The following is a 58,088-nucleotide window of genomic DNA, read 5'->3' on the forward strand; positions in this document are numbered from 1 at the left end:
TTCCTGCACACGCCTCTGTTCCTGCACACGCCTCTGTTCCTGCACACGCCTCTGTTCCTGCCTCTGTTCCTGCCTCTGTTCCTGCCTCTGTTCCTGCACACGCCTCTGTTCCTGCACACGCCTCTGTTCCTGCACACGCCTCTGTTCCTGCACACGCCTCTGTTCCTGCCTCTGTTCCTGCACACGCCTCTGTTCCTGCACACGCCTCTGTTCCTGCACACGCCTCTGTTCCTGCACACGCCTCTGTTCCTGCACACGCCTCTGTTCCTGCACACGCCTCTGTTCCTGCCTCTGTTCCTGCACACGCCTCTGTTCCTGCACACGCCTCTGTTCCTGCACACGCCTCTGTTCATGCCTCTGTTCCTGCACACGCCTCTGTTCCTGCACACGCCTCTGTTCCTGCACACGCCTCTGTTCCTGCACACGCCTCTGTTCCTGCACACGCCTCTGTTCCTGCACACGCCTCTGTTCCTGCACACGCCTCTGTTCCTGCACACGCCTCTGTTCCTGCACACGCCTCTGTTCCTGCACACGCCTCTGTTCCTGCACACGCCTCTGTTCCTGCACACGCCTCTGTTCCTGCACACGCCTCTGTTCCTGCACACGCCTCTGTTCCTGCACACGCCTCTGTTCCTGCACACGCCTCTGTTCCTGCACACGCCTCTGTTCATGCCTCTGTTCCTGCACACGCCTCTGTTCCTGCACACGCCTCTGTTCCTGCACACGCCTCTGTTCCTGCACACGCCTCTGTTCCTGCACACGCCTCTGTTCCTGCACACGCCTCTGTTCCTGCACACGCCTCTGTTCCTGCACACGCCTCTGTTCCTGCACACGCCTCTGTTCCTGCACACGCCTCTGTTCCTGCACACGCCTCTGTTCCTGCACACGCCTCTGTTCCTGCACACGCCTCTGTTCCTGCACACGCTCTGCACACGCCTCTGCACACGCCTCCTGCACACGCCTCTGTTCCTGCACACGCCTCTGTTCCTGCACACGCCTCTGTTCCTGCACACGCCTCTGTTCCTGCACACGCCTCTGTTCCTGCACACGCCTCTGTTCCTGCACACGCCTCTGTTCCTGCACACGCCTCTGTCTCACTGCCTCTGTTCCTGCACACGCCTCTGTTCCTGCACACGCCTCTGTTCCTGCACACGCCTCTGTTCCTGCACACGCCTCTGTTCCTGCACACGCCTCTGTTCCTGCACACGCCTCTGTTCCTGCACACGCCTCTGTTCCTGCACACGCCTCTGTTCCTGCACACGCCTCTGTTCCTGCACACGCCTCTGTTCCTGCACACGCCTCTGTTCCTGCACACGCCTCTGTTCCTGCACACGCCTCTGTTCCTGCTCTGTTCCTGCCTCTGTTCCTGCACACGCCTCTGTTCCTGCACACGCCTCTGTTCCTGCACACGCCTCTGTTCCTGCACACGCCTCTGTTCCTGCACACGCCTCTGTTCCTGCACACGCCTCTGTTCCTGCACACGCCTCTGTTCCTGCACACGCCTCTGTTCCTGCACACGCCTCTGTTCCTGCACACGCCTCTGTTCCTGCACCCCTCTGTTCCTGCACACGCCTCTGTTCCTGCACACGCCTCTGTTCCTGCACACGCCTCTGTTCCTGCACACGCCTCTGTTCCTGCACACGCCTCTGTTCCTGCACACGCCTCTGTTCCTGCACACGCCTCTGTTCCTGCACGCTCTGCACCGCCTCTGTTCCTGCACACGCCTCTGTTCCTGCCTCTGTTCCTGCCTCTGTTCCTGCACACGCCTCTGTTCCTGCACACGCCTCTGTTCCTGCACACGCCTCTGTTCCTGCACACGCCTCTGTTCCTGCACACGCCTCTGTTCCTGCACACGCCTCTGTTCATGCCTCTGTTCCTGCACACGCCTCTGTTCCTGCACACGCCTCTGTTCCTGCACACGCCTCTGTTCCTGCACACGCCTCTGTTCCTGCACACGCCTCTGTTCCTGCACACGCCTCTGTTCCTGCACACGCCTCTGTTCCTGCACACGCCTCTGTTCCTGCACACGCCTCTGTTCCTGCACACGCCTCTGTTCCTGCACACGCCTCTGTTCCTGCACACGCCTCTGTTCCTGCACACGCCTCTGTTCCTGCACACGCCTCTGTTCTGCACACGCCTCTGTTCCTGCACACGCCTCTGTTCATGCCTCTGTTCCTGCACACGCCTCTGTTCCTGCACACGCCTCTGTTCCTGCACACGCCTCTGTTCCTGCACACGCCTCTGTTCCTGCACCCGCCTCTGTTCCTGCACACGCCTCTGTTCCTGCACACGCCTCTGTTCCTGCACACGCCTCTGTTCCTGCACACGCCTCTGTTCCTGCACACGCCTCTGTTCCTGCACACGCCTCTGTTCCTGCACACGCCTCTGTTCCTGCACACGCCTCTGTTCCTGCACACGCCTCTGTTCCTGCACACGCCTCTGTTCCTGCCTCTGTTCCTGCCTCTGTTCCTGCCTCTGTTCCTGCACACGCCTCTGTTCCTGCACACGCCTCTGTTCCTGCACACGCCTCTGTTCCTGCACACGCCTCTGTTCCTGCACACGCCTCTGTTCCTGCACACGCCTCTGTTCCTGCACACGCCTCTGTTCCTGCACACGCCTCTGTTCCTGCACACGCCTCTGTTCCTGCACACGCCTCTGTTCCTGCACACGCCTCTGTTCCTGCACACGCCTCTGTTCCTGCACACGCCTCTGTTCCTGCACACGCCTTCCTGCACACGCCTCCTGCACACGCCTCCTGCACACGCCTCTGTTCCTGCACACGCCTCTGTTCCTGCACACGCCTCTGTTCCTGCACACGCCTCTGTTCCTGCACACGCCTCTGTTCCTGCACACGCCTCTGTTCCTGCACACGCCCTCTGTTCCTGCACACGCCTCTGTTCCTGCACACGCCTCTGTTCCTGCACACGCCTCTGTTCCTGCACACGCCTCTGTTCCTGCACACGCCTCTTGCACACGCCTCCTGCACACGCCTCCTGCACACGCCTCCTGCACACGCCTCCTGCACACGCCTCCTGCACACGCCTCTGTTCCTGCACACGCCTCTGTTCCTGCACACGCCTCTGTTCCTGCACACGCCTCTGTTCCTGCACACGCCTCTGTTCCTGCACACGCCTCTGTTCCTGCACACGCCTCTGTTCCTGCACACGCCTCTGTTCCTGCACACGCCTCTGTTCATGCCTCTGTTCCTGCACACGCCTCTGTTCCTGCACACGCCTCTGTTCCTGCACACGCCTCTGTTCCTGCACCCGCCTCTGTTCCTGCACCCGCCTCTGTTCCTGCACACGCCTCTGTTCCTGCACACGCCTCTGTTCCTGCACACGCCTCTGTTCCTGCACACGCCTCTGTTCCTGCACACGCCTCTGTTCCTGCACACGCCTCTGTTCCTGCACACGCCTCTGTTCCTGCACACGCCTCTGTTCCTGCACACGCCTCTGTTCCTGCACACGCCTCCTGCACACGCCTCCTGCACACGCCTCCTGCACACGCCTCTGTTCCTGCACACGCCTCTGTTCCTGCACACGCCTCTGTTCCTGCACACGCCTCTGTTCCTGCACACGCCTCTGTTCCTGCACACGCCTCTGTTCCTGCACACGCCTCTGTTCCTGCACACGCCTCTGTTCATGCCTCTGTTCCTGCACACGCCTCTGTTCCTGCACACGCCTCTGTTCCTGCACCCGCCTCTGTTCCTGCACCCGCCTCTGTTCCTGCACCCGCCTCTGTTCCTGCACACGCCTCTGTTCCTGCACACGCCTCTGTTCCTGCACACGCCTCTGTTCCTGCACACGCCTCTGTTCCTGCACACGCCTCTGTTCCTGCACACGCCTCTGTTCCTGCACACGCCTCTGTTCCTGCACACGCCTCTGTTCCTGCACACGCCTCTGTTCCTGCCTCTGTTCCTGCACACGCCTCTGTTCCTGCACACGCCTCTGTTCCTGCACACGCCTCTGTTCCTGCACACGCCTCTGTTCCTGCACACGCCTCTGTTCCTGCACACGCCTCTGTTCCTGCACACGCCTCTGTTCCTGCACACGCCTCTGTTCCTGCACACGCCTCTGTTCCTGCACACGCCTCTGTTCCTGCACACGCCTCTGTTCCTGCCTCTGTTCCTGCACACGCCTCTGTTCCTGCACACGCCTCTGTTCCTGCACACGCCTCTGTTCCTGCACACGCCTCTGTTCCTGCACACGCCTCTGTTCCTGCACACGCCTCTGTTCCTGCACACGCCTCTGTTCCTGCCTCTGTTCCTGCACACGCCTCTGTTCCTGCACACGCCTCTGTTCCTGCACACGCCTCTGTTCCTGCACACGCCTCTGTTCCTGCACACGCCTCTGTTCCTGCACACGCCTCTGTTCCTGCACACGCCTCTGTTCCTGCACACGCCTCTGTTCCTGCACACGCCTCTGTTCCTGCACACGCCTCTGTTCCTGCCTCTGTTCCTGCCTCTGTTCCTGCACACGCCTCTGTTCCTGCACACGCCTCTGTTCCTGCACACGCCTCTGTTCCTGCACACGCCTCTGTTCCTGCACACGCCTCTGTTCCTGCCGCTCTGTTCCTGCACACGCCTCTGTTCCTGCACACGCCTCTGTTCCTGCACACGCCTCTGTTCCTGCACACGCCTCTGTTCCTGCACACGCCTCTGTTCCTGCACACGCCTCTGTTCATGCCTCTGTTCCTGCACACGCCTCTGTTCCTGCACACGCCTCTGTTCCTGCACACGCCTCTGTTCATGCCTCTGTTCCTGCACACGCCTCTGTTCCTGCACACGCCTCTGTTCCTGCACACGCCTCTGTTCCTGCACACGCCTCTGTTCCTGCACACGCCTCTGTTCCTGCACACGCCTCTGTTCCTGCACACGCCTCTGTTCCTGCACACGCCTCTGTTCCTGCACACGCCTCTGTTCCTGCACACGCCTCTGTTCCTGCACACGCCTCTGTTCCTGCACACGCCTCTGTTCCTGCACACGCCTCTGTTCCTGCACACGCCTCTGTTCCTGCACACGCCTCTGTTCCTGCACACGCCTCTGTTCCTGCACACGCCTCTGTTCCTGCACACGCCTCTGTTCCTGCACACGCCTCTGTTCATGCCTCTGTTCCTGCACACGCCTCTGTTCCTGCACACGCCTCTGTTCCTGCACACGCCTCTGTTCCTGCACCCGCCTCTGTTCCTGCACACGCCTCTGTTCCTGCACACGCCTCTGTTCCTGCACACGCCTCTGTTCCTGCACACGCCTCTGTTCCTGCACACGCCTCTGTTCCTGCACACGCCTCTGTTCCTGCACACGCCTCTGTTCCTGCACACGCCTCTGTTCCTGCACACGCCTCTGTTCCTGCACACGCCTCTGTCTGCACACGCCTCCTGCACACGCCTCCTGCACACGCCTCTGTTCCTGCACACGCCTCTGTTCCTGCACACGCCTCTGTTCCTGCACACGCCTCTGTTCCTGCACACGCCTCTGTTCCTGCACACGCCTCTGTTCCTGCACACGCCTCTGTTCCTGCACACGCCTCTGTTCATGCCTCTGTTCCTGCACACGCCTCTGTTCCTGCACACGCCTCTGTTCCTGCACCCGCCTCTGTTCCTGCACCCGCCTCTGTTCCTGCACACGCCTCTGTTCCTGCACACGCCTCTGTTCCTGCACACGCCTCTGTTCCTGCACACGCCTCTGTTCCTGCACACGCCTCTGTTCCTGCACACGCCTCTGTTCCTGCACACGCCTCTGTTCCTGCACACGCCTCTGTTCCTGCACACGCCTCTGTTCCTGCCTCTGTTCCTGCGCTCTGTTCCTGCACACGCCTCTGTTCCTGCACACGCCTCTGTTCCTGCACACGCCTCTGTTCCTGCACACGCCTCTGTTCCTGCACACGCCTCTGTTCCTGCACACGCCTCTGTTCCTGCACACGCCTCTGTTCCTGCACACGCCTCTGTTCCTGCACACGCCTCTGTTCCTGCACACGCCTCTGTTCCTGCCTCTGTTCCTGCACACGCCTCTGTTCCTGCACACGCCTCTGTTCCTGCACACGCCTCTGTTCCTGCACACGCCTCTGTTCCTGCACACGCCTCTGTTCCTGCACACGCCTCTGTTCCTGCACACGCCTCTGTTCCTGCACACGCCTCTGTTCCTGCACACGCCTCTGTTCCTGCCTCTGTTCCTGCCTCTGTTCCTGCACACGCCTCTGTTCCTGCACACGCCTCTGTTCCTGCACACGCCTCTGTTCCTGCACACGCCTCTGTTCCTGCACACGCCTCTGTTCCTGCACACGCCTCTGTTCATGCCTCTGTTCCTGCACACGCCTCTGTTCCTGCACACGCCTCTGTTCCTGCACACGCCTCTGTTCCTGCACACGCCTCTGTTCCTGCACACGCCTCTGTTCCTGCACACGCCTCTGTTCCTGCACACGCCTCTGTTCCTGCACCGCTCTGTTCCTGCACACGCCTCTGTTCCTGCACACGCCTCTGTTCCTGCACACGCCTCTGTTCCTGCACACGCCTCTGTTCCTGCACACGCCTCTGTTCCTGCACACGCCTCTGTTCCTGCACACGCCTCTGTTCCTGCACACGCCTCTGTTCCTGCACACGCCTCTGTTCCTGCACACGCCTCTGTTCATGCCTCTGTTCCTGCACACGCCTCTGTTCCTGCACACGCCTCTGTTCCTGCACACGCCTCTGTTCCTGCACCCGCCTCTGTTCCTGCACCCGCCTCTGTTCCTGCACACGCCTCTGTTCCTGCACACGCCTCTGTTCCTGCACACGCCTCTGTTCCTGCACACGCCTCTGTTCCTGCACACGCCTCTGTTCCTGCACACGCCTCTGTTCCTGCACACGCCTCTGTTCCTGCACACGCCTCTGTTCCTGCACACGCCTCTGTTCCTGCACACGCCTCTGTTCCTGCACACGCCTCTGTTCCTGCCTCTGTTCCTGCCTCTGTTCCTGCACACGCCTCTGTTCCTGCACACGCCTCTGTTCCTGCACACGCCTCTGTTCCTGCACACGCCTCTGTTCCTGCACACGCCTCTGTTCCTGCACACGCCTCTGTTCCTGCACACGCCTCTGTTCCTGCACACGCCTCTGTTCCTGCACACGCCTCTGTTCCTGCACACGCCTCTGTTCCTGCCTCTGTTCCTGCACACGCCTCTGTTCCTGCACACGCCTCTGTTCCTGCACACGCCTCTGTTCCTGCACACGCCTCTGTTCCTGCACACGCCTCTGTTCCTGCACACGCCTCTGTTCCTGCACACGCCTCTGTTCCTGCACACGCCTCTGTTCCTGCCTCTGTTCCTGCCTCTGTTCCTGCACACGCCTCTGTTCCTGCACACGCCTCTGTTCCTGCACACGCCTCTGTTCCTGCACACGCCTCTGTTCCTGCACACGCCTCTGTTCCTGCACACGCCTCTGTTCCTGCACACGCCTCTGTTCATGCCTCTGTTCCTGCACACGCCTCTGTTCCTGCACACGCCTCTGTTCCTGCACACGCCTCTGTTCCTGCACACGCCTCTGTTCCTGCACACGCCTCTGTTCCTGCACACGCCTCTGTTCCTGCACACGCCTCTGTTCCTGCACACGCCTCTGTTCCTGCACACGCCTCTGTTCCTGCACACGCCTCTGTTCCTGCACCCGCCTCTGTTCCTGCACACGCCTCTGTTCCTGCACACGCCTCTGTTCCTGCACACGCCTCTGTTCCTGCACACGCCTCTGTTCCTGCACACGCCTCTGTTCCTGCACACGCCTCTGTTCCTGCACACGCCTCTGTTCCTGCACACGCCTCTGTTCCTGCACACGCCTCTGTTCCTGCACACGCCTCTGTTCCTGCCTCTGTTCCTGCCTCTGTTCCTGCACACGCCTCTGTTCCTGCACACGCCTCTGTTCCTGCACACGCCTCTGTTCCTGCACACGCCTCTGTTCCTGCACACGCCTCTGTTCCTGCACACGCCTCTGTTCATGCCTCTGTTCCTGCACACGCCTCTGTTCCTGCACACGCCTCTGTTCCTGCACACGCCTCTGTTCCTGCACACGCCTCTGTTCCTGCACATGCCTCTGTTCCTGCACACGCCTCTGTTCCTGCACACGCCTCTGTTCCTGCACACGCCTCTGTTCCTGCACACGCCTCTGTTCCTGCACACGCCTCTGTTCCTGCACACGCCTCTGTTCCTGCACACGCCTCTGTTCCTGCACACGCCTCTGTTCCTGCACACGCCTCTGTTCCTGCACACGCCTCTGTTCCTGCACACGCCTCTGTTCCTGCACACGCCTCTGTTCATGCCTCTGTTCCTGCACACGCCTCTGTTCCTGCACACGCCTCTGTTCCTGCACACGCCTCTGTTCCTGCACCCGCCTCTGTTCCTGCACCCGCCTCTGTTCCTGCACACGCCTCTGTTCCTGCACACGCCTCTGTTCCTGCACACGCCTCTGTTCCTGCACACGCCTCTGTTCCTGCACACGCCTCTGTTCCTGCACACGCCTCTGTTCCTGCACACGCCTCTGTTCCTGCACACGCCTCTGTTCCTGCACACGCCTCTGTTCCTGCACACGCCTCTGTTCCTGCACACGCCTCTGTTCCTGCACACGCTGGAAGCAGACATTGTGTGGGCTGCCCCAAATGCTAGGGGGGGGAGCTGAAGCCTTTCTATATAGCTGAGAAGTGACGGCAACCAGGAAAACAAAGCTACATGGGTGTTGATTGATTTGCGTTCTCCTAGCTAACAGGAGGTTATTTTCATGTTGTTTCAGATGGGTTATGGCACGCGGGCGTTGGAGTTGCTGCAGATGTATTATGAGGGGCACTTTTCCAGTCTGGAGGAGAATGTGATGAATGAGCCCCAGCAGATCACCCCTATAAGCAGCGAGGTTATTATACAGACACAGATTCTGGCTCCATCCTTGTTCTTCTGTAAACGTTTTAACTCTTCCCGTCTCCTGCTCCCCTCAGGCCGTCAGCCTTCTAGAAGAAACTGTGACCCCTCGTAAGAATTTGCCGCCCCTCTTGCTCCGCTCAGCGAGAGACCGGCGGAGAAGTTGGATTATCTCGGCGTGTCCTACGGCCTAACTCCAAAATTACTAAAGTTAGTGGCTCAGCCCCGTATGAGAGTGATTCCATGCAATGTGTATGAGCCAAGATCTGAACGGTTTGTCTTGTCAGGTTTTGGAAGCGAGCTGGGTTTATTCCGGTGTACCTGCGACAAACTCCGGTAAGTGTCCCCTGTGGTATAGCGGGTGTAATCTGAGGGACAGCGTGGTAGTACAACTGCAGATGTTGCTTCAGATAATTCATGTTCTGGGAATACAGGACTCTGCATATTGTGTACACCTAACCTCCATAAGCCGTGCGGCACAAGATGGCCAGCCTGCGTGACCCTCGCTGACTGGTGTAGTGACGCCTTTTCTTTTACATTTGCATCCGATTCGCACGGCAGACGCAGAACAGCATCACTCAGCCTGTACCAGAGACACTAGGCTCACAGGAATTCATTCTGTACAGAGGCACAGGTAGCACAGTGGAATGTTTGGCTTGGTGTGTAGATTCAGTCGTTTGCACACACATGTATTATTTGCGTCACATTGATCAGTGCAGTCTTATGACACATTGGAGTGAACAATCTGCTCAGCGCAAGCCGCGTCTCCCAGATCCTGGCGCCGAGAAGGGCTGTGTGGCACGACTGCTGCCATAGTGTACGAGGACGCATCTGTATATCTGACTTTCACATTCATTCCTGACAGATCATTTCATGTCTAATTACAGTATGTGACTGAGCTATTAATTCCAATGTCACTGTCCAGACCTAACCTAAGACTATAACTGTGCCCAGTGCAGGGTAATGCCCACATGGGACGCAGGGTATGGTGCCCCTTTGTGCAGGGTAATGCCCACATGAGACGCAGGGTACGGTGCCCCTTTGTGCAGGGTAGTGCCCACATGAGACGCAGGGTAATGCCCACATGGGACGCAGGGTAATGCCCACATGGGACGCAGGGCATGGTGCCCCTTTGTGCAGGGTAATGCCCACATGGGACGCAGGGTATGGTGCCCCTTTGTGCAGGGTAATGCCCACATGAGACGCAGGGTACAGTGCCCCTTTGTGCAGGGTAGTGCCCGCATTAGACGCAGGGTAATGCCCACATGGGACGCAGGGTAATGCCCACATGGGACGCAGGGTAATGCCCACATGGGACGCAGGGTAATGCCCACATGGGACGCAGGGCATGGTGCCCCTTTGTGCAGGGTAATGCCCACATGGGACGCAGGGCATGGTGCCCCTTTGTGCAGGGTAATGCCCACATGAGACGCAGGGTATGGTGCCCCTTTGTGCAGGATAATGCCTACATGAGACGCAGGGTACGGTGTCCCTTTGTGCAGGATAATGCCCACATGAGATGCAGGGTACGGTGTCCCTTTGTGCAGGGTAATGCCCACATGGGACGCAGGGTAATGCCCACATGGGACGCAGGGCATGGTGCCCCTTTGTGCAGGGTAATGCCCACATGGGACGCAGGGCATGGTGCCCCTTTGTGCAGGGTAATGCCCACATGAGACGCAGGGTATGGTGCCCCTTTGTGCAGGATAATGCCCACATGAGACACAGGGTATGGTGCCCCTTTGTGCAGGATAATGCCCACATGAGACGCAGGGTACGGTGCCCCTTTGTGCAGGATAATGCCCACATGAGACGCAGGGTATGGTGCCCCTTTGTGCAGGGTAGTGCCCACATGAGACGCAGGGTATGGTGCCCCTTTGTGCAGGGTAATGCCCACATGAGACGCAGGGTACGGTGCCCCTTTGTGCAGGATAATGCCCACATGAGTCGCAGGGTACGGTGCCCCTTTGTGCAGGATAATGCCCACATGAGACGCAGGGTATGGTGCCCCTTTGTGCAGGATAATGCCCACATGAGACGCAGGGTACGGTGCCCCTTTGTGCAGGATAATGCCCACATGAGACGCAGGGTATGGTGCCCCTTTGTGCAGGGTAGTGCCCACATGAGACGCAGGGTATGGTGCCCCTTTGTGCAGGGTAGTGCCCACATGAGACGCAGGGTACGGTGCCCCTTTGTGCAGGATAATGCCTACATGAGACGCAGGGTACGGTGCCCCTTTGTGCAGGGTAATGCCCACATGAGACGCAGGGTACGGTGCCCCTTTGTGCAGGGTAATGCCCACATGAGACGCGGGGTACGGTGCCCCTTTGTGCAGGATAATGCCCACATGAGACGCAGGGTATGGTGCCCCTTTGTGCAGGGTAGTGCCCACATGAGACGCAGGGTACGGTGCCCCTTTGTGCAGGATAATGCCCACATGAGACGCAAGGTACGGTGCCCCTTTGTGCAGGGTAGTGCCCACATGAGACGCAGGGTACGGTGCCCCTTTGTGCAGGATAATGCCCACATGAGACGCAAGGTACGGTGCCCCTTTGTGCAGGGTAGTGCCCACATGAGACGCAGGGTACGGTGCCCCTTTGTGCAGGATAATGCCCACATGAGACGCAGGGTACGGTGCCCCTTTGTGCAGGGTAGTGCCCACATGAGACGCAGGGTATGGTGCCCCTTTGTGCAGGGTAGTGCCCACATGAGACGCAGGGTATGGTGCCCCTTTGTGCAGGGTAATGCCCACATGAGACGCAGGGTACGGTGCCCCTTTGTGCAGGATAATGCCCACATGAGTCGCAGGGTACGGTGCCCCTTTGTGCAGGATAATGCCCACATGAGACGCAGGGTATGGTGCCCCTTTGTGCAGGATAATGCCCACATGAGACGCAGGGTACGGTGCCCCTTTGTGCAGGATAATGCCCACATGAGACGCAGGGTATGGTGCCCCTTTGTGCAGGGTAGTGCCCACATGAGACGCAGGGTATGGTGCCCCTTTGTGCAGGGTAGTGCCCACATGAGACGCGGGGTATGGTGCCCCTTTGTGCAGGATAATGCCCACATGAGACGCAAGGTATGGTGCCCCTTTGTGCAGGGTAGTGCCCACATGAGACGCAGGGTACGGTGCCCCTTTGTGCAGGATAATGCCCACATGAGACGCAGGGTATGGTGCCCCTTTGTGCAGGGTAGTGCCCACATGAGACGCAGGGTACGGTGCCCCTTTGTGCAGGATAATGCCTACATGAGACGCAGGGTACGGTGCCCCTTTGTGCAGGGTAATGCCCACATGAGACGCGGGGTACGGTGCCCCTTTGTGCAGGATAATGCCCACATGAGACGCAGGGTATGGTGCCCCTTTGTGCAGGGTAGTGCCCACATGAGACGCAGGGTACGGTGCCCCTTTGTGCAGGATAGTGCCCACATGAGACGCAGGGTACGGTGCCCCTTTGTGCAGGATAATGCCTACATGAGACGCAGGGTACGGTGCCCCTTTGTGCAGGGTAATGCCCACATGAGACGCAGGGTACGGTGCCCCTTTGTGCAGGGTAATGCCCCCATGAGACGCAGGGTACGGTGCCCCTTTGTGCAGGATAATGCCCACGTGAGACGCAGGGTACGGTGTCCGTTTGTGCAGGGTAATGCCCCCATGAGACGCAGGGTACGGTGCCCCTTTGTGCAGGGTAGTGCCCACATGAGACGCAGGGTACGGTGCCCCTTTGTGCAGGGTAATGCCCCCATGAGACGCAGGGTACGGTGCCCCTTTGTGCAGGGTAGTGCCCACATGAGACGCAGGGTACGGTGCCCCTTTGTGCAGGGTAATGCCCCCATGAGACGCAGGGTACGGTGCCCCTTTGTGCAGGGTAATGCCCGCATGAGACGCAGGGTACGGTGCCCCTTTGTGCAGGGTAATGCCCGCATGAGACGCAGGGTACGGTGCCCCTTTGTGCAGGGTAATGCCCCCATGAGACGCAGGGTACGGTGTCCGTTTGTGCAGGGTAATGCCCCCATGAGACGCAGGGTATGGTGCCCCTTTGTGCAGGGTAATGCCCACATGAGACGCAGGGTACGGTGTCCGTTTGTGCAGGGTAATGCCCCTTTGTGCAGGGTAGTGCCCACATGAGACGCGGGGTATGGTGCCCCTTTGTGCAGGGTAGTGCCCACATGAGACGCGGGGTATGGTGCCCCTTTGTGCAGGGTAATGCCCACATGAGACGCAGGGTACGGTGCCCCTTTGTGCAGGGTAATGCCCACATGAGACGCAGGGTACGGTGTCTGTGCAGGGTAATGCCCCCATGAGACGCAGGGTACAGTGCCCCTTTGTGCAGGGTAATGCCCACATGAGACGCAGGGTACGGTGCCCCTTTGTGCAGGGTAGTGCCCACATGAGACGCAGGGTACAGTGCCCCTTTGTGCAGGGTAGTGCCCCCATGAGACGCAGGGTATGGTGCCCCTTTGTGCAGGGTAATGCCCACATGAGACGCAGGGTACGGTGTCTGTGCAGGGTAATGCCCCCATGAGACGCAGGGTACAGTGCCCCTTTGTGCAGGGTAATGCCCACATGAGACGCAGGGTACGGTGCCCCTTTGTGCAGGGTAGTGCCCACATGAGACGCAGGGTACAGTGCCCCTTTGTGCAGGGTAGTGCCCCCATGAGACGCAGGGTATGGTGCCCCTTTGTGCAGGGTAGTGCCCACATGAGACACAGGGTACAGTGCCCCTTTGTGCAGGGTAATGCCCACATGAGACGCAGGGTACGGTGCCCCTTTGTGCAGGGTAGTGCCCACATGAGACGCAGGGTACAGTGCCCCTTTGTGCAGGGTAGTGCCCCCATGAGACGCAGGGTATGGTGCCCCTTTGTGCAGGGTAGTGCCCCCATGAGACGCAGGGTATGGTGCCCCTTTGTGCAGGCTTATACCGATTTATCTATTCAGTTATCTCCGTACACAGAAAATACCCGTTTTCTCCATCTTTCTCCTGGTGCTGGAATCACACATTAGATATCCTGGGAGAGGGACGTTAGGAATACCCCTCTATGATGAGGAATCAGATTAAGGACTGGACGCTATAGTGTATACCCAATGTCTGGTTCCAGCCTGGCTGCGCAGCTCTTTGGCGAGAAGGCATATCTGGTGGGATCATCCAAAATTAATTCCATTTTGAGACCCGGTTGCCATCATTTGTCACTAGTCTTTCCAATCCCCTCCATTGATTCCCAATTTCCTGTCCCCTTGGCCCAATTTGCAGGCGTCTCCGCGATTATGGCTTTGTTTCGCCTTTGAAATCATAGTTACCTTAAACTGGCTGGGAACCCGCTGTAGTCTGCAGCTGGCAGGGAACCCGCTGTAGTCTGCAGCTGGCAGGGAACCCGCTGTAGTCTGCAGCTGGCAGGCTGTTATATTTACCCCATCATCTAGAGCGTGTAACCTCTCCCTGTCTTTCCTCAGAATGACCTCACGGGGGAGCACTCCTGTATTATGCTGAAGAGTCTACACGATGATCCGGAGTCTGCGCAGGAGCCGTGGCTGACGGCGTTTTGGAAAGGTGGGTGGTGGGCTATGGTGAGGAGATCCGTGATGTACAGTGCCTGGGAAAGGTGCATGTTGGAGAAAGTGGAAATATCACAAAACTGTTCTTGTCATAGCTGATCGGGGAAGGGAAAGTGTAAATGCCGCGGGCTTTGTGCACCCCAATAAGAATAAACTTCTCAGTACTGTTAGAGGGCAGCTACTTCTATCACACTCTGCACCACAAGTGCATCACACTAAACCCAAAGAAGAAGCCAAACACTGGGTGGGAGCAAGGGACCGTCCCTCACTGCAAGGCAGTCTTCAAAAACTGTCCCTAGGGCCTAAAGCTTCGTCTCTCTCTCTCTCTCTCTCTCTCTCTCTCTCCTCTCTTGTAGGGGAGCCTAGGAGAGTTCCGTTTAGGAACCAGGGGGGAATTACCACTCATTGAGGCCAGGACACCTAAGGGTCCAACACACCCGCTAACATGCAAGCATGTAACATGATCCTCACATGGGCAGAATACATGGATATAACCTGTGTTTTTTATCTTGCTCAGCCAGAATGTGGAACAGATATATGTGCTGGGGTGAGTGTAGTGGGAAGCGCTGACTTTCAGGTTAGGCGCTTATTTTGGAGGGCACATAGCACATCTGCGAGACCCCATATCAGCCTATCCATGGCCAGAGGGTCTCCCAGCCCGCCTGGCACAGGACTACGTTTAGTCTTATACTGAGTGTGAGTATCCAACAGGGATTGCAGATTATCTCAGACTTGTTCTCAACTACAAAAGAATTCAAACCGATTAATATCCCTGTATTATCCTCTTATCCGTAATTCACTGGAAGTAATCTTACGTGCAGGATATCTGCTATAGAGTACGTCTCCCTGCGGGTGTGCTCAGTGCTCAGAGGGAGGGAGATTCATATGGGGGACAGTATGCAAATAGCTGTTTCCAAAGAACATCAAGGGTGTGTGTACCTTGTAATGCTGTGCAAACAAATGGGCACAAAAAGATACACATCACAGGGGGCAGAGCCTCACACAGACCGGGCGTTTTACAGGGGGCAGAGCCTCACACAGACCGGGCGTTTACGGGGTGCAGAGCCTCACACAGTCCGGGCGTTTATGGGGTGCAGAGCCTCACGCAGACCGGACATTTATGGGGCCTGTGTCCATTTCTCACTTTTGTTTTTGTGCAGATTTCCGAAGACGGTTCCTGTCTCTACTTTCATATCAGTTCAGAAATTTCTCGCCCTCTCTGGCACTGAACGTCCTGCAGAACAAAAACGTCAAGAAGGAATGTGAAAGCTGTAAGTTCGGAGAGCGGTTGTGTGTGTGTGTGTGTGTGTGTGTGTGTGTGTGTGTGTGCGCGCGCGCGCTGCGCTCTCATGGTGTCTCCGTCCCCCTGACATCTCTTCTCTCCCCCGTCAGTGATCACGCGATCAGAGCTGGACGCCTCCTTTACGCCTTATGACCTGAAGCGCTTGGAGATGTACTCTCAGAATATGGTGGATTATCACCTCATCATGGATCTTATTCCCTCTATTGCAAAAATGATGTTCCTAAAACGACTTGGAGGCCTGAGCCTCTCGGCTGCCCAGTCCGTGAGTAACACCGGTTTATATCCCAGTCACTTCAGAGTCTCCAGTATCGTGTGATTAATGGTGAGATCCGGCTTGTACCTGTGCGGTAATATGCCGGCCAGAGGCTATGGGCTACATTCATTAAAGCTTTTAAAAGTGATTAGAAAATGATAGACTGAACCTGCAGCACCATCGCTTCATTTCTTAGACCCTTTAGTAAATCTACCCCAGTGTTGACATCTTCATCATTTCTTATCGTTTGTGTTGCCACGTTTGTCCTGGAAACGCTCTGACCTCTGCCATTTCCCCCCAGGCGTTGCTGCTGGGGATCGGACTGCAGCACAAGGGTGTGGAGCAGCTGGAGAAGGAGATTGAGTTGCCCGGCAGTCAGCTGATGGGGCTTTTCAACCGTATCATGCGCAAAATAGTCCAGGTAACAACATTCTCACTGACAGTCCAGGACAATGTGCAGAGGCTGCGCTGAGGTACTGGATCATTACATCTGCACTCCCCGGCGTCTTGTACAATGGCCGGATGTGCCACAATGACAAAAACGGATAGAGGTTCATTTTTATGCTAAACGCTTAGAATTTTATTTATATGCCAAGGTATATCTTAATCAGGCACTACCAGGGTGGTTTATCCAAAAGCAACGGTTACAGCGGCGTACTCGCTCCCTAAAAAGTACATATATAATAATAATTGTATTTATATAGCGCTCTTTCTCCAACAGGACTCGTATAACCAATACAAACCGCTCCAATCAGCCTAGGACAATGAGACATCATTAAAAATATATCAATCAATTAAAATGGATGGAATGGATTAAAAAAAAAAACATCATTTTAATGAATAATATAAAAGTTAAAGATGGGAATCGGAGGTACAACCGCCCTTATACAGCTCCCCTTAACAGCTCAGTCCTTGGTCCCCAAAGTAGCCGGTCCTCGTCCTCCGATAATCAGTCACTTTGGGTGGTTCTTCTATGGACGCAGCGAATTCGGTAATGGTAAGTATTCACCCCGGCCGTGTACAGATAAAGGTCTTTATAGCGAAGATTCACAACGCACCGAAGTCCATTCACATTAAAGCTCAATGCCGTGTTGTATGCATTCTACGAGGACTTTTATTATATTATTCATTAAACTGTGAGTTTATTATTCCATTCCAGACATTTGAGTGATATACACTGCTCAAAAAAACAAAGGGAACACTTAAACAACACAATGTAACTCCAAGTCAATCACACTTCTGTGAAATCAAACTGTCCACTTAGGAAGCAACACTGATTTCACATGCTGTTGAGCAAATGGAGTAGACAACAGGTGGAAATTATAGGCAATTAGCAAGACACCCCCAATAAAGGAGTTGTTCTGCAGGTGGTGACCACAGACCACTTCTCAGCTCCTATGCTTTCTGGCTGATGTTTTGGTCACTTTGGAAAGCTGGCGGTGCTTTCACTCTAGTGGTAGCATGAGATGGAGTTTACAACCCACACAAGTGGCTCGGGTAGTGCAGCTCATCCAGGATGGCACATCAATGCGAGTTGTGGCAAGAAGGTTTGTTGTGTCTGATAGCGTAGTGTCCAGAGCATGGAGGCGCTACCAGGAGACAGGCCGGTACATCAGGAGACGTGGAGGAGGACGTAGGAGGGCAACAACCCAGCAGCAGGACCGCTACCTCCGCCTTTGTGCAAGGAGGAACAGGAGGAGCACTGCCAGAGCCCTGCAAAATGACCTCCAGCAAGCCACAAATGTGCATGTGTTTACTCAAACGATCAGAAACAGACTCCATGAGGGTGGTATGAGGGCCCGACGTCCACAGGTGGGGGTTGTGATTACAGCCCAACACCGCCAGAGAACACCAAGATTGTCAAATTCGCCACTGGCGCCCTGTGTTCTTCACAGATGAAAGCAGGTTCTCACTGAACACGTGACAGACGTGACAGTCTGGAGACGCCAAGGAGAACGTTCTGCTGCCTGCAACATCCTCCAGCATGACCAGTTTGGCAGTGGGTCAGTAATGGTATGGGGTGGCATTTCTTTGGGGGGCCGCACAGCCCTCCATGTGCTCGCAAGAGGTAGCCTGACTGCCATTAGGTACCGAGATGAGATCCTCAGACCCCTTGTGAGACCATATGCTGGTGCGGTTGGCCCTGGGTTCCTCCTAATGCAAGACAATGCTAGACCTCATGTGGCTGGAGTGTGTCAGCAGTTCCTGCAAGACGAAGGCATTGATGCTATGGACTGGCCCGCCCGTTCCCCAGACCTGAATCCAATTGAGCACATCTGGGACATCATGTCTCGCTCCATCCACCAACGCCATGTTGCACCACAGACTGTCCAGGAGTTGGCGGATGCTTTAGTCCAGGTCTGGGAGGAGATCCCTCAGGAGACCATCCGCCACCTCATCAGGAGCATGCCCAGGCATTGTAGGGAGGTCATACAGGCACGTGGAGGCCACACACACTACTCTGCCTCATTTTGACTTGTTTTAAGGACATTACATCAAAGTTGGATCAGCCTGTAGTGTGTTTTTCCACTTTCATTTTGAGGGTGACTCCAAATCCAGACCTCCATGGGTTAATAAATTTTATTTCCATTGATCATTTTTGTGTGATTTTTTTTTTTTTTACTTTTCTTTTTTTATTGAAGCAATAAAAAACATATTACAACAAATACATTCATACGACTGTAATTCCATTAAAAGAAAAATAGTAAATTACATCAGAATGTGCGGCATTATATTTGAAGAGAAAAAAAGAAGTAAAAATTGTACAATTATACATATAGAACATTATAAAGGTGCGTGGTATTTTGTGTGATTTTGTTGTCAGCACATTAAGCTATGTAAAGAACAAAGTATTTAATAAGAATATTTCATTCATTCAGATCTAGGGTGTGTTATTTTAGTGTTCCCTTTATTTTTTTGAGCAGTGTATTTTTAATTATGTCTGATTGGCTGAGGCTGATTGGAGCTCTGTCATTTTGTATATGCCTAGGACCGATCAGATGAGGTACAAATGTTCTTCTCCCTGGTGCACACGGGCCGCTAGGTCATTATTAATATTATTTCTCTTACGTCCTAGAGGATGCTGGGGACTCCAAAAGGACCATGGGGTATAGACGGGATCCGCAGGAGACATGGGCACACTAAAAAGACTTTGACTGGGTGTGAATTGGCTCCTCCCTCTATGCCCCTCCTCCAGACCTCAGTTAGATTCTGTGCCCAGGAGAGACTGGTCACACACTAGGGGAGCTCTACTGAGTTTCTCTAGAAAGACGTTTGTTAGGTTTTTTATTTTCAGGGAGACCTGCTGGCTACAGGCTCCCTGCATCGTGGGAGTGAGGGGAGAGAAGTCAGACCTACTTCTTCTTAGTTCAAAGGCTCTGCTTCTCAGGCTACTGGATACCATTAGCTCCAGAGGGTTCGATCACTGGGTGCGCCTAGCTGCTTGTTCCCGGAGCCGCGCAGTCACCCCCCTCACAGAAGCCAGTAGAGAAAAGCCGGGTGAGTATTAGAAGAACCGAAGACTTCAGGATGGCAGAAGACTTCAGTAACGAGGTACAGCGCAGCGGTAGCGCTGCGCTCCGTGCTCCCACTCACTTCACCAACGGCACTCACAGGGTGAGCACTCACTGGGCAGCAAGTTACTGAGGTCGGTGGCTGGCAAAAAGGATTATACGATGTCCGGACACCGTATAGAGTACCCCCACCGGTGTAAAAAATTTGAGTTTGTGCGGACTACAGCGCGACGTGAAGGGGCGGGGCTTAGCCGCGCATTGCTCACCAGCGCCATGGAAATCCAGTCCATGGTCAGGGAGCTTCTGAGGCTGACCAGTGTGTCGATTCATCAATGCACTCGGGTGCTAGTGAAGATGGTGGCGGCTTACGAAGCCATTCTGTTTGGCAGGTTTCATGCCCGGGTGTTTCAGTGGGATCTGCTAAACAAATGGTCCAGGTCTCACCTGCACATGCACCGGAAAATAAGTCTATCTTCCAGGGCCAGGATCTCTCTCTTGTGGTGGCTGCAAGGTTCTCACCTTCTAGAGGGGCGCAGGAATCCAGGATTGGGTCCTGCTGACAACCGATGCAAGTCTCTGAGGCTGGGGCGCGGTCACGCAAGGAAGAAATTTCCAGGGAAAGTGGTCAAGCCAGGAAGCTTGTCTCCACATAAATGTTCTCGAGTTAAGAGCCATTTACAACGGCCTGCTGCAAGCGAAGAACCTTCTTCAGGGTCTCCCTGTTCTGATCCAATCGGACAACATAACAGCGGTGGCGTACGTAAACCGCCAAGGCGGAACAAGGAGCAGGGCGGCGATGGCGGAAGCCACGGAAATTGTCCGCTGGGCGGAACAGCACGTGAGCGCTCTGTCAGCAGTCTTCCTTCCGGGGGTGGACAACTGGGAGGCAGACTTCCTCAGCAGACACGACCTCCATCCGGGAAAGTGGGCTCTTCATCAAGAGGTATTCGCAGAAGTGACAAGGCGTTGGGGAATTCCTCTAATAGACATGATGGCGTCGCGCCTCAACAAGAAGCTTCTGAAGTATTGTTCCAGGTCAAGGGATCCCCAAGCCAGTGCAGTGGACGCCCTGGTAACTCCATGGGTGTTTCGGTCGGTGTATGTGTTCCCTCCGCTTCCTCTCATTCCAAAGGTGCGGAGGATCATACGACAAACAGGGGTTCAGGCAATACTCGTCGTTCCAGATTGGCCACGGAGGGCCTGGTATCCAGATCTTTAGGAGTTACTTGTAGAAGATCCTTGGCCGCTTCCTCTGAGAGGACCTGTTACTTCAGGGGCCCTGCGTGCTTCCGGACTTACTGCGGCTGCGTTTGACTGCATGGAAGTTGAACGCCAAATCCTAGCTCGGAAGGGTATTCCCGTGGAAGTCATCCCCGCTCTCCTTAATTCTAGAAAGGAGGTCACGGCGAAGCATTATCACCGTATTTGGAGAAAATGTGTGTCGTGGTGTGAAGTCAAGAAAGCTCCTGCGGAGGAGTTTCACTTGGGTCGTTTTCTCCATTTTTTGCAGGCAGGCGTAGATGCAGGCCTGAAATTGGGTTCCATCAAAGTGCAGATTTCGGCTTTATCTATTTTCTTTCAAAAAGAATTGGCCATCCTTCCTGAGGTTCAGACTTTCGTGAAGGGAGTGCTGCATATCCATCCTCCGTTAGTGCCACCCGTGGCTCCGTGGGATCTTGAAGTGGTGTTGCAGTTTCTTATGTCTCACTGGTTTGAGCCTTTGCGTAAGGTTGAGTTGAAGTTTCTCACTTGGAAAGTGGTCATGCTTTTGGCTCTGGCGTCTACCAGACGTGTGTCCGAGTTGGCGGCCTTGTCTCACAAGAGCCCATATTTGATCTTTCATTCGGATAGAGCGGAATTGAGGACTCGTCAACAATTTCTGCCAAAGGTGGTTTCTTCGTTTCACATAAATCAACCTATTGTGGTGCCTGTGGCTATGGATGCTGTGGCGGTCCCAAGATCTCTTGATGTTGTAAGAGCTTTGAAAATCTACGTCGCCAGAACGGCTCTTACTAGAAAAACGGAGGCTCTGTTTGTCCTGTATGCTTCCAACAAGATTGGAAATCCTGCTTCTAAGCAAACTATTGCACGCTGGATTTGTAATACGATTCAGCAAGCTCATTCTACGGCTGGATTGCCGTTGCCAAAGTCAGTGAAGGCCCATTCTACCAGGAAGGTGGGCTCATCTTGGGCGGCTGCCCGAGGGGGTCTCAGCACTTCAACTTTGCCGAGCAGCTACGTGGTCGGGTTCAAACACTTTTGCTAAGTTCTACAAGTTTGATACCCTTGCTGATGAGGACCTCATGTTTGCTCAATCGGTGCTGCAGAGTCGTCCGTACTCTCCCGCCCATTCTGGAGCTTTAGTATAGACCCCATGGTCCTTTTGGAGTCCCCAGCATCCTCTAGGACGTAAGAGAAAATAGGATTTTAATACCGAACGGTAAATCCTTTTCTCCTAGTCCGTAGAGGATGCTGGGCGCCAATCCCAGTGCGGACTGTTCCTTGCAGTTGTATTGATACTGGTTATTTTTGGTTACACGTGGGTTGTGTATCAGTTATATTCAGCTTGTTGCTGTTGTTAGTTCATACTGTTATGTGGTTTCCTGTCACTCCGGTTGTACGGTTTGTTTGTGGTGTGGGCTGGTATGTTTCTCGCTCTTAGTTTAACAAAATTCCTTTCCTCTAAATGTCCGTCTCTCCTGGTCACAGTTCCTATAACTGAGGTCTGGGGGAGGGGCATAGAGGGAGGAGCCAGTTCACACCCAGTCAAAGTCTTTTTAGTGTGCCCAAGCTCCTGTGGATCCCGTCTATACCCCATGGTCCTTTTGGAGTCCCCAGCATCCTCTACGGACTAGGAGAAAAGGATTTACCGGTAGGTATTAAAATCCTATTTCTCTGACGTCCTAGTGGATGCTGGGTACTCCGTAAGGCCCATGGGGGTATTGACGGGCTCTGCAGGAGACTGGGCACTCTTAAAAGAAAGATTAGGTACTATATCTGGTGTGCACTGGCTCCTCCCTCTATGCCCCTCCTCCAGACCTCAGTTTGTATCTGTGCCCGGCCAGAGCTGGGTGCTCCTAGTGGGCTCTCCTGAGCTTCCTAGAAAGAAAGTATTTGTTAGGTTTTTTATTTTCAGTGAGATCTGCTGGCAACAGACTCACTGCTACGAGGGACTAAGGGGAGAAGAAGCGAACCTACCTGCTTGCAGCTAGCTTGTGCTTCTTAGGCTACTGGACACCATTAGCTCCAGAGGGATCGAACACAGGCCCAGCCTCGGTCGTCCGGTCCCGGAGCCGCGCCGCCGTCCCCCTTGCAGAGCCGGAAGCAAGAAGAACATCCTGAAAATCGGCGGCTGAAGACTCCGGTCTTCATTAAGGTAGCGCACAGCACTGCAGCTGTGCGCCATTGCTCCCTATGCACACAACATACTCCGGTCACTGATGGGTGCAGGGTGCTGGGGGGGGGCTGCAATTAGAGTACCTTACATTGGCAAACCGCACATAATATAGTCTAACTATATATGTGCAAAAATCCCCCGCCATAATAAGAATATAAGAGCGGGAGAAGTCCGCCGAGAAGGGGGCGGGGCTATCTCCCTCAGCACACTGGCACCATTTCCTCTTCACAGCTCCGCTGGAAGACAGCTCCCCAGGCTCTCCCCTGCAGTTTCCAGGCTCAAAGGGTAAAAAAAAAGAGAGGGGGGGCACTAAATTTAGGCGCAAACTGTATATGTAAAGCAGCTATAGGGAAAAATCACTTTGTGTTAGTGTAAATCCCTGATTATATAGCGCTGTGGTGTGTGCTGGCATACTTTCTCTCTGTCTCCCCAAAGGACTTTGTGGGGTCCTGTCCTCAGTCAGAGCATTCCCTGTGTGTGTGCGGTGTGTCGGTACGGCTGTGTCGACATGTTTGATGAGGAGGCTTATGTGGAGGCGGAGCAGGTGCCGATAAGAGTGATGTCACCCCCTGCGGGGCCGACACCAGAGTGGGCGGATATGTGGAAGGTATTACACGACAGTGTCAGCTCCTTGCATAAAAGGTTCGATGACATAACAGCAGTGGGACAGCCGGCTTCTCAGCCAGTGCCTGCCCAGGCGTCTCAAAGGCCATCAGGGGCTCAAAAACGGCCGCTACCTCAGATGGCAGACACAGATGTCGACACGGAGTCTGACTCCAGTGTCGACGAGGACGAGACTAATGTACATTCCACTAGGGCCATCCGTTGCATGATTACGGCAATGAAAAATGTGTTGCACATTTCTGACATTAACCCAGGTACCACTAAAAAAAGGGTATTATGTTTGGGGAGAAAAAGCAACCGGTGGTTTTCCCCCCCATCAGATGAGTTGAATGAAGTGTGTGAAGAAGGCGCTCACACGCTTGTCAAAAAAAGGTGGCACTACCGTCTCAGGATACGGCCGCCTTAAAGGAGCCTGCTGATAGAAAGCATGAGGCTATCCTGAAGTCTGTATATACACACTCAGGTACTATACTGAGACCTGCAATTGCGTCAGCTTGGATGTGTAGTGCTGCCGCAGCTTGGTCTGATACCCTGTCAGATAATATTGATACCCTCGACAGGGATACGATTTTGCTAACCATAGAGCATATTAAAGACGTCGTCTTATATATGAGAGATGCACAGAGGGATATTTGCCGGCTGGCATCTAGAATTAATGCAATGTCCATTTCTGCCAGAAGAGTATTATGGACTCGGCAGTGGACAGGTGATGCTGATTCTAAAAGGCACATGGAGGTTTTGCCTTACAAGGGTGAGGAATTGTTTGGGGATGGTCTCTCGGACCTCGTATCCACAGCAACAGCTGGGAAGTCGACATTTTTACCCCAGGTTTCCTCACAGCCTAAGAAAGCACCGTATTATCAGGTACAGTCCTTTCGGCCCCAGAAAGGCAAGCGGGTCAGAGGCGCTTTCTTTCTGCCCAGAGGCAAGGGAAGAGGGAAAAAGCTGCACCAGACAGCCAGTTCCCAGGAACAAAAATCCTCCCCCGCTTCCTCTAAGTCCACCGCATGACGCTGGGGCTCCACAGGCGGAGCCAGGTGCGGTGGGGGCGCGTCTCCGGAACTTCAGCGACCAGTGGGTTCGCTCACAGGTGGATCCCTGGGTTCTGCAAGTAGTATCACAGGGATACAAGCTGGAGTTCGAGGCGGCTCCCCCTCGCCGTTACCTCAAATCAGCCTTGCCTGCTGCTCTCGGAGAAAGGGAGGTAGTACTGGCGGCTATTCACAAGCTGTATGTTCAGCAGGTGATAATCAAGGTACCCCTCCTTCAACAGGGACGGGGTTACTATTCCACAATGTTTGTGGTACCGAAACCAGACTGTTCGGTGAGACCCATTCTAAATTTGAAATCCTTGAACACTTATATAAGGAAGTTCAAGTTCAAGATGGAATCGCTCAGGGCGGTTATTGCAAGCCTGGAAGAGGGGGATTTTATGGTGTCATTGGACATCAAGGATGCTTACCTGCATGTCCCCATTTATCCACCCCACCAGGAGTACCTCAGGTTTGTGGTACAGGAATGTCATTACCAATTCTAGACGCTGCCGTTTGGTCTGTCCACGGCACCGCGGGTATTTACCAAGGTAATGGCCGAAATGATGATACTCCTCCGAAAGAATGGAGTCATAATTATCCCGTACTTGGACGATCTCCTTATGAAGGCGAAGTCCAAAGAGCAGTTGCTAGTCAGCGTAGCGCTATCTCAGGAAGTGCTGCATCAGCACGGCTGGGTTCTGAATATCCCAAAGTCACAGCTGATTACTGCGAAGCGTCTGCTGTTCTTGGGCATGATTTTGGACACAGAACAGAAGAAGGTGTTTCTCCCGGAGGAGAAGGCCCAGGAATTATCATCTCTGGTCAGGGACCTCCTGAAACCAAAGCATGTGTCGGTGCATCACTGCACGCGAGTCCTGGGAAAGATGGTAGCTTCTTACGAAGCAATTCCCTTCGGCAGATTCCATGCAAGGATCTTTCAGTGGGATCTGTTAGACAAGTGGTCCGGATCGCATCTTCAGATGCATCGGCTGATCACCCTGTCCCCGAGGGCCAGGGTGTCTCTGCTGTGGTGGCTGCAGAGTGCTCATCTGCTCGAAGGCCGCAGATTCGGCATACAGGACTGGGTCCTGGTGACCACGGATGCAAGTCTCCGAGGTTGGGGGGCAGTCACCCAGGGAAGAAACTTCCAAGGACAATGGTCGAGTCAGGAAACTTCCCTACACACAAATATTCTGAAACTAAGGGCCATTTACAACGCCCTGAGTCCAGCAGAACCCCTGCTTCAAAACCAACCAGTTCTGATTCAGTCAGACAACATCACAGCGGTCGCCCATGTAAACCGACAGGGCGGCACAAGAAGCAGGATGGCAATGGCAGAAGCCACAAGGATTCTCCGTTGGGCGGAGAATCACGTGATAGCACTGTCAGCAGTGTTCATTCCGGGAGTGGACAACTGGGAAGCAGACTTCCTCAGCAGGCACGACCTCCACCCGGGGGAGTGGGGACTTCATCCAGAAGTCTTCAAGCTGATAGTAAATCGCTGGGAACGGTCACAGGTGGACATGATGGCGTCCCGCCTCAACAAAAAGCTAAAAAGATATTGTGCCAGGTCAAGGGACCCTCAGGCGATAGCTGTGGACGCTCTAGTGACACCGTGGGTGTACCAGTCGGTGTATGTGTTCTCTCCTCTTCCTCTCATACCCAAGGTACTGAGGATAATAAGAAAAAGGGGAGTAAGAACTATACTCATTGTTCCGGATTGGCCAAGAAGAACTTGGTACCCAGAACTTCAGGAAATGATCTCAGAGGACCCATGGCCTCTGCCGCTCAGACAGGACCTGCTGCAGCAGGGGCCCTGTCTGTTCCAAGACTTACAGCGGCTGCGTTTGACGGCATGGCGGTTGAAGGCCGGATCCTAAGGGAAAAGGGCATTCCAGATGAAGTCATTCCTACGCTGATAAAAGCTAGGAAGGACGTGACCGCAAAACATTATCACCGCATATGGCGAAAATATGTTGCTTGGTGTGAGGCCGAGAAGGCCCCAACGGAGGAATTTCAGCAGGGTAGATTTCTGCACTTCCTACAGTCAGGAGTGACTATGGGCCTTTAATTGGGTTCCATAAAAGTCTAGATTTCATCCCTGTCTATTTTCTTTCAAAAAGAACTGGCTTCACTGCCTGAAGTTCAGACGTTTGTTAAGGGAGTGCTCCATATTCAGCCCCCCTTTGTGCCCCCAGTGGCACCTTGGAATCTCAACGTTGTGTTGGATTTCCTAAAATCACATTGGTTTGAGCCACTTAAGACCGTGGAGTTAAAATATCTCACGTGGAAGGTGGTCATGCTGTTGGCCTTGGCTTCGGCCAGGCGGGTGTCAGAATTGGCGGCTTTGTCGTGTAAAAGCCCATATCTGATTTTCCATATGGACAGGGCAGAATTGAGGACTCGTCCCCAGTTTCTCCCTAAGGTGGTATCAGCATTTCATTTGAACCAACCTATTGTGGTGCCTGCGGCTACTCTGGACTTTGAGGATTCCAAGTTACTGGACGTAGTCCGGGCCCTGAAAATCTATGTTTCCAGGACAGCTGGAGTCAGAAAGACTGACTCGCTATTTATCCTGTATTCACCCAACAAGCTGGGTGCTCCTGCTTCAAAGCAGACAATTGCTCGCTGGATCTGTAGCACGATTCAGCTTGCACATTCTGCGGCTGGATTGCCGCATCCTAAATCTGTAAAAGCCCATTCCACAAGGAAGGTGGGCTCTTCTTGGGCGGCTGTCCGAGGGGTCTCGGCTTTACAACTTTGCCGAGCTGCTACTTGGTCGGGTTCAAACACATTTGCAAAGTTCTACAAGTTTGATACCCTGGCTGAGGAGGACCTTGAGTTTGCTCATTCGGTGCTGCAGTCATCCGCACTCTCCCGCCCGTTTGGGAGCTTTGGTATAATCTCCATGGTCCTTTCGGAGTACCCAGCATCCACTAGGACGTCAGAGAAAATAAGAATTTACTCACCGGTAATTCTATTTCTTGTAGTCCATAGTGGATGCTGGGAGCCCGTCCCAAGTGCGGACTCTCTGCAATACATGTATATAGTTATTGCTTCATAAAGGGTTATTGTTATGTGAGCCATCCATTGAATGAGGCTCAGTTGTTATTCATACTGTTAACTGGGTAAGTTTATCACAAGTTATACGGTGTGATTGGTGTGGCTGGTATGAGTCTTACCCTGGATTCCAAATCCTTTCCTTGTAATGTCAGCTCTTCCGGGCACAGTTTCCCTAACTGAGGTCTGGAGGAGGGGCATAGAGGGAGGAGCCAGTGCACACCAGATAGTACCTAATCTTTCTTTTAAGAGTGCCCAGTCTCCTGCGGAGCCCATCTATACCCCATGGTCCTTACGGAGTACCCAGCATCCACTACGGACTACGAGAAATAGAATTACCGGTGAGTAAATTCTTATTTTTTCCTTTATATGGTGCCACAAGGGATCCACAGCGCCCAATTACAGTACATAAATAAATAAACATTCATCGTGGAGCCCCGCATTTCCCATCCTGCCCCCAGAAGCGGAAGCCTGCAGCATAAATGATAATCTCCCGCGCTCCAAAGTACAGTGGCTGCACAATCTAGAGCGACGATCAGCAGTCATTAGAATAGAGCAGTGTAGATTGTGCGCTCACAATAAGGAGGAGTATAGTCTGAACACAGTCTCAATAGAACAGTACTTCCAAATCACACACTATTGTTCCTTTCTTCTGGAAAGAGTCTTTGTTCTTTTGCCATGATTACTCGTAGTAACGCAATACAGTCTCTTTAAATGTTCTATCCCTGGATATCTTTATCAGTTAGAAATTTATCCAGCCGCCATTACTACCCTCTCTGGCAAGGTATTCCAGATCCTTACTGCCCTTACTGTGAAGAACCCTTTCTTCGTTGGTCATTCTAACCTCAGAGAGTGTCCGAGTGTCCTTTGTATGGGGGCGGGATGTACTAAAGCAAAAATGCGGTAAAACCCCCGAAAACGGGGGTTTTACCGCATTTTCATATTTACTAAGACCCTACCGCAGCGTTTTCGGCGTCCAGGGTTTCGCCATCTCTGGATGGCGAAACCCTATAGAAGCCTATGGGCTTCTTTTTGCCGACCGCCGCAACCCGCCGACACCGTCGACCCCCGCCGCAGACGCCGACCCCCCTTCCCCCTGGCTTACCTTCCTCCAGGCTGCCCTGGACCCGGAAGGTAGAGTCCTCCTCCCCCTAGCAACGCAGCCGGACGTCCTTCCGGCTGCAGGGTGGAGGAGGAGGTGCCGGGGGCAGCCTGCTGCTGCTTCCCGGCATCTAGCCAGTGTGGGGACCCCGGGGAGGTGACGGAGACCCCCCGCAGACCACCTAACAGGTATCGCGGGGGGCCTCCGTCACCGCATCGCGATGTTGATCGCATATGTTAGTACATATGCGATCAACATCGCTGCGGTAACCGGCGAGGGGCGGCGATGTATGGGTCTCCTAATAAACAAATCGCCTGACAGCTCCATGTATTGTCCCTTTATGTATTTATGCATATTGACAATATCTCCTCTTAGACGCCTTTTTTAGAGTGAGAACGTATTTAGCCTGGAAAGCGTCTCCTCGTATTCCAGCGTCTCCAACTCCCCTCATCAATTTAGTTGCTCATCTCTGAACCTTTTCAAGTTCTAAGATGTATCTTTTTTTCTTTTCTTTTTTTTTTTTTTTTTTAAATTGTGGTGGCCAAAAATGTGCACAATATTCAAGATGTGGCCGTACCAGTGATTTACATAATGGTAGGATTACACTTTCGTCCCTTGTCTCAATTCCCTGTTTCTCTGACGTCCTAGTGGATGCTGGGAACTCCGTAAGGACCATGGGGAATAGCGGCTCCGCAGGAGACTGGGCACAAAAGTAAAAGCTTTATGACTAGCTGGTGTGCACTGGCTCCTCCCCCTATGACCCTCCTCTAAGCCTCAGTTAGATTTTTGTGCCCGGCCGAGAAGGGTGCATGCTAGGTAGCTCTCCTGAGCTGCTTAGAGTAAAAGTTTAAATAGGTTTTTTATTTTCAGTGAGACCTGCTGGCAACAGGCTCACTGCATCGAGGGACTAAGGGGAGAAGAAGCGAACTCACCTGCATGCAGAGTGGATTGGGCTTCTTGGCTACTGGACATTAGCTCCAGAGGGACGATCACAGGCTCAGCTTGGATGGGTCCCGGAGCCGCGCCGCCGGCCCCCTTACAGAGCCAGAAGAGCGAAGAGGTCCGGAAAAATCGGCGGCAGAAGACGTTCCTGTCTTCAATAAGGTAGCGCACAGCACTGCAGCTGTGCGCCATTGCTCTCAGCACACTTCACACTCCGGTCACTGAGGGTGCAGGGCGCTGGGGGGGAGCGCCCTGAGACGCAATAAAACACGTTTTAAACCTTATATGGCTAAAGAAATGCATCACATATAGCTCCTGGGCTATATGGATGCATTTAACCCCTGCCAGTTTTCCTAAAAAAAGCGGGAGAAAAGGCCGCCGAAAAGGGGGCGGAGCCTATCTCCTCAGCACACAAGCGCCATTTTCCCTCACAGCTCCGCTGGAAGGACGGCTCCCTGACTCTCCCCTGCAGTCCTGCTACAGAATCAGGGTAAAACAAGAGAGGGGGGGCACTAATTGGCAGATAATACAAATACAGCAGCTATAGAAGGGAGAAACACTTATATAAGGTTATCTCTGTGTATATATATAGCGCTCTGGTGTGTGCTGGCAAACTCTCCCTCTGTCTCCCCAAAGGGCTCGTGGGGTCCTGTCCTCTATCAGAGCATTCCCTGTGTGTGTGCTGTGTGTCGGTACGATTGTGTCGACATGTATGAGGAGGAAAATGATGTGGAGGCGGAGCAATTGCCTGTAATAGTGATGTCACCCCCTAGGGAGTCGACACCTGACTGGATGGTCGTATGGAAGGAATTACGTGACAGTGTCAGCACTTTGCAAAAAACTGTTGACGACATGAGACAGCCGGCAAATCAGTTAGTGCCTGTCCAGGCGTCCCAAACACCGTCAGGGGCTCTAAAGCGCCCGTTACCTCAGATGGTCGACACAGACCCAGACACGGATACTGACTCCAGCGTCGACGGTGACGAGACAAACGTAATGTCCAGTAGGGCCACACGTTACATGATCACGGCAATGAAGGAGGCTTTGAACATTTCTGATACTACAAGTACCACAAAAAGGGGTATTATGTGGGGTGTGAAAAAAACTACCCATAGTTTTTCCTGAATCAGATGAATTAAATGAGGTGTGTGACAAAGCGTGGGTTTCCCCCGATAAAAAACTGCTGATTTCTAATAAATTATTGGCATTATACCCTTTCCCGCCAGAGGTTAGGGCGCGTTGGGAAACACCCCCTAGGGTAGATAAGGCGCTCACACGCTTATCAAAACAAGTGGCGTTGCCGTCTCCTGATACGGCCGCCCTCAAGGAACCAGCTGATAGGAAGCTGGAAAATATCCTAAAGGGTATATACACACATACTGGTGTTATACTACGACCAGCAATCGCCTCAGCCTGGATGGGCAGCGCTGGGGTGGCTTGGTCGGATTCCCTGACTGAAAATATTGATACCCTGGATAGGGACAGTATATTATTGACTATAGAGCATTTAAAGGATGCATTACTATATATGCGAGATGCACAGAGGGATATTTGCACCCTGGCATCAAGAGTAAGTGCGCTGTCCATTTCTGCCAGAAGAAGTTTATGGACACGACAGTGGTCAGGTGATGCGGATTCCAAACGGCATATGGAAGTTTTGCCGTATAAAGGGGAGGAGTTATTTGGGGTCGGTCTATCGGACCTGGTGGCCACGGCGACGGCTGGGAAATCCACCTTTTTACCCCAGGTCACCTCTCAGCAGAAAAAGACACCGTCTTTTCAAACTCCGTCCTTTCGTCCCCATAAGGGCAAGCGGGCAAAAGGCCACTCATTTCTGCCCCGGGGCAGAGGAAGGGGAAAAAGACTGCAGCAGGCAGCCTCTTCCCAGGATCAGAAGCCCTCCCCCCGCTTCTGCCAAGTCTTCAGCATGACGCTGGGGCTTTACAAGCGGACTCAGGCACGGTGGGGGCCCGTCTCAAAAATTTCAACGCGCAGTGGGCTCACTCGCAAGTGGACCCCTGGATCCTGCAGGTAGTATCACAGGGGTACAAATTGGAATTCGAGACGTCTCCCCCTCGCCGGTTCCTGAAGTCTGCTCTACCAACGTCTCCCTCCGACAGGGAGGCAGTACTGGAAGCTATTCACAAGCTGTATTCCCAGCAGGTGATAATCAAGGTACCCCTCCTACAACAGGGAAAGGGGTATTACTCCACGCTGTTTGTGGTACCGAAGCCGGACGGCTCGGTGAGACCGATTTTAAATCTGAAATCATTGAACACTTACATAAAAAGGTTCAAATTCAAGATGGAGTCACTCAGAGCAGTGATAGCGAACCTGGAAGAAGGGGACTATATGGTGTCTCTGGACATCAAAGATGCTTATCTCCATGTCCCAATCTACCCTTCTCACCAAGGGTACCTCAGGTTTGTGGTACAAAACTGTCAATTATCAAGTTTCAGACGCTGCCGTTTGGATTGTCCACGGCACCACGGGTCTTTACCAAGGTAATGGCCGAAATGATGATTCTTCTTCGAAAAAAAGGCGTCTTAATTATCCCTTACTTGGACGATCTCCTGATAAGGGCAAGGTCCAGGGAACAGTTAGAGGTCGGAGTAGCACTATCTCAGGTAGTGCTACGTCAGCACGGGTGGATTCTAAATATTCCAAAATCGCAGCTGATTCCAACAACACGTCTACTGTTCCTAGGGATGATTCTGGACACAGTCCAGAAAAAGGTGTTTCTCCCGGAGGAGAAGGCCAGGGAGTTATCCGAGCTAGTCAGGAACCTCATGAAACCAGGACAAGTGTCAGTGCATCAATGCACAAGGGTCCTGGGAAAGATGGTGGCTTCTTACGAAGCGATTCCATTCGGAAGATTCCATGCAAGAACTTTTCAGTGGGATCTGCTGGACAAATGGTCCGGATCGCATCTTCAGATGCATCAGCGGATAACCCTATCTCCAAGGACAAGGGTGTCTCTCCTGTGGTGGTTGCAGAGTGCTCATCTTCTAGAGGGCCGCAGATTCGGCATTCAGGACTGGATTCTGGTGACCACGGATGCCAGCCTGAGAGGCTGGGGAGCAGTCACACAAGGAAGGAATTTCCAGGGCTTGTGGTCAAGCATGGAAACGTCTCTTCACATAAATATCCTGGAACTCAGGGCAATTTACAATGCCCTAAGTCAAGCAAGGCCTCTGCTTCAGGGTCAGTCGGTATTGATCCAATCGGACAACATCACGGCAGTCGCCCACGTAAACAGACAGGGCGGCACAAGAAGCAGGAGGGCAATGGCAGAAGCTGCAAGAATTCTTCGCTGGGCGGAAAATTATGTGACAGCACTGTCAGCGGTGTTCATTCCGGGAGTGGACAACTGGGAAGCAGACTTCCTCAGCAGACACGACCTCCACCCGGGGGAGTGGGGACTTCACCCAGAAGTCTTCCACGTGATTGTAAACCGTTGGGAAAAACCAAAGGTGGACATGATGGCGTCTCGTCTCAACAAGAAACTAGACAGATATTGCGCCAGGTCAAGGGACCCTCAGGCGATAGCGGTGGACGCTCTGGTAACACCGTGGGTGTACCAGTCAGTGTATGTGTTCCCTCCTCTGCCTCTCATACCCAAAGTATTGAGAATCATAAGAAGGAGAGGAGTAAGAACTATACTCGTGGCTCCGGATTGGCCAAGGAGGACTTGGTACCCGGAACTCCAAGAGATGCTCACGGAGGACCCGTGGCCTCTACCTCTAAGAAAGGACCTGCTCCAGCAGGGACCTTGTCTGTTCCAAGACTTACCGCGGCTGCGTTTGACGGCATGGAGGTTGAACGCCGGATCCTGAAGGAAAAAGGCATTCCAGATGAAGTCATCCCTACCCTGATCAAGGCCAGGAAGGATGTAACCGCGAAACATTATCACCGCATTTGGCGAAAATATGTTGCGTGGTGTGAGGCCAAGAAGGCCCCTACAGAGGAATTTCAACTGGGTCGTTTCCTGCATTTCCTGCAAACAGGACTATCTATGGGCCTAAAATTAGGGTCCATTAAGGTTCAAATTTCGGCCCTGTCAATATTCTTCCAAAAAGAACTGGCTTCAGTGCCTGAAGTTCAGACGTTTGTCAAAGGGGTACTGCATATACAGCCTCCTTTTGTGCCTCCAGTGGCACCTTGGGATCTCAATGTAGTGTTGAGTCTCCTAAAGTCACATTGGTTTGAACCACTCACCACTGTGGAATTAAAATATCTCACATGGAAAGTGGTCATGCTGTTAGCCCTGGCTTCAGCCAGGCGTGTCTCAGAATTGGCGGCTTTATCATATAAAAGCCCTTACCTAATTTTTCATTCAGACAGGGCAGAACTGAGGACTCGCCCTCAATTTCTCCCTAAGGTGGTTTCAGCGTTTCACATGAACCAGCCTATTGTGGTGCCTGCGGCTACTAGGGACTTGGAGGACTCCAAGTTGCTGGACGTAGTCAGGGCCCTGAAAATATGTTTCCAGGACGGCTGGAGTCAGAAAATCTGACTCGCTGTTTATCCTGTATGCACCCAACAAGCTGGGTGCTCCTGCTTCTAAGCAGACGATTGCTCGTTGGATTTGTAGTACGATTCAGCTTGCACATTCTGTGGCAGGCCTGCCACAGCCAAAATCTGTAAAAGCCCATTCCACAAGGAAGGTGGGCTCATCTTGGGCGGCTGCCCGAGGGGTCTCGGCTTTACAACTTTGCCGAGCAGCTACTTGGTCAGGGGCAAACACGTTTGCTAAATTTTACAAATTCGATACCCTGGCTGAGGAGGACCTGGAGTTCTCTCATTCGGTGCTGCAGAGTCATCCGCACTCTCCCGCCCGTTTGGGAGCTTTGGTATAATTCCCATGGTCCTTACGGAGTTCCCAGCATCCACTAGGACGTCAGAGAAAATAAGAATTTACTTACCGATAATTCTATTTCTCATAGTCCGTAGTGGATGCTGGGCGCCCATCCCAAGTGCGGATTGTCTGCAATACTTGTATATAGTTATTGTTACAAAAATCGGGTTATTTATTGTTGTGAGCCATCTTTTCAGAGGCTCCTACGTTTATCATACTGTTAACTGGGTTCAGATCACAAGTTGTACGGTGTGATTGGTGTGGCTGGTATGAGTCTTACCCGGGATTCATAAATCCTTCCTTATTGTGTACGCTCGTCCGGGCACAGTATCCTAACTGAGGCTTGGAGGAGGGTCATAGGGGGAGGAGCCAGTGCACACCAGCTAGTCATAAAGCTTTTACTTTTGTGCCCAGTCTCCTGCGGAGCCGCTATTCCCCATGGTCCTTACGGAGTTCCCAGCATCCACTACGGACTATGAGAAATAGAATTATCGGTAAGTAAATTCTTATTTTCTCTGGCATCCATAAGGGATATTGTGGGAATCTAGTATGATGGGTATGGGGGGGGGGGGGCACTTAAAATTTCTTCACTGGGTGTGCTGGCTCCTCCCCTCTATGCCCCTCCCACAGGCAGATTAGTAAAAAGTGCCCTCAGGAGAGGATTGCGCACTCTGCAGCTCCAGAGAGTTTCCTTCAGTTTCTTATTTTCTGTTTGTTATTTTCGGTACACTGGTCAGCAGTATATCTGCACCGTGGAAGTTGTAGGGGGGAGGGGGGACGGTCACCGGCCTTGCGAGGTGCAGAGCCGCTTCCCCGCTGCAGGGCCACCATCCTGAGGGGCTGTTTGTTCAGCGGGGCACTGCGCCTTGGCTGTCACAGCCGCAGCACGCCAAACACCCCTTACGCTGCCTGAAGGTGACATCGGTGGTGAGTACAAACCGGGGGTCCCCGGTTCAAAGTGTGGCTGACCACGGGTGCGGTGTACAGGACCCTCCCGGGGGGGTCCCGCTAAGATCCCCCGTGTAGAACTGGCACAAACGCTGGACTAGCACTTGTGTGATGTTTTGAGCTAAAAGGAGACTTTGCCAGCATAATATTAGTGTAACTCCGGCACCATTTGGGGGGGCGGAGCTACATCAGAGCGGCACCTGAGGCGTTTTGGCGCCTTCTTCTGCTTACTGCAGTCATACAGCGCACACAGCTATTCCTGACTCCTCAGCCATGCTGGATATCTGGTACAGGGTGTAGTAAAGGGGCGGAGCCGCTTGTGTACACTATCCTGATCCTATCTAGGACAGACATTATTAGTGTTCCTGTTATATACAGAGCGGACAGTCTCACTGGGGCTGTGTAGCTAGGGGTGTGCTGGTGTCTCTCTGGGTCTCCGCTCACATACAGTAGGGCAGGCTTGCATTATCACTGTCTGTGTGTATGTCATTGTGATTTACTGTGAAGTGTATGTCACACCAGATTCTCCTCTATCATCTGAGTCTGTCTCCTGTGAACAATGCAGCCAATCTTCACAAATTAGTGAAGAGGTTTGGGGAGAGGGTACAGAGCCCACTGGTTAGGGTCTCTTAAAACTATGATGCCTGACATGTCATCGCTGCTAATGTGCTGAAGACTCAGCTACTACAACAGGCTGTTGCAGATTTAGCTGCTAGGGCAGATGCACAGCCCCCCCCCCCCCCCCCCCTCTCATACTGCACCACAGAAGCATAGGTTACCTGCTATTCTATCTGATACAGCTGATGTACAGGATGATGGGAATGACCTGGATCCTGTCAGCGGGGATTCCACTTCTTCTCAGGGTATTGAACCTCTCATTCTGGGTATATGGGACGTGTTAAAGCTCCCTCTATAGGACGCTGCATCTCAGCAGTCGTTTTTCTTTATACAAAACAAGCCTAATGTCACTTTCCCTGACTACAGGTTTAGATGACCTGTTCAAGCTGGCCTGGAAAAATCAAGACAAAAAATTACAAGTGTCCAAAAAGTTTTTGCGCACTTTCCCCTTTGCTCCTAAAGGTAGAAAATTTTGGTAAGAACCCCCTGGGGTTGATGCATCAGTCTCTCGTCTGTCTAAAATGGTGATGCTGCCTGCCCCAGGCTCCTTTTCCATGAAGGATCCTTGGGATAGAAAGATAGAGACTACACTAATGTCTATATACACAGCAGCGGGTATATCCACTCGGAGACGGTCATTGCGGGTTGCTGGATGACCCATGCTATTAATTCCGAGGCCACTCAAAATCAGGGGGGCCACTCGGGGGATATGCCCTCGGTTACTATGGTAACCCTCCTAAAACACATTCAGGACACTACACATGTCCTCTGTGATTTGCTCAAGGCGATGGGGAACATTAATGCTCGGATGTCTGCCATGGCTCTTTGGGGTTGAATTGGATACCTGCATTTCCAAAGTTACAGCTGGAAAAATCCACATTTCTCCCCTCCGGGGCCCCGCCGGCGAGACGTTCCTACCCGGGGCTGTCTGTCCAGTCCTTTCGTTCTCACAGATTTCGATCTAAGGCCAGAGGTGCCTCCAATGCGACTAGAGGCACCAGAGGTAAGTCTAGAAAGCCTTCAAGCACCAGCTCTCAGGAACAGACCACCGGTCTGCTTCCACTAAAGCCTCAGCATGACGGTAAACTAAAGCAAATCACCAGGTCGGCGCACAGTACCAATGATGTTGGTTAAAAGACAATTTATTAACATAAAAACAATGACAGATTGGTAAAAAAACCAACACAATAACACACAGCATATACCTCGCTAAGATGCAAACATATATTAAGTTAAAATGTGAAAGGGACGCTAAATTGTAGGAGAAAGTCACTCTCTGTTGAATAGAATTAGTCTCACATTAATTCCATATCTCACAGTTCAAGTGAAGATAAATTCTCCAACTGATGTAATTATCATCTGTGACCATTTAGAAGTGTCCGGATTTAAATAGCTGTTTCCATGGGGCAAAATAAGAATAATAAACCGACTGGTTGCTATTACTCACTGAGACGTATCTCTTACTGCACGGAATGGATAGTGTAGTGTAATGCCGCTTGTTATCTCCCTGTGCATGGGTGAGACATCCGTCAGCGGTGTGTTCAAATAAGAACCGTTTTCTTCAGCGCGGCACAGTATGAGTGCGCCGGACCGACGTGCAGATCCCCCAGCTCAACTGAGCAGTGCCCGGCCGGGCAGAATGTTAAAGTGTTCCAGGTGCAGGGGAGGTTTGAGTGAGATAATTAGATCGCAGGCTGGATCATTCATCGGCAGCTTATGGTGGACAGCCGATGGCGGTGTATATTACGCTCCTTGGGACACTAATTCTATTCAACAGAGAGTGACTTTCTCCTACAATTTAGCGTCCCTTTCACATTTTAACTTAATATATGTTTGCTTCTTAGCGAGGTATATGCTGTGTGTTATTGTGTTGTTTTTTTTACCAATCTGTCATTGTTTTTATGTTAATAAATTGTCTTTTAACCAACATCATTGGTACTGTGCGCCGACCTGGTGATTTGCTTTAGTTTATTTATTCTAAGGAGGCCGGCTACCTCCTTACCAGGTGGCTGCCTTTATCAGTGTTATATTTGCACGACTCTGCTCAGCGCCTACAAACCCCCTTGTTTGTTTGTATTCTCAGCAGGACGGTGCCCACCTACCCCGATGGGATTTCGAGGTGGGGGCTCGACTGCGTCACTTCAGCCGCATCAGGGAGACCTCTTGCCAGGATGCCTGGGTCAGAAATCTAATTTCTCAGGGCTACAAGCTATTTTCCAACGATTTTTCAAATCAAGCTTACTAGCTTTGGAGGATATGCAAGTTACATTGCAACAGGCTATCCAAAAGTTGGTCCAGTACCAATACCGCAACGCGGCAAGGGGTTTTACTCCAAACTTTTTGTGGTGCCGAAACTGGACAGTTTGGTAACACCCATTTTAAATCTAAAATCCTTGAATCCTTATTTGAAGGTGTTCAAGATGGAATCCCTGCGAGGCGTACGTGCGGTTTGCCCTGCTGGACGAGCATTTCCAATTCCAGGCACTGCCCTTCGACCTGTCCACAGCCCCGAGGGTATTCACAAAGGTGATGGCAGAGATGATGATCCAACTCCGAGTCCAGGGGGTCAATGTTATCCCTTACCTCGACGATCATCTGATCAAAGCAAGAATCCAGGGAGCTTTTGTTGCTCCACATCAACCGCACTATCCAACTTCTGTCACACCATGGGTGGAGCCTCAACTTACAGAAGTCCCACCTGGAGCCAACTCGGCGGCTCCTGTTCCTGGGGATACTGGGGGTTGTTGGATACTGTGGCCCAGAAGGTGTTCCTACCAGAGGACAAGGTGAGAAGACTTCAGGAGATGGTCCGCATGGTGCTCCGACCTACTCAAGTGTCCATCCAAGTCTGCATAAGATTGTTGGGAAAGAAGGTCGCCTCATACGAGGCAATCTAATATGGGAGGTTCCATGCCAGAACTTTTCAGTTGTATCTCTTGAGCAAATGGTCCAGATCACATCTTCAGATGCACCGGATGATACGGCTGTCGCCTCAGGCCAGGATTTCCCTCCTGTGGTGGCTGCAGTCCTCCAATCTCCGGGAAGGCCGGAGTTTCAGGATTCAGAATTGGACCTTCCTCATGACAGATGCGAGTCTACGAGGATGGGGAGCTGTCACCCGAGGAGCGCAGTTCCAGGACAGTTGGTCAGCCCACGAAAGCCTCCTTCCGATCAACATTCTGGAACTTCGGGCGGTCTACAATGCTCTGCTTCAGGCCTCTCCTCTGCTCAAGAATCACGCGATTGAAGTACAGCCGAACAACGCCACAGCAGTGGCGTACATCAATCGACAAGGATGGACAAAAAGCAGAGCCTGCATGCGAGAGGTGTCAAGGATACTCCTCTGGGCAGAAAGAAATGCAAGAGCAATGTCGGCAATCTTCATTCCGGGTGTGGACAACTGGGAAGCTGACTTCCTGAGTCGTCACTATCTACACCCGGGGAGTGGGGTCTCCACCAGTAGGTGTTCCAGCAGATCATCCACCGGTGGGGGTGCCCACAGATAGACATGATGGTTTCTCGTCTCAACAAGAAACTTCACTGGTATTGCTCCCGAACCAGGGACTGACGTCGCCTGGGCCTTTACCGGCTGGTCTACCTATTTCCTCCGATTCCATTGTTCCCAAAGATGCTAAAGCGAATCAGGAATCCGTGTCCAGGCAATTCTGATAGCCCCGGATTGGCCTTGGAGAGCGTGGTACGCAGATCTTCTGGGAATGCCCGTCGAAGACCCTTGGCATCTACCACTATGAAGCAATCTACTTCAACAAGGACCGTTCGTCTACCCGGACTTACGGCGACTTTGTTTGATGGCATGGAGGTTGAGTGGAACATTCTAGCTCACAAGGGCCTTTCCAAAAAGGTTATTGCTACCTTAGTTCAGGCCAGGAAACCTGTGACGTCAAAACGCTATCATCATATCTGGAGGAGATATGTCTCTTGGTGCGAGGAATGCACGTTTCCGCCTGCAGAGTTTCACTTGGGATTTTTCCTGCAGGCTGGTGTGGATAAGGGCTTACGTATGGGTTCCATTAAGGTCCAGATTTCAGCCCTCTCCGTTTTCTTCCAAAAGAAATTGGTAGTGTTGCCAGAAGTTCAGACCTTCTTGCAAGGGGTTCTCCACATACAACCTCCTTTTGTGCCGCCTACGGCACCCTGGGATCTGAATGTGGTTTTGGAATTTTGTACAGTTCTCTTGGTTTGAACCTCTGATGACAGTAGAAGACCAGTACCTCACGTGGAAGACAGTGATGTTACTGGCGCTGGCTTCTGCTCGACGTGTCTCTGAATTGGGGGCTTTGTTGTGTAAAAGTTCATACTTGGTCTTTTACGAGGACAGAGCGGAGCTCCGCATTAGACAGCAGTTCCTGCCGAAGGTTGTATCTGCGTTTCACTTGAATCAGCCTCCTGTGATTCCGTCCAGTTCTGGCGCTTCTGCTTCTCCGGAGGTATTGGATGCTGTGCGAGCCTTGAAGATCTGTCAAGAGAGTGGCTCGGATCAGAAGGACTGATTCCTTGTTCGTGCTATATGATGCACAGAAAAAGGGTTATCCTGCTTCAACGCAGTCCATTGCTCGTTGGATTAGGCTTACTATCCAACAGGCCTATGTGTCGGCAGCCGTACCTGTTCCTAAGTGTCTGAAGGTCCACTCTACAAGATCGGTGGGTTCTTCCTGGGAAGCTGCCCGTGGAGTCTCGGCTATACAACTTTGCCGAGCTGCTACTTGGTCGGGGAAGAACACATTTGTTAGGTTCTACAAGTTTGATACCCTGGCCAAGGATACCCAGTTTGGGCAGGCAGTACTGCAGATGTCTCCGCATGTTCCCGTCCGTTCTGGAAGCTTTGGGTCGTCCCCATCGTACTAATGTGTCCCCAATATCCCATATGGATGCTAGAGAAAATAGTATTTTAACTACCGACCGGTAAATCTTTTTCTCTTAGTCCATAAAGGATACTGGGCGCCTGCCTCAGTGCGCTGACTTCTGCTGGTTCTAGTTATGTGGTTACCTGTTCAGCCGTTGCTGGTCGTTGTATGTTAGTGGTGGCTGGTGTGTAAATCTCACCACTCGTTATCATATTTCCTTCTCTCGTATATGTCCTTTCTCCTTCAGGCACGTTTTTACCTATAACTGCCTGTGGGAGGGGGCATAGAGGGGAGGAGCCAGCACACCCAGTGAAGAAAGTTTAAAGTGCACTGGCTCCTTTCTATACCCCATCGTAGTAAGTCTCCCCCAATATCCCATATGGACTTCGAGAAAAGGATTTACCGGTAGGTAATTAAAATCCTATTTTTCTGCAGCCTAAAACCTTATTTGCCTTTGTTGCTGCAATCTGACATTGTAGACGGTTAATTATCAATCAGCAAGTAGTTAGTTTCTTGGTGTGAGTTACAGGTATTGATCGGAGTAGAACGGTCGCACTTTGCCCGTGCCTTGCTGGCCGTACATTGCACGATTTGGCTCCGTTATGCCACTGCGCTCATTGTCCCAATAATCTTGGAGAGTGGTGGAACCCTTCCTTGTTTTCCAGTGGATAACGTTTAATGGCTTCATACCACAGACATTGGATACACCTATGTCCCCTGTATCTTTTCCAATGGCGCTAGATATATATTTATTTCTCATTGTATCTCTCTAGTTATTCAACAGTATCCAGGAGAAAGCGGTTGAGGACACGATGCTGACCACAAAGAAGGAGATGGTGATGGAACCCACCTCGAAGTCTCTGAATGAGGACTTGGTAAGCTTTGTCCCTTTGGTGATGTAAAGTCCTCCGCTGATGTAATGGTCTCTTTACTCCTGTTTATTTCTTTATTCCCACTAGGAGGAGGCAGCCAAGGAGTTTCAGCAGAAGCACAAAGAAGAAGTGGAGAAGTTAAAAGGGATCGATCTTTCCCAGTGAGTAATGAGCCAGGTGGAGGTATAGACCAGGGCTGGCCAAACCAGTCCTCGAGATCTACCAACAGTTCACATTTTCCAGACCTCCTAGCTGGTGCACAGGTGTAGTCATTACTAATTAAGATGTGCTGCTTTCATTCCTGACTGACAATTCTACAGGTCTCCAGGAGGCCTGGAAAACATGAACTGTTGGTAGATCTCGAGGACTGGTTTGGCCAGCCCTGGTATAGACTATCTGTCAGATTTGATCTGAAACGATTATTGTTCTGCTATCCAGGTACGTAATCCGGGGTGAGGATGACGAGTGGAACGAGGTTCTGAAGAACACCGGTCAGAATGCGTCTATAGTCAGCGTGAAGAGGTGAGTGTGTCAGTATGTGTCTTTAGCGTAATCTGTAACACGTCTGTCTTCTACCTCTTATCAGCTGTATCTTTGGGGGCTTAACGTTAAATAAATTGGTTTTAGGGTGTAATATGGTTTGTGAGCAATAAGTGATTTTACAGTGCACGTAACCTTGAGTTCTGCAGTTTAGAGGAGCGATAAGAATTTCACAAGTGGGCAAGAGATTACACGCATGCTCTCCGATGGGTCATTGAAAAGGGTTGGTTTTGCTGTAAATCGTGATATTACCAATGCTTTTTTCACCTTCCTTTAGCGACAAGAAACGAAAACTAGAGAAGCCGGAAAGGAACGGGTTTAAGCTGCAGAAAAAGCTCAAAAAAAGTAAAGATAAGAAGCAGAAGTTTCGGAAGTGAGTGGCTGAGCACCATGTTCTGGACGCACCCGCTGTCGCCTTCAGTAACTGCGGGGACTAAATATTGCAGAGGCAGCGCCTGCACTGGACAATTACCCGTTCTTGGCGGTTTCCCTAGGTGATACTGTATATAGTTGAATGATTAATGCATTGTGTATCGCCCACAGTGGGTGACAGCAGTGTATACATGTACAGAGCTGGCCGTATACCATATGAACCACAAGCTTTAGGATTGTTCTGTTTCCACTGACCTGGGCTATACAGTTTATCTTTAATAATAATAAATAGTAAAACCAGCTTTACCCTTCTCATGGAAGTACTCCGTGGTATTATCAGTATACACTCTGAATTGCTCATCATATTTAGCAGATCACGGAGATGCGATTGTCCCATTTGCGCACCCTCTGTTGGCCTGGCACGTGCGGCGTATCAGACAGAGAAACTTCTCCTTTGGAACGATGCAAGAAAACATAAAAAAAAGAAAAATAGTGCAGGTGGGATTTTCTATCCGCCCTGCGCCAGTCTGTCTACTGTTCACACAATGCTCCATTTACAGGGTTTTCAAGATGTGGCTGTTCAGCTTCTGTGGAACTACTCATCCCAGCAAACCCTACCACAGCTTTGCTATTAGGGCTATTAGTTCCACAGCAGCTGGAAGTCCACATGTTGGACACCCTGCCGCAATCTCAGTGTTTGTGAAGCACTTTTATTTATTTTTTGTTGCATTTTTTCCAAACCTGGCGCAGTGTAATCGCTGGAGCTCCGGCTACAGCAGACGCTGGCGATTCTGAGTTACGTGGAAGTGCTGGAGCTCTGTTCAGACTCTTACTAGGTAAGATTGTTTATTTCCCCATTTACATTGAATAGCTAAGGGAATATTCTATAAAGTAGGTGAAATATGTTTTGCAGCTGTAAGTTTTACATAGCCTTTTCTTGTGGTCAGTAAGTGGCCGTGGTGTAGCCAACTCCTGTATAAAATGTTTTGGGGGTTTTTTCATAATTTTTTGTGTAGTTTTTACTGAGTTAGTTTTTATTAAACAGGAAAAACCAAAGATCTTCTAATTACGTCCATTCATTATTTTCTTCAATTGTCTTAATGTAACTGTGCCAAAATAAAGTCAGGAAATGGAACAAAGAACGTATTTATATCCTAAATAAACACACTAATAAAACATGGTGCAACAATGTCCAGTTCAACCATCAGGAACACTTGAATTTGCGCTCTACAGAATATTGCCTGTGCGTGCGGTCTGTATAAACATGGCAGACCGTACATTAAACTGTATTTCTTTGTCCGCCAATGATCTCTAGATGATATGTAATAATTATTGTGAAGGTTCCAGTCAGATCATCTATAAGGTGCAAATTCCTGTAATACAGAGCAGACCTTCCACCTCTTCTCTGCGCCCACATGTCGATCACTTGGCCAGAGACCAGGTTTTATTAATTATGGGGTGGCATTATTATTAGGGTTATATATACAAATAATATCTCAGGCACTGGCTTTATCTACATATACATACAAACCGTGTAATATTTATGTCTTGTCATTTACATCATCCTGTAGGGCCCGTGCCCCATCCTAACGCTGCTGTGACCAGTATCTTCCCCCAGCTACACCATCTTGTGTCCAGGAGCCCCGCACATCCCACCTCCTGGCCATCACGTACTCCAGCCGCAGGCCAGGCCTGCAAGTCACACTCTGCATGAGATGTAAATGTCTTTGATGCGGTTGGTCAGTGTGGTCTTTAAGTCCGTCAGGGTGTCCAGACCCTGCACTTTGCTGCTGCGCCCGTGGATCAGTTGTTTGAAGGATTCCTGCTCCAGCAGTGGCCTCATGTTTTGGAGAAAGAACCCCTCGCAGAATAGAGCCAGCTCCGGAGCATTGTGTATCTGAAGAACAGAAGAAACAAGTTTTACTAAAGGGGAGGGGGGGGGGGGGGGGGGACAAGATGGGTGTATACAAGTAGCCTTATCTTAATCTCCAGTGAAACCAGGACAGGCAGAAAATACAGATTCATGTGATGTCACCAATTCTGTATTCATAGACTAATACCAATACCATATATCACGTGTCCCTAATAAGTTATACATCTCCCTCCCCCAACTGATTTTTGCCCACGTTTGTTATTTTATACAATTGGACGAGCAGAGGTTCCCTCCACAGGAACATTCCCCAGGACTGTTCAGTCTAAAGAAAGAAGAGCGCAAAGACCAAGAAGTACTTTCACCACACAATGTTCACTATTCTCATTTTTATGGGTGGGGGGAACCACGCCACACCACATCGATCAACATCCAATTCCATCAATGTTCCTCCTTAGACACAGTAATGAGTTGGGGTGGGGAGGCACATTGGTTTCCGCTCTACAGTGGCATCTAACTTACTGTATCACGGGGTAATGTAGTAGGTGTGATAATGGGTTCAGTACGAGATGCCGGCGGTCACATGATTGGCACTTGTACCCCAACATTGAGAATACTGACAGGGGACGGGGTAATTATTTTACCCTTCCCTGTCCCCTACCCTTCTGGCACCAGGATTCCAGCATGTGTCACATGAATGCCGGGATCCCTACTGCCAGGATGCTAGACACATCCAGAAATAATATTGCCTAGAGAAGAGAGTACATAGGAAAAAGCCGCTGCTGCTCCCAAGAGTAATATAAAATGTCAGAATAAAAGGGAACTTTATTTGCTGGGTCACTCTTAACCAGTTGGCACTGGACTGGATGTAGTGCTTCCACGTTCGGTCGTGCTTTGCATACAGACTGAGACATGCACACAGATATACAGTCAAAATTAGGAAAAACTGTATATGCTACTTTTTATACAAGTGTGGCTTTTCAAATTACAAGTGTGTTATCTTTGAGACTGCGTGTACTATACTGTACTTCTTCCCAAGTTCCCCCCCCCCCCCCCCTTTGCTTTAATAGGCAGTCTCCCCCTCCCCTAATTACACCCCCAGTGCGACTTGTGTTTTCACGGACAGGGTGTACTGTTTGGTAAAACACAACATGGCCAGTACACTGCTGTATGTAAATGAATTGCCCATGCTGTCATTTATTAAGCAGTATGCCCAGTCCATGCAATTACAAGTCTCGCAGGGGGGGTGGGGGAGGCTTTCTATTAAAGCAATGGGGAGTCCCGAGAGAATTTGGTACAGTAAACTCAGTCGCATAAAGATGTCTTTCATAATTTGAAAAGCCATACTGTTAGATCTGTGTAAAAAGTAGCACTTACCGCTTTTTCTCTATCGTCCTAAGTGGATGCTGGGGTTCCTGAAAGGACCATGGGGAATAGCGGCTCCGCAGGAGACAGGGCACAAAAGTAAAGCTTTTACAGGTCAGGTGGTGTGTACTGGCTCCTCCCCCTATGACCCTCCTCCAGACTCCAGTTAGATTTTTGTGCCCGGCCGAGAAGGGTGCAATTCTAGGTGGCTCTCATAAAGAGCTGCTTAGAGAGTTTAGCTTAGGTTTTTTATTTTACAGTGATTCCTGCTGGCAACAGGATCACTGCAACGAGGGACAGAGGGGAGAAGAAGTGAACTCACCTGCGTGCAGGATGGATTGGCTTCTTGGCTACTGGACATGAAGCTCCAGAGGGACGATCACAGGTACAGCCTGGATGGTCACCGGAGCCACGCCGCCGGCCCCCTCACAGATGCTGAAGCAAGAAGAGGTCCAGAATCGGCGGCTGAAGACTCCTGCAGTCTTCTTAAGGTAGCGCACAGCACTGCAGCTGTGCGCCATTTTCCTCTCAGCACACTTCACACGGCAGTCACTGAGGGTGCAGGGCGCTGGGGGGGGGGCGCCCTGGGAGGCAAATGTAAACCTTTAAAAAGGCTAAAAATACCTCACATATAGCCCCAGAGGCTATATGGAGATATTTACCCCTGCCTAAATGTACTAAATAGCGGGAGACGAGCCCGCCGGAAAAGGGGCGGGGCCTATCTCCTCAGCACACGGCGCCATTTTCTGTCACAGCTCCGCTGGTCAGGAAGGCTCCCAGGTCTCTCCCCTGCACTGCACTACAGAAACAGGGTATAACAGAGAGGGGGGGCAAAATAAATGGCAATATATTAATATAAAAGCAGCTATAAGGGAGCACTTAATCATAAGGCTATCCCTGTCATATATAGCGCTTTTTGGTGTGTGCTGGCAGACTCTCCCTCTGTCTCCCCAAAGGGCTAGTGGGTCCTGTCTTCGTATAGAGCATTCCCTGTGTGTCTGCTGTGTGTCGGTACGTGTGTGTCGACATGTATGAGGACGTTATTGGTGTGGAGGCGGAGCAATTGCCAAATATGAGGATGTCACCTTCTAGGGGGTCGACACCAGAATGGATGCCTTTATTTGTGGAATTACGGGATAGCGTCAACTCGCTTAAGCAGTCGTTTGCCGACATGAGGCGGCCGGACACTCACTTAGTGCCTGTCCAGGCGCCTCAAACACCGTCAGGGGCTGTAAAACGCCCCTTGCCTCAGTCGGTCGACACAGACCCAGACACAGGCACTGATTCCGGTAGTGAAGGTGACGAATCAACCGTATTTTCCAAAAGGGCCACACGTTATATGATTTTGGCAATAAAGGAGATGTTACATTTAGCTGATACTACAGGTACCACTAAACAGGGTATTATGTGGGGTGTGAAAAAACTACCAGTAGTTTTTACCGAATCAGAAGTATTAAATGACGTGTGTGATGAAGCGTGGGGTGCCCCGATAAAAAACTGCTAATTTCAAAGAAGTTATTGGCTTTATACCCTTTCCCGCCAGAGGTTAGGGAGCGCTGGGAAACACCTCCTAGGGTGGACAAAGCGCTAACACGCTTATCAAAACAAGTGGCGTTACCCTCTCCTGAGACGGCCGCACTTAAAGATCCATCAGATAGGAGGATGGAAAATATCCAAAAAGGTATATACACACATGCAGGTGTTATACTACGACCAGCTATTGCGACTGCCTGGATGTGCAGTGCTGGGGTAGTTTGGTCAGAGTCCCTGATCGAAAATATTGATACCCTGGACAGGGACAATATTTTACTGTCGTTAGAACAAATAAAGGATGCATTTCTTTATATGCGTGATGCACAGAGAGATATCTGCACACTGGCATCACGGGTAAGTGCTATGTCCATTTCGGCCAGAAGAGCTTTATGGACACGACAGTGGACAGGCGATGCGTAGAGGAGTTATTTGGGGTCGGTCTATCGGATTTGGTGGCCACGGCTACGGCCGGGAAATCCACCTTTCTACCTCAAGTCACTCCCCAACAGAAAAAGGCACCGACCTTTCAACCGCAGCCTTTTCGTTCCTTTAAAAATAAGAGAGCAAAGGGCTATTCATATCTGCCACGAGGCAGAGGACGAGGGAAGAGACAGCAACAGGCAGCTCCTTCCCAGGAACAGAAGCCCTCCCCGGCTTCTACAAAAGCCTCAGCATGACGCTGGGGCTTCGCAAGCGGACTCGGGGGCGGTAGGCGGTCGTCTCAAGAATTACAGCGCGCAGTGGGCTCACTCGCAGGTAAATCCCTGGATCCTGCAGATAATATCTCAGGGGTACAGGTTGAAATTAGAGACAGAGCCACCTCGCCGTTTCCTGAAGTCTGCTTTACCAACGTCCCCCTCAGAAAGGGAGACGGTTTTGGAAGCCATTCACAAGCTGTATTCTCAGCAGGTGATAGTCAAGGTACCTCTTCTACAACAAGGGAAGGGGTATTATTCCACTCTTTTTGTGGTACCGAAGCCGGATGGCTCGGTAAGGCCTATTCTAAATCTGAAGTCCTTGAACCTGTACATAAAGAAGTTCAAGTTCAAGATGGAGTCACTCAGAGCAGTGATAGCGAACCTGGAAGAAGGGGACTTTATGGTATCCTTGGACATCAAGGATGCGTATCTCCACGTTCCAATTACCCCTCACACCAGGGGTACCTCAGGTTCGTTGTACAAAACTGTCACTATCAGTTTCAGACGCTGCCGTTTGGTTTGTCCACGGCACCTCGGGTCTTTACAAAGGTAATGGCCGAGATAATATTTCTTCTTCGAAGAAAAGGCGTATTAATTATCCCATACTTGGACGATCTCCTAATAAGGGCAAGGTCCAGAGAACAGCTAGAGATGGGTTTAGCACTATCTCGAGAGGTGCTAAAGCAGCACGGATGGATTCTGAATATTCCAAAATCCCAATTAATGCCGACAACTCGTCTGCTGTTCCTGGGGATGATTCTGGACACAGTTCAGAAAAGGTTTTTCTTCCCGAAGAAAAAGCCAAGGAGTTATCTGACCTGGTCAGGAACCTCCTAAAACCAGGAAAGGTGTCTGTACATCAATGCACAAGAGTCCTGGGAAAAAATGGTAGCTTCTTACGAAGCAATCCCTTTCGGCAGATTCCATGCAAAGGGATCTGTTGGACAAATGGTCAGGGTCGCATCTTCAGATGCACCTGCGGATAACCCTGTCGCCGAGGACAAGGGTATCCCTTCTGTGGTGGTTGCAGGAGGCTCATCTATTGGAGGGCCGCAGATTCGGCATGCAGGATTGGATCCTGGTGACCACGGGTGCCAGCCAGAGAGGCTGGGGAGCAGTCACACAGGGAAGAAATTTCCAGGGAGTGTGGTCGAGCCTGAAAAAGTCTCTTCACATAAGCATTCTGGAACTAAGAGCAATCTACAATGCTCTAAGCCAGGCGGAACCTCTGCTTCAAGGAAGACCGGTGTTGATCCAGTCGGACAACATCACGGCAGTCGCCCATGTAAACAGACAGGGCGGCACAAGAAGCAGGAGGGCAATGGCAGAAGCTGCCAGGATCCTTCGCTGGGCGGAGAATCACGTGATAGCACTGTCAGCAGTATTCATCCCGGGCGTGGACAACTGGGAAGCAGACTTCCTCAGCAGACACGACCTTCACCCGGGAGAGTGGAGACTTCATCCAGAAGTTTTCCACATGCTATTAAACCGTTGGGTAAAACCAATGGTGGACATGATGGCGTCTCGCCTCAACAAAACACTGGACAGGTATTGCGCCAGGTCAAGAGATCCGCAGGCAATAGCTGTGGACGCGCTGGTAACACCTTGGGTGTACCAGTCGGTATATGTGTTTCCTCCTCTGCCTCTCATACCAAAGGTATTGAGGATTATACGGCAAAGTGGAGTAAGACTAGTGGCTCCGGATTGGCCAAGAAGGACTTGGTACCCGGAACTTCAAGAGATGGTCACGGACGATCCGTGGCCTCTACTTCTGAGAAGGGACCTGCTTCAGCAGGGTACTTGTCTTTTTCAAGACTTACCGCGGCTGCGTTTGACGGCATGGCGTTTGAATGCCAGATCCTAAAAGGAAAAGGCATTCCAGAAGAAGTCATTCCTACCTTGATAAAGGCAAGGAAGGAAGTCACCGCGAAGCATTATCGCCGTATTTGGCGAAAATGTTGCGTGGTGCGAGCAGCGGAGTGCTCCGATGGAGGAATTTCAACTGGGTCGTTTTCCTACATTTCCTGCAATCAGGATTGTCTATGGGTCTCAAATTGGGATCTATTAAGGTTCAAATTTCGGCCCTATCAATATTCTTCCAAAAAGAATTGGCCTCAGTCCCTGAGGTCCAGATTTTTATCAAAGGAGTACTGCATATACAGCCTCCTGTGGTGCCTAAGGTGGCACCGTGGGATCTAAATGTAGTTTTAGATTTCCTCAAATCAAATTGGTTTGAACCACTAAAGAAGGTGGATTTGAAATATCTCACATGGAAAGTGACTATGTTACTGGCCCTGGCTTCGGCCGGGAGAGTATCTGAACTGGCGGCTTTGTTTTATAAAAGCCCTTATTTAATTTTCCATTCGACATAGGGCAGAGCTGCGGACGCGTCCGCATTTTCTCCCTAAGGTGGTATCAGCGTTTCACCTGAACCAGCCTATTGTAGTGCCTGCGGCTACAGACGACTTGAAGGACTCCAAGTTGTTGGACGTTGTCAGAGCCTTAAAAATATACATTAAAGGACGGCTGGAGTCAGAAACTCTGACTCGCTGTTTATACTGTATGCACCCAACAAGTTGGGTGCACCTGCTTCTAAGCAGTCGATTGCTCGTTGGATTTGTAACAAAATTCAACTTGTACATTCTGTGGCAGGCCTGCCACAGCCTAAATCTGTTAAGGCCCATTCCGCAAGGAAGGTGGGCTCATCTTGGGCGGCTGCCCGAGGGGTCTCGGCATTACAACTCTGCCGAGCAGCTACGTGGTCAGGGGAGAACACGTTTGTAAATTTTTACAAATTTGATACCCTGGCAAAGGAGGACCTGGAGTTCTCTCATTCGGTGCTGCAGAGTCATCCGCACTCTCCCGCCCGTTTGGGAGCTTTGGTATAATCCCCATGGTCCTTTCAGGAACCCCAGCATCCACTTAGGACGATAGAGAAAATAAGAATTTACTTACCGATAATTCTATTTCTCGGAGTCCGTAGTGGATGCTGGGCGCCCATCCCAAGTGCGGATTATCTGCAATACTTGTACATAGTTATTGTTAACTAATTCGGGTTATTGTTTAGGAAGCCATCTTTCAGAGGCTCCTCTGTTATCATACTGTTAACTGGGTTTAGATCACAAGTTGTACGGTGTGATTGGTGTGGCTGGTATGAGTCTTACCCGGGATTCAAAATCCTCCCTTATTGTGTACGCTCGTCCGGGCACAGTACCTAACTGGAGTCTGGAGGAGGGTCATAGGGGGAGGAGCCAGTACACACCACCTGACCTGTAAAAGCTTTACTTTTGTGCCCTGTCTCCTGCGGAGCCGCTATTCCCCATGGTCCTTTCAGGAACCCCAGCATCCACTACGGACTCCGAGAAATAGAATTATCGGTAAGTAAATTCTTATTTTTTCCCCTCTAATTTTGAATGTATATGTGTGTTCATGTCCGAGTCTGTATATGAAGCACAACAGAGCTTGTTTTGGGAAAACATTTAAAAAAAAAAAATATGGATGCTACTTTACACAGTGTTCTTTGCAGGAATCGAACCATATCTCACAGCATGGTAACCATCGGCGATACCACTATGCCAAGAGAGCCATGGAGACAGGTGAATGATACCTACAGTGATACAGTGATGTTACTCTTTGGATTTTTTTTGTAGTGCTGTGTCCCACCTCTATTGCAGATTGTAATTAATTTTTTTAATGTTAGAGAGCTGTGTAGAACTTTAACTGTGCTTTTCTTTGTGTGCATCAGAGACTCTGTGATCACAGAAAAAGATTGTCAGTTTTAATATAGAGCGCATCTGACAAAAAGCAGTTCTTAAACTACAAGCAATGTTTGACTTTACAATGGAGACTTCACACATGCGCAATGGTGGTTTTCAAAAGCGACACCTGGTGGACGAACACCAGTATTGCACCTGACGGACACTCAATTCATTACAGCCACGCTGCGACAAGATGCAGGCAAACGTAATGCGACTAGTTTTTCGCACTACAGGATAGAGGAGCATGGCTACATCTGTGAATAGATAATGCAGACATTTGCAGCCATAACACTGGAATAGTACTTATTCCAGGCACAGGTGTACGAGACTGCTGTAACATTGCTGCAATGGAATCCTGATCCCCCTGACCCAGCTCTCGCTAAGTCTCCACGTTACAGATACAACCAATTCTCTGCCGGCTCACCTTGGCGTACTTGTAGATACTGACGCAGTTGTCTGTGTCGATGTTCTGCGAGCAGATGGTTTCACAGTGTCGCTGCAGAGCATTGAGCTGGAAGTGGCTGGCCGCAGACAGGAGCTGGGGAGACAGCAGAGCGATGACCAGGACCTACCCTAGTTGCAGCACATAGTCTATAGGTTACATCGTTTCCTCATCTCACAGCTCAGGCTGCACTCTGTTCTCCAAGACCATTAAAGCGGGGTAAGCTGCTGTGGAACTACACATACCAGCGTGCCCTACCACCGTTCTGTAGTTAGATCCTGCTAAACCTGGCAGGGTATGCTGGGATGTGTAGTTCTGCAGGTTGCCTATTCCTGATCTATGGAATGCTGTGGAAGGAAGAGAGAAGCTGCCGTGTGCTCATTACATAGTGTATATAAGTACATAGTAAGACTTCATAATACTAATACCCTGCCTTCCTCTAGGACCCACACATTCTTCCTCCTCCCCCCATACAGCCACTGTGCTCTGGTTCCCACCTCGTCAGGCCGGTTATAACAGAGACACGGGATAACGGCACCTACCTCTAGAATAGCAGCTGTTGGTACTCGTATAGACTCTGTGCCCCCGTAGTATAAGTACTGCATCAGCATCTGCAGGAGAGAGGAGCTCTGGTCAGAGGAACAGGGGTTACACAATATTGCATTTCTAGCCAGTATACCTTTTTTCTCTTACGTCCTAGAGGATGCTGGGGACTCCAAAAGGACCATGGGGTATAGACGGGATCCGCAGGAGACATGGGCACACCATAAGACTTTGAATGGGTGTGAACTGGCTCCTCCCTCTATGCCCCTCCTCCAGACCTCAGTTAGATTCTGTGCCCAGGAGAGACTGGACACACTAGGGGAGCTCTCCTGAGTTTCTCTAAAGACTTTTGTTAGGTTTTTTATTTTCAGGGAGACCTGCTGGCTACAGGCTCCCTGCATCGTGGGACTGAGGGGAGAGAAGTCAGACCTACTTCTTCTTAGTTCAAAGGCTCTGCTTCTCAGGCTACTGGATACCATTAGCTCCAGAGCGTTCGATCACTTGGTGCGCCTAGCTGCTTGTTCCCGGAGCCGCGCCGTCACTTCCCTCACAGAAGCCAGTAGAGAAAAGCCGGGTGAGTATTAGAAGAACAGAAGACTTCAGTAACGAGGTACAGCGCAGCGGTCGCGCTGTACTCCATGCTCCCACACACACTTCCAACGGCACGTGCAGGGCGCAGGGGGGGCGCCCTGAGCAGCATGTTACTGAGGCAATATAACTGGCAAAGAGACATATTATAAGTGCCTAGGCACTAAATATAAGCCCCCGCCAGTATAAATATTTAAAATTGAGCGGGACTACAGCCCTACCGGTAAATCCTTTTCTCCTAGTCCGTAGAGGATGCCGGGCGTCCATCCCAGTGCGGACTGTTACTTGCAGTTGTATTGTTAGTTGTTGTTTTCGGTTACATGATGATTGTGTATCGGTTATGTTCAGCTTGTTGCTGTTTTCCGTTCATACTGTATCTGGTATTCCTGGTAATCCAGTTGTACAGTGTGTTGTGGTGTGGGCTGGTATGTATCTCACCTTTAGTGTAACAAAAATCCTTTTCCTCGAAATGTCCGTCTCCCCTGGGCACAGTTCCTATAACTGAGGTCTGGAGGAGGGGCATAGAGGGAGGAGCCAGTTCACACCCATTCAAAGTCTTATAGTGTGCCCATGTCTCCTGCAGATCCAGTCTATACCCCATGGTCCTTTTGGATTCCCCAGCATCCTCTACGGACTAGGAGAAAAGGATTTACCGGTAGGTATTAAAATCTTTTTTATTTGTTTTACTTTCATATTCTGGGCGGGATGTATTAACATACATCGCCGCCCCTCGCCGGTTACTGCAGTGATGTTGATCGCATATGTACTAACATATGCGATCATCATCGCGATGCGGTGACGGAGGCCCCCCGCGATACCTGTTAGGTGGTCTGCGGGGGGTCTCCGTCACCTCCCAGGGATCCCCACACTGGCTAGATGCCGGGAAGCAGCAGCGGGCTGCCCCCGGCACCTCCTCCTCCCCCCTGCAGCCGGAAGGACGTCCGGCTGCGTTGCTAGGGGGAGGAGGAGATTACCTTCCGGGAGAAAGGTAAGCTGGGGGGAGGAGGCGTCTGCGGCGGTCGGCGAAAAGAAGCCCATAGGCTTCTATAGGGTATCGCTATCCAGAGATGGCGATACCCTGGACGCCGAAAACGCGGCAGTTGGGTGTTAGTAAATATGAAAATGCAGTAAAACCCCCGTTTTCGGGGGTTTTACCGCATTTTTGCTTTAGTACATCCCGCCCTCTGTCATTAAATGCATTTTTATTTTTTATTGAAATTGTTTTCTGGCGTTGAGTGCAATGCGCATGCGAGACCTTCCTCTGTTTGTGCCATTATGATAAATAAGCCCCTTTTTGCTGTTCACTTTGCGCTTTATTTTTCCTTTGCGTGAATTACAACATTGCGCCCTTACACGCCATCTGCTGTCTACGCTCCATGGAGACATTTCTTTCCTGCACGCTCTTTGCCACAATGACTGCGGACACTGTAGAGGGGAAGAACCTGGAGTAACACAAGTCCCAGCGCTGCCATCCCTGTAACTATGGCCTGGACTGTACCCGGTGTCCGGGAACCCGCCTTTACACTACAGTGTTTCTTTTTCATCCACTAGGGGTCACTGGAGTACTCTTGGGATATGGACGGGGCATTAGCAGGAAGAGCGGCTCCATACTCCCAGAGAGACCTCAGCGTGTTTTTTTGCCTCTCAGGAAGAAAGACACGTCTTGGACTTGGCTCAAAGCTTCACAAATATTTTGCATAAGCGACAGAGGGGAAATATGTTCCTATCATTACCTACAATTTGGGTTCAGGGTTTAGATCTTTACCCGTACTTAACACACGTGCTACAGGTCGTGGTTTTCAAAAACCACAACCCGTCGTCCACAAACAAAGCAACCTGACAGAACAGTGGAATGACTGTCTCTCAGTCTATTTTCCATTCGGTGGTAGACACAATGCCGTGGTTTCAGACAGCCACAAATTGGTGGAACCCCAATTTCATCTTCTAAATCTATAGAATTCGCCTGTCTACCACCAATTCGTGTTTTGTTTTTGTTTTCCACAGACAAAACTGCCTATGGCAGTAGACAAGCAGGTAGTTCTGCAGACCGTTGCTCAATATCCTACACTCATCAGTTTGATTTCAGTACCAGTAAGTCAACAAGGTCGAGGATTTTAGCCAATCTCTTTATGCTACCAAAGCTGGACCGCTCGGTCAAGCCAATATTGAACCTTAAAGGCTCAATCAGTACGTCACTTGTTATTACAGCTTCAACAGGAATCCAGGCGGTCAGTAATTGCAGGTTTACAACAGAAATTCATAAATTCGCGGCATCTTAAGGATGCGTACTTTTGGCCACCATGTCAGGCGTTCCTACAATTTGCAATTCATCAATGCCATTACCAATTCAGATGTTTGGCTTGGCATACGCACCTCCGGTGTACACAGGAGTCTTGTCTGTGATTGTAGCTCATCTCATTCCCTCGGGGTGATACTTGTTCCATGTTTAGACGAACCTCTCATCAGGACTTTGTCTCAACAGATGATCCTTCAAAATGCATTCCTACAATCCAATGTCTGAATGCTGCACGCTCGGATTTCAATTTTCCATTAATCCACCGTGTTCCGTCTCCACTAAATCAATTTCTGTAAATGATTCCTTATACAGTAGATCTAGGAATTTACATTGCTGAAGTAAACGCACGCAGTATTAGTCATCGGGTACAGTTAGTGCTAAAACCACAGACAGTCTGGATGCACTTGTGCATTCTACTATTAGGGAGGTTGGTGGCGTCTTTCCAAGAACTCCAGTTTGGTAGATTTCATTTTTCTACTGGATCTTTCTGCACAGTGGTCAGGCATTCATCAATTGCTGCATTTGTCTCCAAAGACCGGAGTATCGCTACTCGGTTGACTCCACATACTGAATCTTACCGTGGGAAAGGGTTCGGAGTCTGGAATTTGATAATTCTACCAACGGATGCAAGTGTTTGACAATGTAGGACCACTGGTCCCCAACCTCTACTTCTGGGTCTATGGTCATACCAAAGAAAATGACTGTCACTTAAATGTCCTGTAACTCAGGGCAAGATACAACGCTCTGCCACATGCAGTGCACATTCTTAAGTCTCGGACTGTTCAGGTGCAGTCAGCCAACACGACGGCAGTCACATAACTCGAAGTCACATGACTATACGAGAGGTTGATCAAATCCGGAATTGGCCTGAGCTTCACTAAGTGATATTCTCTGCATTCTTGATTCTGCATGTGGCCATCTGGGAAGCAGATTAGGTCAGTCGTCGGGAATTTCATCTGGGACAGTAGGGTGTACATCCAGAGGTGTTCCAGATGTTAGTCCAGCAGAGGGGGTTACCCACAGGTGCATCTAATGGCATTTTGCCAAAATCATCAGACACCCCAGAACAAGAGATCCAACGGCAGTGGCAGTAGATGTTATCACAATAGCGTTACCGTACAGCCTCAGGTATCTATTTCCACCATTTCCGCGGCTTCTTCGGTTGCTAAAGCTGATTAAACGAGAGTCCACAACCGTCATACTACTGGCGCCTCATTGGCCTCGGAGAGCGTGGTTCCCGAATCTGTGCAGTTTACTCGCAGATGATCCGTGGCCGCTTCCGTTACGTCCAGACCTACTAAATCCTTTACCCCAATTTAGAGTGGCTGCGTTTGACGGGGTGGCTGTTGAAACCACTCTCAAGACGAGAGGGTATTCCAGAGTCGGTTATTCCAACCATGTTACGTGCTAGGAAGCCAGTTCCAGCAGCTCATTATCACAGGATTTGCCGAGCTTATATAGGGTGGTGTGAAGCTCTGGAGTTTCCGACATCTTCTTTCAAATGATCTCATCTTTTGGTTGTTGTTTTTTTAACAGACTGGGTTAGATGAAGGACTACGTTTATCTACACTAAAGGTGCAGGTCTCGGCCTTGTCAGTTTAATTTCAAGGCGTTTGGCTCTTTTGCCAACAGTTCAAACTTTCCTGCAAAGTGTCCTCAGAGTACAACCTCCAAGCGCCACGGGACTTGAATCTGGTGTTAGATTTTTTTTTTACAGTCTTCATATTTTGAACCCTTACAACAAGTGGATATTAAGTTTCTGACTTGGAAAACAGTTTTTCTGCTAGCCTTAGCTTTAGCAAGGCGTGTCTGCTAGCCTTAGCTTTAGCAAGGCGTGTTTCAGATTTGTGTGCCTTGTCATGCAACCCACCGTATCTGCTATTTCATGATGACAGAGCGGAACTTCGGACGAATCCCGCTTTCCTACCAAAGGTTGTGTCATCTTTTCACATCAACCAACCAATCGTAGTTCCTGTGTTATCAGAAGGTTCAGGAACTTCAGCTACTTTGGATGTGGTACGCGCACTACACGTTTGTGACCAGAACATCTACAGTACGTAAAACATTGTTTGTTCTGTATGATGCAGTCAAGATGGGTGGCCAGCTTCCAAGCAGACCTTGTCCAGATGGATTAAACTGACCATACGTCAGGCTTACCTTCATGCTAGTCTACAGCCGCCTACATCAGTGTCAGCTCAGTCCACACGTTCTGTGGGAACTTCATGGGCAGCTGGTCGTGGGGCTTCTACGACGCAGCTTTGCCGTGCGGCTACATGG

The 58,088-nt window shown here is 51.3% G+C and overlaps 1 protein-coding gene and 1 pseudogene across 1 annotated transcript; one reads left to right on the forward strand and one right to left on the reverse strand.

The window, feature by feature from the left end:
* The first annotated feature begins 8,718 nt into the window (after positions 1–8,718).
* Positions 8,719–43,784, forward strand: LOC135010453 (RNA cytidine acetyltransferase-like; annotated as a pseudogene).
* A 64-nt stretch (positions 43,785–43,848) lies between these two features.
* LOC135010454 (ankyrin repeat and BTB/POZ domain-containing protein 2-like) lies at positions 43,849–53,013 on the reverse strand (the record flags this gene model as incomplete). Its single annotated transcript, XM_063952369.1, has 3 exons — positions 43,849–44,615; positions 52,367–52,480; positions 52,927–53,013. Coding segments are annotated over 3 exons (399 nt in total), but the record flags the coding sequence as incomplete, so codon positions are not given.
* Positions 53,014–58,088: the final 5,075 nt, after the last annotated feature.

The sequence above is a fragment of the Pseudophryne corroboree genome, unplaced genomic scaffold (assembly GCF_028390025.1).
Source record: "Pseudophryne corroboree isolate aPseCor3 unplaced genomic scaffold, aPseCor3.hap2 scaffold_2352, whole genome shotgun sequence".
NCBI lineage: Eukaryota > Metazoa > Chordata > Amphibia > Anura > Myobatrachidae > Pseudophryne > Pseudophryne corroboree.